The sequence below is a fragment of the Lagopus leucura genome, unplaced genomic scaffold, assembly GCF_019238085.1.
Source record: "Lagopus leucura isolate 7727_CA_CO unplaced genomic scaffold, USGS_WTPT01 Super-Scaffold_100159, whole genome shotgun sequence".
Lineage (NCBI taxonomy): Eukaryota > Metazoa > Chordata > Aves > Galliformes > Phasianidae > Lagopus > Lagopus leucura.
Window position 1 is genome coordinate 30,113,334 of NW_024962335.1, and position 71,872 is coordinate 30,185,205.

Genomic DNA, 71,872 nt, shown 5'->3' on the forward strand with positions numbered 1-71,872 from the left:
ACAGTTTTATTACTGGCAGAAAGAGGAATGCACTTTTGTAGGTAGAGCCAAGAACTAGAATTTGTTATTAGTCCAAACAGTGCTCCAATTGCATGTAACTAACATAACATATACAGCCAATAGTTATTCTTAATCCAGTTACTGATGCTAGCACAGTTCAAATTATTTAATTATTGCTAATCTTTGTTCATAACTTTGTATGTAACAATTTTATTATGTTTTTTGTATCTGTTTCTCTGTTGTTTTTGCTTAACCGCTCCTTGATGCTGTCAACATCCTGAGTTCTATGCTATGAAGAGCACAGAGTATTACTGCTGGGGATTTCTCCCTTGTTCTCTGGCTGTATTCAGGACAGTTTGAGATATTATAGGAAGCCTATCTGTTAGCAGACTGGCTTCTGGATTTAGTTATGCCAAGACTATTTACATTTAGGCTTTTTTTTTTTCTTTATGCGGAAGGAGCTAATGAAGTGTAAAATCACACAATTTCAAGAAGCTATGCAAAGCTGAATTTAAAAACATCTTTAGTTAATGGGCAATTTACTACAACAAGGTCAAAACAGTAGGTGTGGCACCAGAGACCTCAATGTATACTTTGTTCAGTACAGCTTGGATGCATTAGACAGAGGTTTTTTGAGCTTAAATCAAGTTATAGACAAAGCGAAATTCCTGTATTGATAGAGATAAAACCAAACCAAATAAGATCTGATAAAGCTTGAGACTAGTCTGACTGTTACTGCAAAGTTTGTCCTAGAGGCAATGGGTTACTTTTACATTAACCATGAGATGCAACAGTTTTAAGCAGTTTGCTAAGACTCCTTGATACCATGATGCTTTTATTTTCTTTTGCATCTGTCAGCATTTATTGTAATGTTCTCTTTATTTTTTTCTACTTTTTCAGGTTTTGTACCGATTCAGAGAACAGAATTGGTAGTAATGGAGTGGAGGAAATTAAAAGTCATCCGTTTTTTGAAGGAGTGGACTGGGGGCATATCAGGTACACATGTGTAAATATATATACACACCTTTTATAGAAAACATAGAAGTCATGACAGCAAGAATTTCATGCACTATGATGGCAAATTCTCTCTCATTTTGAAATGCACCTACTGACACTCAAGGTTTTTAGGCTGTGCTGGCATTCATAGATCTCATCAGATTTTTACTGTTGCGAGCAGCCTCAGAAATGCCCCGATTTACTGGGATGGCTCTTCCAGTAATGCTGTGTTTTTGTGCATGACAATCCATACAGTAAGAATGTGGTTGTCCAGCTCTTCTCACTTCCTCTGGTGTGGAAAGCTTCATTTATCTTTTCAGTGTGGGAGACATTAATAAGCAGCAAAAGCAGTGACGTATTTGTTCATGTCACATTTGGCAATCTGGCAAAAAAAAGTTTCCTCATTCCACCCAGAAGTGGATGTAAGGGTAATTGTAATAATTACGGCTATAATAAGTTTACACTTATAAATTAATAACTCTCCCACAGTGCCATTTTCCAGTTTTAATGTTTTTGTGGGGTAGATCATTTCAGTAGCTTTAAAAGCTACCGTAAGAGTTCTGAGTTAAAGCTAATAAAGCAGCAGCGTGTCAGTCAACTCATTTTTGATCTGAGATGCTGGCATCAGAAGTAAGAGCTACAGCTGAAAGATATTTGGATGAGTTCCATGGAATTGTAAAGCAACGTGTCCAATGGCTTCAAATGCAAGTAAAATCCTGCTCAGCTGGGTAGGCTGGGTCCATGGAACGAAGGTAACCACCGTGGTTCTTGGTGACATCAAAGATCACACCGATAGCTGCATGGCACATGAGGGTGGAATGCAGTTTCAGCTAATGGAAAAGCGTGTTTTCCTCACATTTGCCAAGAGCATGCTGATGCTAGGAAACCAGGAAACCTTCTTGTGATGTCAGAAAATAGGCATCTTTCAAGGACTCAATGGAACCTTTGCTTTTTAAATTGAAAGGACGTTGCAACTGTAAAAATCTAAATTAAACAAAGGTGGAACTTCGTATATTTTTCCTAATATTCACTATTCTGCCATTTGTTTGCTTACAGGGAAAGACCAGCTGCAATTCCAATAGAAATCAAAAGTATTGACGATACATCCAACTTCGATGAATTTCCTGAATCTGATATTTTACAGCCAGGTGAGGCTACCATTGTAAATTCCAAACTTCTGTCTACAGCATGCCAGAATACTCCTTGGGTTCATTTGTTCTTCTTAACGTTCATTTTTCTGATAACCTAACCAATATACAGGCTTGATCTAGAGATTTTCTTTCAAAAATAGATGTTAACCTATGATGTGTCATAGCTTCTACTTCCTTAAAACTTTGGGGGGAAAAAAAAAAGATTTTAACAAGTTTATTAGTAAATGGTTTGCATATATAGTGAGCATTGAAAACTGTACAGTTCTCAACCATGCGATATAAACAAAGTCTGACCAAGAGCAGATCAGTACAGTTTTTTTTTTACTTCAACTTTTTTTTTTTTTTCTTAATTTTATGCCAAACATAAAAGCAAACGTATATTTTGGCAAAGAAATTCAGGCAGATGATTACTTAACATACTGATGTATAAGCCTGAGTGGCTCTACAGACCATTTAGGTATTTTTTTAATTGTTAATTTCTATTATGGAGTAGTAGAAATTTGTTATATATGAAAGGCCTGATCGGCTGACATGCCTAATTCTCTAGTTCCTACTGTTTTCAATTAATTATTAATAGGTTAAAGATAGACAGATATATAACAATGGTTAATTTCTGTCAAATAGGTGCAGATGTGCTAACATTCGTAAGAATTATCAAAGGCTATTTTTTTCTGAGATAGCTTTTATTTAATGGCATAGAAATTTGTCTTTTCAATGCAAAAAACAGTTGATCTCCAGTTCCTGTTAGCTATTGAATTCCATATTTAGGTAATGCAAAGTATATTTGTATTGGTTTTGGCATCTCAGACACATTGTGTTACTGAAAATGTTCCTGTAGATCCAGATGCCCAAATGCTCACTTGAGTATCAGCGTTTTTGGCACCCATGCTGAACATGCTGTTGTAGAACTCCAAGAGCAGCAATCTGAGCGCTAAATATAGGAGCCCACTGCAGTGGATGCCAGTGATCAGCACACCAGCTGTGTGGGCTGTTCATAGACAGAACGTGACCAGATCGCCTGCTGGCTGAACCTTGTGGGAGCTGTAAGCAGGGCAGACGTCCTAAAATAGGAACATGTGCTGGATGTGCATTGTTCTTTCAGGAGAATTTGGATACATTTTTTTTCTTATGCTTCCAGGGGGGATAACACTATGTGTATACCAGCATTTGGTCTGTACAGGGAAGCCCGTTGATGAGGCCACCTTGCTTCTCCTGCAAGAACTGCTGTGCTTGGCAGGCTCTCTTTCTTGTTACAACTTTCCAGTATTTAAAGGGAGATTATAAACAGAAGGGAAATCAACTTTTTACACGGATAGATAGTAATAGGACAAGGGGAAATGGTTTTCAACTAAAGGAGGGGAGATTTAGATTAGACGTCAGGGGGAGGTTTTCACTGAAAGTGAGGTGAGGTGCTGGAGCAGGTTGCCTGGAGAGGTTGTGGATGCTCATCACTGGAGGTGTTCAAGGCCAAGTTGGATGGGGCCCTGGGCAGCCTGGTGTAGGGGGTGGCAACACTGTGGCAGGAGGTTTGGAGCTTGGTGATCCTTGAGGTTCCTTCCAACTCAAGCCATTCTATGATTCTATGACTTCTTGGAAGCAACACTTCTTAATTTTGTTTTGTTTTTATTTTTGTATCTGAATTCTAGTGCCAAACACAACGGAACCTGACTACAAATCCAAAGACTGGGTTTTCCTCAATTATACCTACAAGAGGTTTGAAGGGCTCACTCAGCGTGGCTCGATCCCTACCTACATGAAAGCTGGGAAGTTGTGAAACTAAACACAAACCCACAAAAAACAAAAATTACAAACCTCAGGTAGCTGCATCACCAGACCTGCTTGGCATTAGTTATCAATATATTGACTCTGGTGCGCATCAGTTTCACAAGGAAATTCTACAGGATTAGGATTTCTAAGACTACTACTACTACTACAGGAATTAGTTGGCAGTGCCAGCTGGCTTTTTTTTTTTTTTTTTTTTAAATATTTGAATATTTTTGTTAACTTTATTATACAAAGGTACTGGAATAAAAGGAACCATACATCCCTTTGTAACTGCACTGCCTATGTGTGTATAACAATTAATTATGCCTCTGTACCGTGGCTTTGCTTGTACTGTAACCCATTTAATCCACCCAGGAGTAAAACATATCATTTTATGCAGCGTTGTCGTTACACTGCTCACCTGGTGGGTTTTAGGTATGCAGTATAAAAAACCATTGCCCACGTTTTCACAATTCTCTGAGCAGTGGCTCTAAGGTTATTCCAGTTGTGGTTTGCAGTTGTCCCATGAGTGTGGCATATTTTAAATAGCAGTGTCCTGTGGGGCCTACTGGTACACTCTCCAGTGTCAATCCTCCTCCCTGCTGGAGGGTTTCATGATCAGATCATCCCTTGTTCTGTGGGATGTGGGCAGGAAGACGGTCCCTTTGATCTGCTTAAAATGATAGTTGGTGGGCCCTGTTATTGAAAATGATGTTACTGTTTATGATGATTGTATGTGTTGGCAAATTCAGAAGAGAAAAAGAAACAACAATAAAAACTCCTAACAGAGGAACTTTTTTCAGACATCAAGTTCTGAAATGGCAGCCATTTCCAGGATTGTGTTCTTGCCTCATTTTTGAGACAGGTTATTTTTTTGCTGCTGAGAATTTAAACATCCTTTTCTGTCTGAGAAAAACTTATCCAGTGATGAAATTGCTGCTTTTTCTTTTTTGTCTCCATAAGAAGTTCCAGGCGGAAGGGATATTGCTGCACTCTTCTCTTTCTGGAATACCTGTAGCAGCCTTTGCCAAGTCAGAGGAAGTGGAGTGCCTCATTGGACTCTCTGTCCTGTAGGCTCCGTCGTCTTCTCGTGTCTCTCCCTGAAGTGAACCATGTGGTTACAAGGGATCAGCTGGGTTTGAAGCCCAGTTACCAGAAAACATAACCAACCATGACTGAATCAGGTGGCGCATATACACCATTACTCTCAGTCTGCAAGCTGGTGACAAACTGACAGCAGAGATGAGTCAAGGAAATGGAAGCAGAGCCTCCTGGGTGCTGGCTGAGATTTTGCTCATCTACTTAGACATCATTCAGAGCCAAACAGCATTCCTTTAACAGCTTGCTGGTATTTGATTGCTGGCAAATTTTACATCTCTGCCTATACTAGCATATTATCTGTAGTGCTTCTAATCTGTCTCAATACAGTAGAGATCTTTGATGTCATTTTCTAGTTACAAAAGGCTTACAGCGATAAACAATTGACCAGTGATTGAACAAGCAGAGTCACTATTGCTGCATTCTTCCCCTGGATGCAATGTAAAGCACTCTGGAGGCCTCACAACGCCCATCAGAATGAAGCACAGGATGTTTTGGCATGTGGTAGGGAGGACTCCAGCAGACTGACTTTCACAGCAAAATGGAAGTGACTATTTATAAAGCTATCACAGAAATATTTATTGCTGTTTGGCACCAAGGTGTCAGCTGTTCCAAATTATTTGTATGCTTCAAAAGCTTACTGTGTAGTGCTTATCTGTTGCATAAAATTCAATTTGCAAGAAAGGTTTCTGTGCATCAGTGGCTTACTGACCTGTGCGTACTCTTCCCCAGTCCAACAGTTAGTATTCTTCAAGGGCTTCAGTGATCTGTACTCTGATATTTTATCTTCTGTCAGGCATTTTCACTTATGCTGATTTTCTACCAAAAAATTTAGTCTGCAGTTCATGGAAAAGGAACAGTGTGTTAAAGTCCACCCAATTTGCAAAGTATTGTGTTATGTTATGGCTAAGCTAAACTTTGTCTGAATGTTCAATTTAAGCCATCTCCCATTTCTTTGCTTCCCAAAACTTAGAATAATTAACATCACTTTACTGCTACTGGGACAGGATCCTTCTGGAATTCTGCAGTGTTGTTCTTAGCCATGTTAAGGTAGTGAGAGTCAACTTGAATCCATTCAGAGGCTGTCCAAAATCAGCAGCTTGCTTAAAACCCACCTCTGTACTTTGGGATGTCTTTCTGCCAGTACTCTTGTAGCTTCTGAGGCATCTCAGAAAAGGAAATTATTTGTCTGACATTTGATCTGTTCTACCAAGAGGATCTTGGGCGGAACATATACAAGGCACAGACTTGGCCCCAAAGGATACTGCTATTCCAATGAGAATTTTTCTCCATTTTCATTTCCAGCCTCATTGGCGGGGCACTAGGCACCAGAAGTGGAATTCCTGTGAGCACTGCATTTCAAAAGACCACAGTTACCCTATTTGCGTAACATAAAAAGAAGCCTTTGCTTGAGCTTGCTAAGACAAGATAGATTTCATGGGAACTACAAATGCTCAGTAATACTGGTGATTTTTTTTTCCTGTGCGGGTTTGAGGGAGGGCAAATAAATACACATATAGTTTAAAGCTATCTATGATACAACTGTCTGTACATATTTACCGGTTTACAAACTTGGGAAAAAGCTCAATCCTTGTACTCGTAACACTAAAGATAATAGGCATTTAAAATGGAGGATGGTTAATCATATCAGTGCTCACATAGGAGTTGCATCCTCCGGGAAAAAGCCTGCAGCCTATTTAGCATAAACTCCTGTATTGTGGTAGTTGAATTTATTTTTTTGAATACATAGCATTATTTTAATCGATAAGTCGAGTTCAACAAAATATTAACTACTGCTTTTAGGAATATAGAATTTTTTTAAAGATAAAACTGTGACACTGTAATAGATTGAAGAGAACAGAAGGTTAATTTACACTGGCTTTCAAAAAATGGAAGTGCGACATATCTCTTGCTTTGTTCTTTCTGTCTTATTTGTTTGGATGGTTGTTTTTATTTTCTTCCTTTGGTGATGTTTGTCACTGTGCCATTTATTTTTTGTATTCTTGGAGTACCAAAGATCCTGAAATGGCTTGATGATTGCAACCATGTCAAAATTTATTTTCTGGAAGCGAGCGTTGTTAACTTTGTTTAAATGTGGATTTCTGTATGCAAATTGTTGACAGAGGTTTGCCGGGGAGATTGCAGCAGGGAAAACTCGAGTGTGTCAGTAGAAGTAGTGGGCCTGAATCCAAGTTCTGGATCTGAATGCGCCAAAACGGAGGAGGAAGTTTGGATCGGAAAACACAGCTGAGCTTTTGCGCTATGTTCCATCTCTAATCGGCGTGAGCGCACGGCCTTGGGTACAGAACGGCAGCGCCGGTTGTTTCACGTACAGAAGGAGTTTTTAACAAAAATTGCCAGCATTCACAAATCAAATATTGTTGATACTGCATTTGCACTGTTAAATTTGCCTTGCTGGAGAGTTATGTAAGTGTTATTTTTATAGGTCAATTGTCAAACACCTGAGTCGTGGGATACAGTATGGAATAACAGCATGATGTGGGTGAATTCACCTAAGTGCAAAGGGGCTTGCTGAAAGCTCTCCACTCTACCAAGAGGAATGGGCATAAGCAGTACAAGGGCGTTGTGTTGGCTCCTTGTAACGAGGTGACTTTCCTCTGCGGCAGCAAGTAGGGAATACTGCTGTTTAGCCCAGTTATACTGTAATGCTTAGGAAGTGCTCTCACTTTTTCAATAACACGAGCAATTACAAGCATTGTAACATACTGTACTTCGTCATTTTAATGTTGATATATTACAGCAGCTTGTTCTTGGAGTCAAAATGGCAACTGCTATATTTTTCCTAGACTATTTCATTAGTTGTGGTTGGGAAAGTTACATAGAAGCATTATAAAAATTTATATGAGGCTTTTTACAGCATTTGAAAATAAAAGTAGCATTCTTTTTGTAGAGTTGCAGTTTTTATTTTTTTACAAAAGTGCTGGAATTGTTTCTCTTCCAGAACAGGAGACTTCTTAAGGAGCGGAGACATTGCTTTGTGTATTCTCATCTTGAATCCCACTGGATTTTCCCACGAAAACCCCATGTCACCATTCTCAGTCAGATGTTCGAGCAGCAAAAAGTACCCGACTTTTACCAACTGCAGCCACACGAAGCTGCTTCTAAAAAGGTTATTGTTCTTCCCTAGAGGCTTCTTATCTCCTTCCCTACGGACTAATTTAGCCAAGAAAGGCTTCCACAGACAGTTGTACTACAGAAACATTCTCGTCCTACTGCTCCCAATTCCTTCCTGAGTTTAGAGCAATGACAGCACGTGCTGTTGTGACACGATCACGTAAAACACTTATGGGGCTGAGCAGCTGAAAGCAAATTGGAGCTGACACCTGATGAGTGTCCATCTCTGCAGCCCTCCATTGAGTGCCCTCCACTTGAAGAATGCTGCTCTCACCAAGTTAATGCAATTCAAACAGAATCTTACAAATTCTGTTTAATGGGATTACAGTCTTCTTGTATTGACTGTTATCTTGCACTGCGGCTGCATTCTTTCTCTTCTTGCATTACCAAATCCACTATTTCTGAAAAATACAGCACTTCAGTAACAAATTAAAAGGCTATGCCTTAGCATGTGCAAAAACACTTCCAAAATTAACTACTTAAGAAAATAATATATAGTGTTTACAAAACAATACTGCAAATATCTGATGTTCATATTTCACTTCATCTTGAATACAGTGTGCCTTGTGAGCAAAACATTTATGATTTAGACAATAAAATGTCTTTCTGACAACCTTCCTATGAAGACAGAAAGTAGGAATATCCTGACAGTTTGTGTTGCTGTGGGGTGTGATGGCAGCAGTGGTTACCAGCTCTGGATTAAAAAGGATTCACTAGTCAGGCAGTGCTTAATGTACTTATTTAAGGCTTTTTTTTTATTTATTCTGGATGTAACCTTTGGTTATCTCAGAGGTTCTAAGGTGTATATCCAGTACCTGAATTTCACAAATGGAAGATGGTTTGAAATGTGCATGCCAGTGCACTGTAACTGTCAGTTGTGGTGGGCTCTGCTAAGAACGAGTCTGTTTAAAGAGCTTATGTCTGAGAGATACCTGCTCCATCAGCTACTGAGGCAGTTCAGTGCTGGAGAAGGGCACATTAACTTAATAGAATGAGCACAGTCTTTGTCAGTTGTAATGGGCCTGAAGTCTAAGTAGATTTTAAAGAATTCATTATGTTCTAAATTACCAGTTTAATTTTCTCCTCCCTTGTGCTTTTAGCCTGGTATTTTTTTCCTCTCATTTTGTCTTCAGAATTTTTTAAAAATATAGTTATTATCTCCAGTTATTGTAGTTTTAGTGACTGTCCCAAGTGGAGAACTGTTCCACAGGGCAGGGCCTGGTACACAGGACCCAGTGCTGGAACTGAGTACCTCCAACATGAAGCAAAACAGCCCCATTGCCTCCTACTTGCTGCTACTGCTCTTGGCCCTGGGATTTGTATGCTTTGTTGCACAGAACACTACTGCAGTTACTGTGAGGGCAATTGAATCTATATTCATCTCGCCACTACCTCCTCCTCCCATCGCTTCTCCAGATGAGCTGATAGCACAGAGGTTGCTGTTTTCCAGGGAAATGGGGTACATAGGTTTGAAATTTCTCGTGCTCAGGGAAATTAACCCAGGTTTCTCGTTTCACAGTTGAGTCAGAGCTCACCTAGGGACAGCTTGTCTCTGATTGCAAGCAACTCTCGAAGCCCGTCTCCTTTCTGTATCAGCTGCTTTAATCTGTTTCTAGTTAACCACCATCTGCTGCGGCTTTGTTCTCCTGCAGGGACATGTGTGTGGCATCTGCATTGTCCCCAGGTAGCCCTCCTTCCACTGGTAGCAGCCCTTTCTTCTCCACATCACCTTCCCTGCCTTCCTTCTGGCAAAGACCAAATCTTTGCCATTGCTTCTGCACCTCCCCTGAAACCAGATGATGTTGAAAGGGGAACTCGTCGCAGATGAGATATAATGTTGAGGCTGTTGTGTAAACGCGGGGTGTAACCACCGCCTCTGTATCCATGTTTGGGAAACAGAAACAGCAATTACAGACAGCAAGTGTTGCATACACACCAAGAGTGCCTAATATGTTGCTTCTTTCCAGGGATTTAGGCAGAATCTGCATCCCGTTATGGATGTAGGAGCTGAGACTCATAGAGCTCAAAGGGGAGGCAGGTGCCTTGCTGCTGCCCTGGCCCCCTCTCCCTCCTCATGGAGCAGCCACACACGCGTGGCCACCTGCAAAGCCAAGGGCTGAAAAGGTGACAGCAGTATGAACACAACTTCTCCAGTGCCTTACCCAAAGGCTGCAGTGGCTCTGCTCATCTTGGGTGCCGATTTCCCTGTGTTGGTCTTTATAATAATAAAGGATCAGATAAAACACCCCATGACTGTTTGGTCAGGTCAGAGTGAGTCACCATTAAACTAGACAACGCGTCTCAAGGTTTTCAGTCCAGTAGGCTGCCTTTGAGCTCCTAACCAGTTCCCACTGATGTCAGCAAAAGATCCCTATCTAAAGCACAGAGAAATCAGGGGATAAGTATGGTTTCAAAAGCAAGCTGTTTGCTGATGCCACGCTTTAGAAAAGAGACAAAAAGATTTTGCTCTCTATAGATTTCAATCTGTTGAAAACCAGTATATCAAGAAGATGCCTTTTGGCTCAAACACAAACTTGAGAGACTTGCATGGTACTTCCACTATTAAAGAAGAAAATATTACCTATGTTGTTTGATAAACAATATTAAACTGATGCCTCAAGGAAGCTTCACAAAATGTACAGTCTCTTTAAAAGCATTTTCCTGAGAAAGCAGATTGGATCACTGTTAGATTTGACCTAGGCTGAGCCCAAGCACTGGCTGTGCACGTCTTAGGAAGCAGACAGTTCAGCACAACTCCTTGCTTTGTCAAGTTCAGTCAGTGAATGATGGATGTGTTCCATTCAGTCAGATACTTCAGCTCAGTAACACTGGACAAACAGGGCCAACAGCATTCAACAGTCGACAAGCTCTGCTTTCAGTTAATTCTCTCTTAGTTGCCCAGATTTAAGGGGGCTTGCATTTTCAATTATTTGCATTGCTCTCTTACCAGTTGTAGAGAACAATAAGGTCTCCCCTAAGCCTCCTCTTCTCCAGACTAAACAATCCCAGTTCCTTCAGCCATTCCTCATAAGACTTGTGTTCCAGACCCAAAAGGCTGTTAACTCTAGAAGAGCCCAGGAATCTGTAGCACAGATGACAAACCTGCTTTAACCAAGGAGATGACTTTCAGACAGTGCTGTAATAAATCATCCGGACCTTCTCTATAGGCAAAGATGGATGAGATGATGCAGCTCAAATGCTCAAAGACTGATTGTACACAAGCCATATGCTGCTCTCACGGCTGGATTTTATTTCTTCTAGCCATAGCAAAAACACTGCTGGAACTCAGGGATCCTATTGAACCAGAACTGGATTGGGGCTGCCACTTGTACATTATGGGCACATTTTAATTTTGTTTTCAATGGGCTCCCTAAGCAGCTTTATTTGTCCTTGTATAGAGATTTGTAACAGTAATACTGTTTTTCAGATACACTAGACATCAGGTTCTTACTAGATATTCCAAAAATACCAACTCCCGCCACAAATGAAAAGATTCTTTAAGATGTGAAGTTTATTTTGTCTTTAAATTGAAAGTGGTGCCATCAGGTTGAGAGACTTCTAGGTAAGAGATTTACAAGCAAGTATATTACATTGTACAAAGCTTGCCAGACAGGACTCCGAAATAACACAGTCACTTTTGAAAATGCTCATCTGTTTGACTTGATTTAATTTCGTTAGGGAACCTCAAAATAAATTGATCATTCTACTTGCTCCAATGCTTAGATTACAAGAGAGCACAATAGCTGAAAGCTGTTCTCAAGTGAATCTTGTTTCTTCATGCAAGGAATTTGTCAGTGATTTACAGATCTTTGAAGCCAGAATATATCACTATCACAATCTAATCTGACATACTGCATACCATAAATCATACCCTTCACTCACTGTACTGTGTTAGCACAGCTTGCATTCTATTGTGCTGCATTTTTGTTTCTTTGAAGGGCTTTTGTAACAGTTACCGAGTGGAAATAATTTAAAGGGCATTTTTAAATACGTTTTCTTAAATAGGCTGATTACAGTGTGACTATGCCACTTACAGAATTTTTGAAGCAAAAGTCTCCCCTGACGTGGGGAAGAACTTTTGCTTTAACACGACGGCACATTTTACTAATGCATAGGATGTATAGCAAAATCAACAGATTGCTTGTGATGCCTTAAAAAGTAACCCAATGACCTCCAAGACCACCAATGACTACCAAGCATAAACCACAGACTAGAAAAGATACTGTTTTTAAATAGTTTTAATTCTTATTCTTCTAATTAGCTATCCTCTTCACAAATGCTCTAAAAAATTGCTTGTTTCAGGACTCGAGCATTGCTCTTTACATTACTCTGAGCCACAGAGTACTCTAGTCTGAGAGGAAACCATGAACACCCAAGCTCCAGAAGAGAAGTGTATGAAAAATCTGTGATTGTATTTAAAGGTGTGCTGAGCAATTTCAATGTATTGGTTTTAAATTCTGAGGGAAAAAAATGTTAACTAGGTAGCTTTCACCTAATAATCTTTTATGTGCAGCATTCTAAGTCACCATGGTACTACATGGCCCAGCTCTTGGTGGTCCCTCAAAAGAGTATTTTTTTTCCATCTTGTCTCTGAAACAGGTCTCCTAAGAGCAGTGTGCATGGGACAAGGTTAGCCCCAACAAATCCACCAAGAAATCAGCTCTTTGGGATGGTATCTCAGGGAAATGTTGATTTGATGGATGCTCTTCACATCCTAAAGACACATTATGCTTCATCAGATGCTATTAACCATTTACAGAACGTGAAAAAGGAAGGATACTGCAGACACCTCTCTTTAGCTGCTCCCTCAGTGCTCTGTCACAGGCTATTATTTAACAGTTTGATTGTTATATTAACCCCCCCTTTTCCCCCCCAGCAAGTCGTTGTATAAGTTGTTTGGAAAAAAAGAGGTTATCTGTTGCTTACATAAAGCATTCTGTTCTCTATTGTATAGCTAGAAGCTACTCAAGGGAAAGTGCTCACCTAAAAAGGGGCAAATGTATCAAGTGTGACCTTACATAAACTTGGCTCCTACTCTGGCAAGACTCCAGGCTAACTATCTGCTAAAAACATCAGTTACTGTCATGTATGAAACATATGAAATATGCAATGAGAAGCCCACCCAGCACCTCTGAATAAGAAACAATCTAAGAAATGATGTTTAAAATCAGTAATGCTTAACTGGCAGTGTATTACATTTATAAAAGCTTTCTGAGCGCTAGGAAATCAGACATTGACCAAGAAGGGGAAATACACAGGTTGTAAAGGTACTAGGAAAGCATGACAGGCAGAAATATTGCTGAAGGATTTTTCTGATCTTCTGGCCCAGATATATCATAAACTGAAAAGAAAAAAAAGAAAAAAGTCTGCATTCGTTAAATTACAAGTATGTCTACTCTTGCACTAAAAACACTAAATAACATGCAAATAAGATACATTAGCTCTGTTTCTAGTGAGTCAGTTAAATACAACAACAACAACAGTGTGCTGCATTCTAGACGTCCTCATTGAATGTTCCCCTATGGAGAGAGTTTGTTTTTAATAGCCTAACGAACACTTTTCTGGAACCATTTAAATCTTTAACTCATTTTGCTTTATAGCACTGGCCGTTTTCCATTCTCCGTGAAGCATTTTCAGTCAGTGCGGTTGACTCACTCTTCTGCAATCTTAACATTTTGTTGTCCATCGATGATGCAAACCCAGAAGAAGAAGCTCCTAGCTTCAAATCAGGGCCAAAAGTATTTTGGTGGTGCCACACATGAAATTTAAGCTTCCAGTGAACAAATCCTTTGATTTTTTTTTTTCCCCAGTATCAGTTGTACATTGAATAAATATGTGAATAAATTGTACTGATTTTCTGAAAGATGACAGCATCGTATTACTAACTCCTGTCTTTTAGCTCTTTCCACTGCCTTTTCTTTCATGTAGGATAGAATAGGTTTGTAATTGCTTTCTCTGGTCCAAATTCTGTAAAACCAACTGAACCAGCATGGGGGAATATATACAGCACTGCAATAGTGACTGCGGGATTACATACTACTTAAAGGGGAGAAAAATATCTTATGCAAAAGCATACATGGAGAATGTCCTAGTAGTGCAATTGCATTTGCTCATCAACATCCCCAGCTGGAAGCCACTGCTCCCCAGCCAGGTAAGCATATTCTGTTAGAGCAGTTCACCCTCTCTGTTCTTCCACACGCCTCATCTAGCAAGCATATTGTGCAGACACCTAGAGTAGTAAAGCCAAATGACAGCAAATCTTGTTACAGAGCAACTTGTACAAGATGCACATGCAATACAGAGGCCTGAAAGCCAGCCTGTTTAGTAGGAGTATGATTACAGCAAAAATAAACATTTTTCCTGGCCGGTATTCTGCCAGAAAATGCTGACCAGTTATCCCATCCTAACTTCACACTGGATTACATATGATATCTCCTGCAGAATGATATCTCCTGCAGAAGTTGACATCAGCCAGTAAGCTGGTAAGCACTTTGCTGTTTGGGCTGGATGATTTCTGTCAGAATCACAGTTGTGTAATTGTATACTCTTTGACATGACAGCCTGCAGATACAAGTCAGATATTGATGAACTTGGAACCTAAGAGCTTCAGGAGACCAAGGCAGGAGAAAACTCATTTGTAACACACCTTGGGCTTAGCTATGAGTGCAGCAACAAAATGTAACGGAATATTAGTGAGAAGGTTCAACCCTAACTGCCATACCACCAACATCTGCCTCTGATTTTCTGGGCAAACATTATAAAACAGGAGGAATTACTTTCAGAGTAGCCACCATAGCATCTAAAGTATCTTGGGATCTTCAGACTGCAAAGGATAGGACAGAGCTCAGGACTGTAACCAAGTACTTGTCAAGATCATAGTTTGGAGTTTAGACCACTAAATTATGCATAAATCTCAGAAAACAATAAATAAAAAATATGTTTGTTTTCTGGTGGTTTTTCTTTTGTTTGTTTTGTTGTTTGTTTGTTTTTAACCAGTTTTATCATTACCTATGAAAATTAGTAATCTTCAGTCACGTCACATTAAACTCATAGGTGGTCAAATGTATTTAGCTCACAACACTGTGAGGATCTTCTTTCTCAAATTTTTAAAAGTATTTTGGCAAACACATGTTTATACACAATGAAAGTAAGTACTGATCTGCTGTTTTGGATGGGATGAGGGAAGCAGAGAAGCAAAGATCCGTTGAGACTTCTGTTTCAAGGTACTGGCTTCTCCAAGATAAAATGTTAACTTTCCTACACAGATAAAACAAACATAGAAGGAGCTGTTGTACATATGTGTGTTTTTGTCTAGCAGGTATGCCAAACTTTAATAAGAACATTTGTAAGGCTTCACCATTTCTTATTTTGAAAAATACATACATTTTAAGCAAGTCAGCAGTGAACAGTCTTCTGTGATTTGATAAATAGCCAAACAACCTGCAGTTTCACCACGAGTGGTAAAGTATTTACTACCATGAGAGTCCTTCTGCACTGTTTCTGCAGATCTAGACTCCTTGTTTGGCTGCATGTGACTGTTTTGTTTGAAGAAAATAGAAGTTCAGGAAACTACCCTTCAAGCAATTTACTTCTGCAAAAGCAATATTATTAGTACTCACAGGTTTGTCTTACTCCTTGGCATGCTTGCAACTTCTGACCAGGACAGATAACTAGCATTCATTTATACTTATTTTCCCTCAGCATAATGCAATCGATTATGAAAAATACCTATGAAAACAACGTTTTTGCTATTATTGAAACCAATATGGTCTTTTTTTATGTGTGTATTGAGCCATATATATTTTTTTCACTTTTAGCCAAGAACGTTTCTACTGTACAGAGTAATCTTGTGGCTCGGGTAAGGAGCTTGTTCTACCACACTTAGAGCTGGAACTGAGCAAGCAGAGGCAGTATCACCACTAATGAGAGGGGCAGCACAGCAGGACCGGTTCTGCAAAGAAAAACAAGTATTGCTGCTGTCCCAGCAGCCGTACTGTGGGACCGCTTAGAGGTTAGCTGTAGAGGGGTGCCCTGGAGCCAACGCCCACTGCAGCTGCAGCTCATTCCTTACAACTTGAGCTTCCCGTGCTAAAAGAACACAGTTTGCACACGCCGATACCACTTCGGGATGTGAGCCAAAACTCAACGAGGATTACGGGTTAACTCACTTCAAAGGGAAGCGGTGGACGCGCAAACAGGGCGCTGAGGGACGTGGTTCAGTGGCCATAGTATGATAGGTACGGTCTTTTAGTTCTCTACCGACCTTAATTATACTATGGAAAGCGCACACCTGATACCAGCCTAGAACATAGTTACAGCCTCAGCAACTCGGGGAATCCTGGCTTTCAGCCACTCGCTCCCCGCTCCTGCCTGCCTGCCTGCCGACACGGCAGCCGAGAGGCCAACCACCCCCTCACCTCACCCCGGCGGCCGGCGGAGACCGACCTCACCCCACCCGCGCGCGGCCCCAACTCTCGCGAGACGCGAGGCGCCGGGCGGGCTGGGAGGGAGAAGGACGGTGGCGGTGCCGGCGCTGCTGAGGAGGCGCCAAGGAGGCGGGGGAGGGGGGTCCGGCTGGGCGCCCGAGTGCCCGCCCCCGGGCCAGCAGGACGGGCCGTTCCTTCTCACCTTAGTTCACCTCCCGCATGCCGCCGGGGCCGGGGGCGCTGTGGAGCGGGGCTTGGGCCGCCCGCCATGGCCGAGGCAGGAGCGGGGAGCGCCGAAGGGGCCGAGGAGGAGCGGCGAACCGCTGGAGGTGGGTGCGCTCCGCTGTCACGCTGCGGATGTGGCAGCGCACGGATGGGGTTCGGGCTGGACGTGTTTCTACGTTCGGCTTAGTTCGTGGCATTTTGTTCCCGTCTCGCGATTAGCTGTACTCTTAATATTCCTTTTTTTATTTTTTCTTCTTTTTTTTTTTGCGGCTAATGTGATTTAAACGTAGCGATGTTGGCTGCTGTGTGCTCCAGCAAGTTGCTGTAACGCGGGCGGCTGTAAAGCAGAGCAGCAACAGCTGCCCTTTTCCTCCTGCTCGGTGCCTCGCTTCCTCTAGGCGGAAGGCTGAGCCCGAAAGAAGCGTTGTGCTCGGGGCTCTGAAAGGCAGAAGTCGCCGCTGCAGTTCTGCTCAGTTAGTGCCGGTTCTTGAGGTCTACTTGCCGCCGTTTTAATGTGCTTTGGGTTGGGTTCTGTGTGTTTTAACGTTTACGGGGATGCTGGCTGTCCGGGGGGAGGCGAAAAAGAGGCATTTTTCTGTCTGTGTGTGCTTGGTTGGTGAAGTAGTGGTGTAATTCTTTATGATGCGCGTACCGTAAGGGGAGGAAATAATAATAATAAAGCTCGGTGCAGACGTTTGCATTAAGTGGGAAAGCGGTGAACCGTAGGCTTTTCCGTATTGGAGTGGAGGAAACCCTACTACGTGGTTTCTTTTGTTAATCGAATGTTTATAGCTGTTCTTCTAACAGATTTTGAAGAGATGGAGTCTTGATTAATTTTATTTTAAAGATAAAATTATCTTCATTAGCATGGAATAGATCCACGCTGATATTAGCTGTGGATTTTTTTTCCCTTGAGGTGCACGTTGTTGTTAGTACACCTGGACGTTATTAAAAACCAACTCTAAACTGGGCAGTTTGTATCAGCTAAGAATCGTCTTCACTGTAAGAAAAATATCCTTGTGGGTGACTGGAGGTGCTCTGAAAACTCCTTCCCCAGGGCTTGTTTAAACCATGGAAGTTGTGCTGCGGACTTACGAAGCCAGTGTTTTAATTAAGATAGAAGCTATCTTCTATTCCTTTAGCAGTATGTGATTGGAGAGTTACTGGTGAGAGCTTTTTTTGTTTGTTTGTTTTTCAGTGTTCTCCTCCCTCTCTCCTCCAGTAATAAATTGAGATATATGAGACTCTCAGTTTCTGTCAGTGACCTGATTTGAGCCTGGAAGTGATGAGGAAAGCAGGGTAATCTTCCAAGGGCTTTGGGTATCTTTACATTAGTTATAGTCTTGCTTTTTAATACACTAATAGGTTTAAGCAAATAATTAGTGTTTTAAGGTCTATTAAGTGAAAGTATTATTTAATTAGTAAGTTATGATTCCTGATTATTTTCTTCTGAATGTTAAAAATAGATACAGAAAATTATCAATGGCCCATATTAATATTTGGTTTACATTTCTGTAATATAGGATATTAAAATTTTTCTTTTAATCTACTTGTGGCATTAAAAACCAATCCAGTGTCCTTAAGCTAACCTAGAAGAGTTAATTCTCTATTTAGTATTGTGCTTAAGATGGCTTTATGCTTATAAAATGCAATGTAAAAAAAAAAAAAAAACAAAAAAAAAAAAAAAAAAACAAAAAAAACACATATGTTTTATGCAGCACATTTCTACTGTTTTCACAGCTTGACCCAGATGAAAATGGTTGCCCCAGCTTTAACTGTGTGTACTCAGTGGGCTGTGGTCCGGATGATAAACTTGCTTTAAATAGTCTGAATATGGTTTTCATTGACTTGTTATAAAGCTTTAAAAGCAGGAATATGTAATGCAACTCTCACTCCTATTTAGAAAGTATGGTTGGTTGTTTTACACGTATTTAGACCTGAGGACCTGTCTGATGATGCATGAACCTATAAACTTTTTCTCATACAGTACGGTATGTATATAGGATATTGGTATAGTTTTTTCATTCTTTAATGAAAACATGCAGTAGGAATTCATTAGAATAATTTTAGAAAAACAATTCTGTGGTAAAATAAATCAATTTACGTGATGTTAAGCTTTTGGAAATTATTTGAATCATCAGCTGTCTTGTGTGAGTGTGCTTATGTATAGGTACAGGTAGATATCCCTAATTGCTTAAGTAGTCAGAGACAGCTGACATCTTCAAATAAAAAGTTTGAGTGTGTCAAGTGTTACAAAACTTGTGTGCCTTGAGTTATAACCTGGTTGAGAAAATCTAGATTATCATAGAATCACAGAACGGCCCAGGTTGGAAGGGACCTCAAGGATCACCAAGCTCCAACCCCCCTGCCACATGCAGGGCCACCAACCTCCCTGTTTAATACTAGACCAGGCTGCCCAGGACCCCACCCAACCTGGCCTTGAACACCTCCAGGGACAGGGCATCCACAACCTCTCTGGGCAGCCTGTTCCAGCACCTCACCACTCTCATAATAAAGAGCTTCCCCCTGACATCCAACCTAAATCTTCCCTCCCTCCACTTCAAACCATTTCCCCTTGTCCTGCTGTTATCTACCCTTTCCAAGAGCTGACTCCCCTCCTGTTTGTAGGCTCCCTTTAGGTACTGAAAGCTGCAATGAGGTCACCCCACAGCCTTCTTTTCTCCAGGCTGAACAAGCCCAGCTCCCTGAGCCTGTCTTCGTAGTGGAGGTGCTCCAGCCCTCTGATCATGTTGGTGGCTCTCCTCTGGACCCTCTCCAACAGCTCCCTGTCTTTTTTGTACTGCGGGCTGCGCACTTGGATGCAGTTCTCCAGATGGGGTCTCACAAGAGCAGAGTAGAGGGGGCCAATCACCTCCCTCTCCCTGCTGGTCACCCCTCTTCTGATGGAGCCCAGGATGCCTTTTGCTTTCTGAGCTGCAAGAGCACACTGCTGGCTCATGTTATGTTTTTCATCCACCAGGACCCCCAGATCCTTATCTGCAGGGCTGCTCTCAAGGACTGCTCCTTCCAGTATGTAAGGATGCCTGGGATTCCTTTGGCCCAAGTGCAAAAACTGTGCACTTTGCTGTGTTGAACCTCATTAGGTTCACCCAGGCCCACCCTTCCAGCCTGCTAAGGTCCCTCTGAATGGCATCCCTTCCTTCCACTGTGTCGACCGCACCGCTGAGCTTGGTGTCATCAGCAAACTTGCTGAGGGTGCACCGGATTCCGTCATTGATGTCAGTGATAAAGATGTTGAAGAGCACTGGTCCCAAGACAGACCCCTGGGGGTTGCTGCTCATTACCAGCCTCCACCTGGACACGGAACAGATCACCACCCTTTGCAGCCTTTCAACCAATTCCTTATCCTCTGGATGGTCCACCCATCAAATCCACATCTCTCTGATTTGGAAATTATTAGATTAGATTGCTTATATATTTAGATATTGGGGATGATGGGGGCAGGAGACAGAATACCCCTGCTTGTCTGTGTGATTGCATTCATGAGGGCTTCAGGCTGAGACCCTTGCATCAAGTAAGTACTCAGAGGCTGTGTGTGTGTTAGCATTCTGATTCAAAGCAGCAGCATTATTTTGATGTGATCAACCATCCTTGTTCCATGCTCGCTGGTTTGGTTTGCAGTGCATTTTTGCTATAGATGGGTTGAACTCTTTTCAGAAAAAATTGAACTAGAACTTTATTGTAGGAAGGTGAGTGTTACTCCAGCCCAAATGTTCTCCGGCTCCAAACTTAAGCCAAGGGTTGGTTCTCAGACAGCTTTAGAACACGTGGATGGTAAGGATTTTTCTTCACTGAACCAGACAATGGACTTTAACATAAGCTCATTGGACTACTTTAAAACTAGAAACAGGGACTTCTGCTGCAATCACCTGCTTCTGTCTATTAACCTGTTGTACTACAGCTTTTACTAACATAGATACAGCCTAATAACTCCTGTGGATGGATTTCAATTTCAGTAAGTCATTTACGTAGTCAGAGGAAGGACCGCTTATGTATCGTTGTAACTGCACCCACTTTCAGCACAATTTTGAGTTCTTTAAACTTGCCAAAGCTTGAATTTCTTGCAAATGGTTTTTGTGCATGCCAAGGAAACATACATTTGCAAAATACACACTTTAATAGTTTGATTATTTAAAGCGTGTTATAGAATGTTTTTCAAAAGATTGGAAAAATGTATCTGTGGTCTTAGAAACTTCAATTCAAAGGAGCTTCTTTCATCTTCTGCCAGGAAGTGTTTCAGAATGGGAAGTTGGATTGTAAATGCATTCTTATTCTTAGAAAGATTTGTGTTAGTGTTACCACATTGACAACTTAAGCAGCTGCAGAGTAATTCTCAAAGTCTGTGGTGTACATTTATCCTCAGAAAACATAGTGTGCCACCCGTAGCTGTTTGGGTTCTTCTGTTTTGTTGTTTGCTGAGGTGATTGGAAAATATCAATGAATATGTTTTGCTGCAATATTCTGGTAGATGGATTTAGATGTTCTTTTTTTTTTTTTTTTAAACAAACAAACTGTCTAAATGAGAGCTGATGGCTTTTTTATTGATGTATTAATATCACTCAGTGTTTCAGGAAAACCTGTGAGGAGTTAAATATATGTTTAGCCAAAAGCTAAACTTTCACTGGGGGGGGATGAGTAGGCCATGGAGTAGTGATGTGTGATAAAGGCAGTGATTTTTGAAAGGCTGTTTTGAATTTAAACCTCAATGTATGTGAGGCAAACAGCAGCGGTCTGTGGCTGCTGCATTGTAACAATTGTATGATAATTTTATAGCTACCTTGGGTGGGACTCATCTCACTTACCTTTAGGTATCTAGAGTGTAGACATTGGCATCTCAGCTAGTTACTTTCTTCTTTGAGTAATTACTGAAGGGAAGGAGATAGGCACTCTTGGACTGCGCTTCATCTAAGCGTGCAAATTTATTTTAGATTGAGATGAATCACCCTAGAAATGTACTTCATCAAACTGATTGTAGGAGTCTATTTTAAGTTGAGATGAATCACCCTAGAAATGTCTTCTACTCTCCAAGAGAAGCTAGAATGGCTAGTTCATGTGTGGACATGATTATTTGCTCAGATGAATCTCACCGTTTATGGCTGATGGAGTTTGGCCTTAACTCTTTTCTGATAGACTGTCTTTGTTTAGGAACTGACAACATCGGTGGACAAAGGAAGGGCAACTGATGCTGTCTACCTGGACTTGCGCAAGGCCTTTGACATGGTCCCACACCACAGCCTCATCTCTAAATTGGAGAGATGAGTTTGAAGGGTGAACTATTTGGTAAATACTGGGAGGAAGATTGCAACCAGAGGGTAGTTGTCAATGGCTCTATGTCCAGGTGGAGGCTGATGATGAGTGGTGACCTCCAGGGTTCTGTCTAGTGACTGGTACATCTTTATCAGTGACGTAGATGATGGGGTTGAGCACACCCTCTGCAAATCTGCTGATTACACCAAGCTCTGTGTTGCAGTTGTTACAGCAGAAGGAAAGGATGTCACCCAGAGGGTCTTGTGCTGGCTTGAAAAGTGGACCCATGTAAACTTTATGAGGTTCAGCGTGCGGGGTGTTACACTTTGGTTGATCACAAATATGTGTGCTGACTGGGATAAGAACTCCTTGAGAGTAGCCCTGCGGAAAAGGTCTTAGGAGGCCTGGTAGATGAAAAACATAATGAGAGCCTGCAGTGGGCACTTGCAGCCTGGAAGGACAACAGTATCCTGGGCTGTGTCAAAGAGATGTGGCGAGCAGGGAGATAAAGGGGATTGTCTCTCTCTACTCTGCTCTTGGGGGGCCCTATGGAAGTCTGAGGCCCTCAGCACATGAAAGGCATGGAGCAGTTGGAACAGGGCCACAGGAGGCCACAAAGATGATCGGGGGCTGGAGCACTTCTCCTAGAATGAAAGGCTGAGGGAGCTGGACTTGAAGGGAGCTTAGAAACAGGCAGGAAATTAAACAAAAAAACCAAACCAACACGAGGGTGGATTGTGATAGGACAAGGGTGGATGTGTCTATGCTAAAAGAGAGGAGATTTAGATTTGACCTCAGGGGAAATTTCTCGCTAGGAGGGTGGTAAGGCACTGGAACTGGCTGCCCGGAGAAGTTGTGGATGTCTCATCCCTGGAAGTGTTCAAGGCCAGGCTGGATGGGGCCCTGGGCAGAATGATCTAGTGCAGGATTTAGTGGTTGGCAACCCCGCTCATGACAGAGGGGCAGGAACTTGGTGATACTTGAGGTCCCTCACAGAACCGCAATATGGTTCTATGAAAACCTCAGACCTGTTATTAGTGAAAATTTCAGAAACGTGGCATGTATTTAGAAAATATTGTCAGTAATTAGAAAAATCTAGATCTCCCAAGCCTTATATTTTGATGCATTGCATGTGATCTGCACAGAACTACTGTTGAACACAGGAGTGTAGTGTTACATGTAGGTGATCCTTACTTCGTATCCCAGCCCTAGACAGTAGTTTTGTGTTGATAGGTATATATGGGGTTCATATTGAGAACTAAACAGGAATCATATATGGGCATATGTTTTCAAGGAACTATTCACCTAACTTTAAAACTTAAATTATCTGTGTACAAAGGCCTTAATAAAACTGCAAAATAAATAGTAGTATTAGTGAATAGTGTCATTCAGGTTTGAATTTTGTTAGACTTACAAACCAGGTGTCTGTAAGTAATAGCTTTTGGACTGGAAAAACAAAATGTCTCTAGTTGAATTATATTAGTAGTTTAGAAACAGGCTAATGATTTTAGTTATTTCAGTCGCCCGAGAAAATAAACTTGGATATTATTGTTCTTGAAGCAAGAGTGCTATGAAACTGGAAAATGTTTAGTTTTGCTTCATATTTTCTTAGGGATGTTTGATTTTACTGTTAATGAATGGTAGGAATGTAGCTGAGAATCTCCTGTTGTAGAAGCAGTTCCTTGTTATTGGACTACATTCTAGGTCATGCTCTTTCTGACCCAAATGATTTCTGAACACTTTATCCATCTCTTCTAAAGTGCTATAAGCAGAGAAATGAAGGAATCTTTCATTGCAGAGGGCAGGAGATTAAGTTATTCTTCAGGGAGAGGGCGAGCAGCTTGGAATCACCTAGTCCATAGTCAGAGCTATTGCAGAAAGCCCCAAGGGGTTATTTTAAAGCACTCTTGCTGACTTCTCAAAGCTGACCTTGCTTTATCAACTGCTTCATCTGCTGCTTGTTCAGTGAGTAGTAGGTATGAAAAATGCTCGCTCTTGTCTCTTGAATTCAGAACTGAATTCAGAATAATTACTTCTATACTAAGTTTGGTAGTTCTAAAATTTTGGATTTTTTTCCTATTTATTTGTTGAGACTCTTAGCAAATGCAGGTAAAGAATATATGCTGCTTGCTCTACATGGCAGAAATCAATACAGATTCTTGTCTTCCTTAAGTTAAAGTTAGATGGCACTTTAGATGGTATTTAGTTTAAGGTGTCACAGTGATATCGGTCAAGGATTCAATCTGTCACCTACACACTTTGATAGTCAAGTTCTCAGTGGGTCATTGTTGCTGATGATTAAACACTTAAATTTTTCTTAGTTAAGAAAAAAAGGACTGCATTGGAAAACACAGAGGAAGTAGGTGCAGGTATTCAGAATTTATTGCCAGAATGCCAGGAAAAATGTTAGTTATTGTGATAAAATGACATATAGTTGGAAAGGCTGTAAATGATACATCGTTTGAATCCATTTTGTTTCTTTAAGGGAAGTGGTTTAGAAAGCAGGCCGGCCATCTGTGTGCAAAGGAGTATTTAGGTCAGTGGGTCTGTTCTGTCCTGCTTTATTGAAGGCTGAAAGGATCTGTTGTGTTGAAAGCATTCTTGCCTTCGGTACATTTAGATTTCTATTTAGTAAGTACTCTTTGCTGAATGTGTAAAAGTATGGTTGTGTTTCACAAATGTGCCATAGTGATATTATATACTGGTGTTTGATAAGTGAACTAGAACTACTCTTCACAAAAAGAAGTTCCTTTGGAATTGTTGGAGTTTTTATTTGTTTTTATAATTGCAAGAATTTGTGATAGAAATATCAGATGAGACTATTATAGAGTGATAATGAATGAGAAAGATATTTGAAACATTTGCCGTTTGTGCCCTCATATACATGATGTAATTTCTTTAAAAATCATTTTAATAACCTTAATTGGCCTAAGTTGTGTATCTGAAATAGCTGTGTTTCTGTTGCAGATGCCCAGAAGCTGTTACTTATTTGACAAATGTTTTGTTATTCCTTGCGTTTTTACCTCATTTGCTTTGGAACTTCCACTGTGGCTTAACGAGTTAAAGAGATTTCTACAATAAAACAGGGGCTGACTCTGTGTAGTCTGACTTGGTAGAAAGAGGATTAGTGGCAGACCAGACGATGCTGTTCAAGTATTAGCCTTATTTGACTGAACTCTGCAAAGTAATATTCCTACAGAAAATGAGAACCTAGAAGTTCATTTTCCTGGTGTAAGATGTGCTTACGCCTAAGAGGAAAAAAGCATAACCGCGTGTCATTCTTTTTACAGATTTTGATCCGTCATTTAAAGGCAGCACAGTTACAAAAAAATAGTGATATAATGAAATAAAGCTCTCTGTAATATTCCGTTTTCCTTCCTGCTGGGTTTTCAAAGAGCCTTCTTGGTTTTTGCCTGCAGCTAAAGTAGGAGATGCGCACTTCCTTAAGTGACCTTTGTTAATCCATCTTCTGCTGCTTCGTGGAATTAATCCTTTGGTGTTCTGAGATGTATGCCATAATCATAGAACTGCTCAGGTTGGAAAAGACCTTAAAGTCCAACCACAACCTAGCCCTACTACCCTAACTCTAACAACCCTATGCTAAATCATGTCCCTGAGCACCACATCCAAAAGGTTTTTAAACACATTCAGGGATGGTGACTCAACCACATCCCCGGGGAGCCTATTCCACTGCTTCACAACCCTTTCTGTAAAAACCCTTTCTGTATGTCTTTGGATACTTTCCCTGCTAGCTCAGGAAGTGTATGGGAGTGCCTATATTTGCTCAAACAGGGTCAGTCCTGTTTCTTTAAGCTGAGTAGTTCTTTGTGATGGTTTTACACTGAGACAGGAAAAAAAGGTTACTACTTAGATTCCTTGAGAGTATTTTTCTTCCCAAATAGTTGCTGGGGTTATTTTGGCTTGTGACTTCTTTTTTGTCCAACCCAGAAACAAAGTAGTTTGCCTTGAGAGAAAGAGTTCAAAAGGAACTCCGAGGCAGAACTTGACAAGTTTTTAAGGCCGTCTTGACTAACATGGCTGATGTTACGAGTAATCATAGATTTATGTCAGAACTATGACACATTTTTTTCTGGATGTTCAGTTTGTTTAAAAAACTTAGTTCATGTTATATATTTTTTAATTTGAATCTAGAGTTAGTATTTTGATCAGCTAGCTGAGGCTACATCGTGTGACTTTACAGCAGGATTCTGAAGGTGCTGGGAGATTTAATCATAATCTGCTAGGACTGAGTGAAGAGAAAGTGAAGTGTATTTTATATTGCATTGGTGAGCTGAATGAGTTGATGAGAGCTTGATATGAGTGTGCAAAGACTGTGTTTTTTATGTACATAGGTATTTGCTGTGCAACTTCTGTGGGCTTTGTATCTTAGGTGTGAAGGGCACCCATGCAGGTTTTTTTTTTTTTCCAGATGAAAACCAGAATGGCTGCATGATGTTCTTATTGTACACTGGGCTTATTTTTTTTCTCATTCACAGATAATTTCCCAGTAGATGGAAACTCGTGCATTGCTTCTGGAGTCCCTGGCCTCATGAATCCAATAACTAAGCCTGCTACCACTTCTTTCAACAATTCTGTGGTTGAGATTCCAAGGAAGCGCAAAGGAAGTGATTCTGATAACCAGTAAGCAAATTATTTCTGTTTGTTTCTACAAAAATCTGAGTTGTTTGTGTATTATTTCTATGTTGTAACTTTTGAATCCTCTTTCCTTTATATATTACAGTTATTTATTTTACTTTCTTCTGTATGTGCTCTTTTACTCTTTGGAGCACTTGAAACTAGAAAAAAGAATCCTTCTATCCAAGGGGTAGGGGTAGGATTATGATGTAGGTGTAAGTGAAATTTTTGGGGCATTTGTCTCATGATAAAATGTGAGTCCTGCCTCTCTTTTCTTTCCCTGCATGTAAAGGCAAGTTCTATTTGCAACAAATTACTGAATTGCTTGAAGTGCTAGAATTTCATCTCTAAAGTCTTTGATGTAGAATCAGAACTGCTTCTTCAGTGACCAGGGCAGCCATTTAAATATCCAGAAGGAACTGTGACCTAAAAACGAGTACTCTCCTGCAGTAGAGCTCAGTCTTTTTAAGCAGGTCATACTTTATTGCAGAGATGATACAGTCAACTATTTTCTCTTACTCTGTAACTGCAAGTTAACCAAATACGTATTTTCCTGTAAATTTGGAAGAATTAATTCTAATAAATCTAATTTATATTTCTCAGCCAGAAATCAGGATGCAAGTCAGCATGCAGATATTCTGTATGGCAGGCATCTCCAAACTATGTGGAAAATCCACCTTTAAAAAAAAAGTGTGTGTGTGTGTGTGTGTCTAAGAAATTTACATCCATTTGTGATTTTTAAAGCAGTTATCTTTTTCTGTGTGTAGTACACTGATCCACAGAACATAGCCATACTGTAGATGTTGATGTAATTGTCAACTCACAGCTTCAAGTCTATCTTCTAGATCTCTGAACACTTCAGAAGGACAATAACTTCTAGAAAAAAAATGTTTCTCGGAAGCATCAATTGATTTTACCTATTTAATGAGAATGCTGCTTCATCAATGCTATTTCCTTGAAGTTTGGGTCTGTCTCTGATTTAGTGAAACTTCTGTCTAAAAAAAAAAAATAAAAATCACATCCAGTTGAAATATTCAGTTGATAAACTTATAGTTTATAAGAATTCATAGTTTCTAAAAATGAATGTTCTTGCTGAGAATAACTTGTCAAGTGGGGTTTCTGCTGAACTTTTTCTGCAACAGCTTTTTCTAGTGGGGATATTGTGTCATCTTTTTCTGCTTCGAAGTGTACATTCTGCTTACTTCATTACCTGTTTCTACAGGGATACAGTTGAAGTTGATGGGGATCCTCAGAAAAGGTACTTGTTATAAATGAACCCGTTTCTATTTTCAGTGTTGTAAGCATGTCACAGTCTTCTATTTGGATAGCTAAAGTGCGTGGTTCGCCTTAAGGAGTGTTTGTCTAAGGACGTGTTTGTAGAGCAAAAAGTGAAGCTAATTAACGTGTATCTAATTAGTGGGGTGGATAGATCCATCCATTGTTAGTTTTCTATTGTTTCTTTCAGAGAAGATGTTACGACTTGCTCATAATCTTACCAGACCTATTTGTGTTGAAATTAAGAATAGGAAAGAAAGAAGAATAACATATGAAAAGACTGAAGAGGTGAAGGGAATGTCTCGTACTCTTCAGGAATGATGCATTTAAACATTTTTTTTCATTTTTTCCCCAACCTTGTCAACCTGCTTTTTAAAACATAACTACTGCAATGTTAAAATATTATTATTACAAAGTGACAAGCTAAAGTTAAGATTAGCTGTACCAATCTTAGAAAACAAAACAAAAAAACAAGCTTTTGGTGTGTGTTTATATTATAGGACAGTTATTAATTACATGATTATCTTGCTGTGCTTTCTTTCTCTGCACCTCACTACCTTATGTAGATAAATATTTGTATGTAGCTATTCACTATTCTCTTTTATCTTTCTAGGTAGTGTTTGGTGTGTGGCTTAGTGGGTAGCATTAAAATCTTTTCCTAAATATTATTCATTTCTTTGTGGATTTTTCCATTGTTCTTATTATGGAAAGATGCAAAGGTAATCCTGTTTTGTTTAATATCCCTGCTTTTCTTTTAGAAGAAATATAGATGTATGTTTAATGAAGGGGAAAGTAGAAGAAAAGGTGGTATTCTTTAACTCTTTCTGAATAATACAACTCTTGTTCTTGCTAAATTGAATGTATCTACCTTTGAGTTATGAAGCAGACTGTCGTTCTGTTTTCAAGGTAGACTTAATCTAGCTATTTTAAACAGTAACAGCACAGCTGTTGGGACAGAGGCTGTATGAAACCATTGGAAACTGTGACTGCTTGAGGAGCAGACTTGCTCTAGATCCTTCCCTAAGTGAAGGTCCTGAGGGAGGAGGAGATGTAATCAAGAGGCTCCACACTGCACTTTGGGATGTCTAGATCCGCTTTATCTCTTCACCCCTTCTGGTCAGACAAGGTAGCGTGCTGAGTCGTTGAGATTGGAAGAGACCTTCAAGTACATCAAGTCCAAGCACCATTATTAGCCACCATTTATTATATAACCCTAAACATAGGGGTGGTTATTATTAACCACAATTATTATATAGATTATCCAACCACCCTGCTGAGTTCCTTCACTAATTCATGTTCCTGAGAATCACAGATTTGCTAAGGTTGGAAAAGACCTCTAAGATCATCTAGACTAACCATTCACCTACCACCAGTGTTGCTCGCTAAACCATGTTCCTTACTATCACATCTAGATGTTTCTCAAACACCTCCGGGGTGGTGACTCAACTACTTTCTGGAGCACCTGACCACTCTTCTAGAGAATTTTTTCTTACTGTCTCTCCCCTAGTGCAACTTGAGTCCATTCCCTTTTGTCCTATAGCTGTTACCTGGGAAAGGAGGCCAACTCCCACCTTGCCACACGTTCCTTTGGGGTACTTGTACAGAGCAGTGCCACATCCTCATATCTCTTAAATACCTCCAGGAATGGCGACTCCACTTCCCTGGTCAGGCCGTTCCAATGTATGATGAACTCTTTCTGTGAAGAAATTCTTCCTCAGATGCAATCAAAACTTTCCCTGATGCAACTTGCATCTTATCACTTGGCATCTGGGGAAAGAGACTGACACCCTCCTGATTGCATCCTTCCTTCACAGAAATCACAGAATGGCCAGGGTTGGAAGGGACCTCAAGGATCATGAATCTCCAACCCCCCGCCACATGCAGGGCCACCAACCTCCCTGTTTAATACCAGACCAGGCTGCCCAGGGCCCCATCCAACCTGGCCTTGAACACCTCCAGGGACGGGGCATCCACAGCCTCTCTGGGCAGCCTGTCCCAGCACCTCACCACTCTCATAATGAAGAGCTTCCCCCTGACATCCAACCTAAATCTTCCCTCCCTCCACTTCAAACCATTTCCCCTTGTCCTGCCATTATCTACCCTTTCCAAGAGCTGACTCCCCTCCTGTTTGTAGGCTCCCTTTAGGTACTGAAAGGCTGCAATGAGGTCACCCCACAGCCTTCTTTTCTCCAGGCTGAACAAGCCCAGCTCCCTGAGCCTGTCTTCGTAGTGGAGGTGCTCCAGCCCTCTGATCATGTTGGTGGCTCTCCTCTGGACCCTCTCCAACAGCTCCCTGTCTTTTTTGTACTGCGGGCTGCGCACTTGGACGCAGTATTCCAGATGGGGCCCAACAAGAGCAGAGTAGAGGGGGCCAATCACCTCCCTCTCCCTGCTGGTCACCCCTGTTTTGATGGGCCCCAGGATACCATTTGCCCTCCAAGCCACAAGAGCACACTGTTGGCTCATATTAAGTTTTTCATCTATCAGGTGAGGATGCTCTTTAGAGAGCAATGAGGTCTCCCCTCAGCCTCCTCTTCTTCAGGCCAGATTAAATAGCTCCAGTTCTGTTATCCATTCCTCATGTTAAACCAAACTGGCCCCAGTACTGAGCCACCTGTTGGATTGAACATTGCCTGCTAGGATTCTTTAAACCCAATCATCCAGCCACTTCTCTTCACCCAGCAAACTGTACACTTGTCCAGACTACCAGCAGACTTTCTTTCATGGGGAATACCTTGAGAAGCAACATCAAATGCTTTACTAAGATCCAGGTAAACAACGTCCGCGGTCGTCTTTATCTACTCAACAGGTCATCTTGTCCTACAAGGAGATCAGGTTAGTCAGATAGGGCCCATCTTTCCAAAACTTGTGCAGGCTGTATCTGATCACTTGATTTTCCACATATGCTTTGAGATGATGTTCAAGGTGATCTGCTCTATACCCTTCCCTGATACTGTGGTCAGACAGACAGGCCTTAATTCCCCTGGATCCTCTTTCCTGCCCTTCTTGCAGATTGGAGTCGCATTTGCTAACCTCCAGTGAACTGGGACCTCCTCAATTAGCTGCGACAGCTGGTAAATTGTCAAAAGTACCTTGGTAAGCACCTCTGCCAGCTCTGTCAGTATCTGTGGATAAACCCATCCAGCCCAATAGAGTTATAAATGTTCAAATGATGTAGTAGGTCACCTGCAGATTCCTAGAGGATTGTAGGCACTTCACCTTGCTCTCTGTTACTGTTTTCCAACTCAGGGGTCTGGGTACCCTGGGAACAGTTGGCCTTGCTAGCAAAGACTGAGGCAAAAAAGGTATTAATTATCAGGGTTCGTAGTATATGCACATTCCTGGTAAAAGTTTATGTAAACACAAAAGAAAAAAAAGGTATTACTAACTTGTCTAAATCTGCATTTGGGTTTATCAGGCTGCCTAGAAGATGCATGAGATCTAGTAAAATCCTGAGTTGAAAAGCTGAAAAAAGTTGAAAGCTGAAATGAGCCTTGTGTTAATTTGGCTATGGCTGCTTCATTCTTCCTGGGGTCAGTGCTTGGTTATAAGTGGAAGCCACTTTTGAACTCTTTCCTAAAGCTCTAATCACCAACTGTCTTTCTGCTTCTTGCTTCTGTTTTGTCATAAGAAACAGCTGTGACTGATACACCTGTGTCCTTATAAGCTGCCTGGTACAACATACGCGTCTTCTAAAATGATCCCAAGGCTTGCAGGCCTCACCTCTGAAATGGAACTATGTGAAATGTCTCCACTGCTGAATTTAAAAAAAAAAAAAAAGAAAAAAAAACCCACAAACTTAAGTACTGCTATGAACATTAAAAAATACTTCTATCAGTTTATTTCAACGAAAATAATTGCCGACATTAGTATGGAAGCAACCTCTGTGCAAGAACCAAGTTGCGCGTGCTGAGTTGGCAAGACATCTATTAGGCCATTTTCTGAAATTATTAAAGGTGGTGGTGAGGATTCCAGTGATCTTGGAGAAGAAAAAATGTTATTGTCTTTGCTTGATTCATTTATTTTTTTCGTGCTGCTGAAGTATTTATCATGATACTAGCACTATGATTGTCCTTCATTTATAGTTTTCTCATATGGACTCTTTCCAGTCATTGCTGTGTGGTATGGGAAAATGCTTAATAGTTTTGCTTCTTTTTTTCAGTCCTTGAGCAATTGCATTGTATTTTAGGACCTATCTAGCCTAGGGTTGGTTTTTTAATCTTTTGGCAGTAAAATTTTAGATATAAGAATATGAATAGAGAATCACACTTGAAAAATTAACATAAAATCAAGCCTAAACTTTGAATGTTATTTGTTTTCTTTCAGATAGAAATAGGCCCATAATCATTAAATATCCCCATAATGCGTTTACATAAGTATTAATATTGGAAATTATGCCTTGGTATTTTGTAGTATGCATCATTTATAGAGGGCAGATAATTTTTGTATTAGGAATTTTTGTGGTTTTGGTTTTGTTGGAATGATAGCGAATTTGTAGAATTTCCTACATCTCGAAATGCCTAATATTAAATGTGCAATATAAGAGTCTATGTCTTGCTTTCTCTAGGAATGAAGATGAAGATCATCTTAAGATAAAAGATTTCAGGTACTAATTCCCAAGATAAATATATTTTGCCAGTAAATACTAGGATTGACAACAGCAGGATTAACCATAGCAATTTGTTGGTTACTGTCAAATGTCTAACAATAAACTTTGCCTTTCTTTCTTCTAACTTTGTGTTAATTCTTAGAGCTTCATTGGGGATCTCATTTTCTACTAATTTTAATCAAAGTTATACCGCAGAATATCTCTCATTTAGGAAAAGTCTGAGATTAAAAATGTTAAGGTGAGAATCAAATGAAATACTTCCAAGTCATGCATGAAGGAGCTGCCTCTCAGTCCGTATGACTTGAACAATTGTTTCTTCTTGATTTGTGTGCACATGGGGTTATTTAAGAATTATCCCACATGGAAGTGGATTCAGCAAAAGCAAGTAAAGAATTCTTGTTCTGGAGCAAGTGCTTGTATATGGAACTATTCAAGGATTGCAGTTGTACTGTGAATTCACATCTTAATCTAAATTGAAATTTGCAGAAATTGGCAGAAGCATTACTTGTACAATATGCTAACTAATAATTATGAAGTGTTGTTATAATTTAAATTAAATGGAAGAAATGGAAGTGTTCCAAAACATATTTGCAATTTTTTTATTGAACTGAAAATTTCATTTTTCTTTAATGAGTACCCCAGATCACTATGCAAGAATCTGTTTTTCATTGCTTTGATAACACTCATGTTCTACTGTTAATTTCTTTTCCTTAAGTTTTTTTTCATTAGTTTAAAAAAAAAAAAGTGTATGTTGGAACACATCTTGAAGGTTTGCTCAACAGTTATCTCTGTCCAGTGTTTCTTTTCACAAGTCTATTGGGGGATGTGTTTTTTCCTCTTCCCATTTGTAACTGTGGAGTGTAACAGCCGGCTTTCTGAATTATCCAGTCATAACTACATCTATACATTCTTCTTGAATCTTAGAAACGTGAAACTTTGTTCTGTTTCCACATGTGTTTGTAGTCATTTTCCTGAGGTTCACAGTTCAAGGAGCATACACAATTTGTTTTTTTGACTGTTCCTACCTGATACAAAAGAAAATTTATATGAACCGGTAAAGTCAAGTGCCAACTGGTAAATTTTGTAAGAGCTCTAGAGAGAAAAGCAAATTGCTTCTGTGAGTGATCCAAACTTGTTTGCATAGAAGGGGGATTTTTTTTTTTTGTGCTTTCAAAGAAAAATTAAAAAAATAATAGAAGACAAGATCTCTAAAATTCTTTTAATTCTTTCCATCAGGCCAGGATTAGTTAACTTCATTACCTATAATGCTTTCTGTTACAGTATGTCTGAAAAGAAGAGTTTTGAAGATCAGTTAGCCAAAACAGGTTGTCAGTTTGATCAGTTTGATTTACTACCACCGTGTCAGGTCTCGGTGAGAAAGGAAAATAATCCTCATTTTAATTGAGTGGCTAGCTTGTCTTCTTGGGTAGGCTGGAAATAGAATGAATTTAAACCTTCCTTGACCAGCTGCAGGATGTTAGAGGAAAGAAAGGTCAACTAGAAAAGCCAACATACTTCACTAGAAAGAATTAAAGAAAATTCCTAGGAAGAATTAAAGAAAATATAACCTGAGTTATAAATGTTTGTGACATGTACTGTTGTGTGCCCTAGAAGAAATATTATGATGAAAACATTTTTTAAGAGAAGCTCTTTCTCTGTTCTTGAATTCTTGGATTGAGGCTTGCCAAGAGATGAAAGTCTGAGACAGAGTACGAGCAGAGGCTAAACCCTTTTCTTGCCCACCTTCAGAGGTGGATAAAGGGGAAAGCCTTCTGATGTACCTCCAGTGAAAATAGGTGAGTGTATGGGAACTGCTGAGTCAGGGCCTGAACCTCTGATTGATCACCTGAGGCGAGCCATGAGTCAGCCAGAGGAGCACAGCTGAAGGCAATTCACCTGTGCTACCGGAACCTAGACCTATTTAAGAGCTGGCTACCAGTAGGGAAGGATCTCTTCTGGAGATCGCCTCTTCTGGTGTTTTGTAGGTGAGCCCAGCATAAGGGTAAGCTTTCCATTTATTCTCTTTTGTTATCATTGTGCACTCTGCCTAACTCTCTTGATTATATTGTGACTGTAACATCTTGATATCCATTGATTATACAGTGAGGTATAGCCTTTTCTTTCAGTTTCCACAGCATGAAAAATGTGTTGTCTGTTGCGCTTTGCTATAAATAAATGCTTGTGTTTGTGACTTTATTCAATGTGAGTCATTTTCAAACTAATTAAATAGCAAGAAGACATCGCTTATCTCAGATTATTGAGTTCAGAGATACTTCAGCAAGTGCTTAAAGCAACTTAAAAAAAAATAGTTGGATGAATACCCCATCTTACTTACACAGAGAATAATGTATTCTGATGATTACTGTTGACGTCAAATATCTGATATGTAGAAAGCCTGGAGCCCCCAGTACAGGAAAGATGCCAACCTGTTGGAACACATCCAGAGAAGGGCACTAAGATGATCAGAGGTCTAGAATACCTCTCCCGTGAAGAAAAGTTGAGGGAACTGGGCTTAATTAGCAAGGAGAAGGAAGGCCCTGGAGAGACCTCTTATGTGGGAGCGTATAAACAAGTGAGGGTGTGACTGTTTATGAGGGCGGATAGTGATAGGACAAGGGGGAATGATTTTAAACTGAGACAGGAGAGGTTTAGGTTAGATATTAAGAGATTTTCAATTTTGTAACTTTTCATGGTGTCTTGTTTCTGCCACAAATGATCAATTGCTGTGAAGTATGATTCTATGACTCTTAAGTTGTTACTTAACAGAGTTTTGCAATATTTCATGTAGATATTGTGATCATTGCTACTTTGATCAAATGAATCCAATTCAGTTGTCAAATAGAGGTTGTGTATGAAAAATCATTTAAATGTAGAAATAGTTCTTGTGGTGCATTATGTTTCCAGAATCAAACTGATGAATATTATAGAGGAAATCGTGTACTCCACATCTTTCTTAAAAAAAACTTTTCTTCTTAGAGAGGCTCACAGTCAAACAGAGAAACGAAGAAGAGACAAAATGAATAATTTGATAGAGGAATTGTCTGCTATGATACCTCAGTGCAATCCTATGGCACGAAAACTAGACAAGCTTACAGTATTACGGATGGCAGTGCAACACTTAAAATCTTTAAAAGGTAGGTCTTAGGAAACTAATGCTTAAAGTCCTTATTCTGTCAGGATTTATACTACGTATTTTCTTTGATGGCAAATACATCTAAGGTCATCTGTTATGTTTACTTGCTGAATTCCGTTCTGCGTCTGTTTTAAGTTGATACGCTTGTAGTTTCTAGAACTTTGTTTCGTTTTGGCTTTTCTTTCTGGTACTGAACAACGCTTAAGTGTTTGATATTCTATTTGCTAAAGCTACACCTTGCAATCAAGTTATCCTGATTCTTTTTTGAAATCATAGAGGTCAAGCAATTCCATCTTCTGTTATTTTCTAACCCTCAAATGTTTTGTGATCTCTCCACTTCATACTTTCTGTGACAGTAATACATGTGGTGCTGTACTTACATCACTAGCTGAACTGCTAGTGAGAAGAAAATGTTCTTCATACCCCTATTTGTTACTGCAGTTTTGGGGATTGCATTAGCCTTTTGTCTCTGTATTGAAATTTCTTGTTTGTCAGTTGAGTTTAAAATGCACATCACTGAAAAAGACCTTTAAAAAAAAAAAAAAAACAGCAAAATTCTGTAAAAGGCATGGAATTGAAGGCCAGGTAACTTATAAAGTGTTTCATATTTCTGATTTTTTTGTCTAGTGTGAGTTCAGAAAAAAAGTCTTCTAAACAATGGGAAACTATGCTAATGCTTACCTAATCACTAACTACTTATCTAAGTAGATTCGCTGGTAGGGGGCATAGGTTGGAGCTTCAGTGATCTCACATTTTTTATAGATTAATTTACCAATGTACTTTCATAAAACAAACGACAAAAGGCATGAAACTAAAGAAAAAGATTAAAAAGATAAAATTTGTCAGTGGTCAAAAGCAATGTCTTCATACTTTGAAAGAATAGTTGATGACTGCAATTATGTTTGAGTCTTAAATACTTCGAAATGTCAAAGAGTGAAAAGAAAAAATGTTATTAAATGCTTATATTCTCAGACACCTTACAAAGCACTCACAGATTTCAGTGAACAATTTAGTGTAGATACCAGCTTAAGATATATTCGTTCATCTCCTTTTACTGTTATTAGTAGCTTTGAGGGTTTTCTTTCTCTCCTAAGAAACATTATATACAAGTTACACATAAGATTCCAGGGTTTTTGGCCATAGCATTTTAGAATAATTTAGTGAACTGTAAGCGAAGACTATGCCTTGCAAAAAAATTTGATTATGGATGAACATCTAATAAGAATCCCCCTTGTCTTCATGAATTATGTGACTATCTTAACAGTAATTGACTTGGAATAATTTGGATTGGAGGGATTTCTCAGTCATCACAGACTCTTTAGCAGGATCATTTCAGACTAAAAGGGGAGATTCTGGTTGGATATAAGGAAAAAGTGAGGCACTGGAGCAGGTTGCTCAGAGAGGTGGTGGATGCCCTGTCCTTGGAGACATTCAAGATCAGGCTGGATGGCACCCTGAACAACCTGATCTAGTGTGGATGTCCCCATTCATTGTAGGGGAGTTGGACTAGATGGCTTTTAAAAGTCCCTTCCAACTCTAAGGATTCTGTGAATTTCTGGAAGTCTTCTTTTCCAAGTGGCTGAGAATTTTGCATAAATAATATCACAAATTAGCAGGATAATCCTTGCACTTGGAGTTTAAACATTCGTCTTCATCTTGACAATGAAAACAGAAATCTTCAGCTTAAACAGCATTATTTTAACAATGGGTTATAAAAACTCTACTTCATCCAGTGCTGTTGTTATATGTATCTTCAAAACAAATGCTTTAAGATCATACAAGATAATGTGTGGAATTATAGCAAATGCTCACCAAAAAATATCTAGAAAAAATTGTGTAAATACTTAAAATGGCTAAGAAGGATTTTAGGGTATTTGCCACAGATGCTAGGACAGTAAATGTAGTGAGTGAAATGTACAGTATCTTTTAAATTTAACTACCTAGAGTGATTTGTTTGGATGGCTGAATACATTAGAGTGTTAATGAAGCTTTATTCATGCTGGAAGACAACTGATAACATAGGAATTATTCACATTCAGCAAATGTTAAGGATTCTGGAGCAGGTATACAAAGTGTTTCTAAGTAATGCATTTATCTAGCAGTATACTAAAGATATCTGATCAGAATTTTCCTTGTTTTGTGCTAAGTAAAAGGCATGGAAAAAATCTGGTGGTATGTCCAAATTCAATATCCACATATGTTTAAGAGGTTTGGCTGGTTCTTTTAAAAACAAAATATCTTTTAAACTTTTATTCATCTGTTCTTACTGCAAGGAGAATTTACAAAATAAAGACCAAATAAGAAATATAATTTCGTTAAAAATGAATTTTTGATGTATCTTTTGACATTCTACGTATGTCTACAAATAAGCTATTTTCCAGGTTCCGCTAGCTCTTACACCGAAGTCCGGTATAAACCTTCGTTTTTAAAGGATGATGAGCTCAGACAGTTAATCCTTAGGGTAAGTAGAAGGCAACTGTCGGTGAAATTATGTCCTCTTTAAAGCTTGCTGTTAACTTCAGTTTTCAGTTTGTGAGAACTTCCCACCCCCGCCTCCCCTACATCTTTTTCTTCAAGGAAGCGCTTTGATGCGCTTAGTCGTTAGGATTTATAACCTCTGTACAGGAAACAGGATTTTTCATGAAGAGATACAGAAGATGATAGCAGATGGCAACCCTTGGGGGGATAATAAATCTGTGTACACTCTGCATATTTAATACTTAAAACATATTTTTTAATATTGATATTGAAATCTGCATGCAAGCATATATAATAATCTTAGTTATTATAAATACAGTTGTTTGCTGTGCTTCGTTTAAAATCTTAGCAATGTAATTTGGAAAAGATGCAGAAATAGTACCTGAAAGAAAATCTTTCTTCCTGTTTTTGCATGCAGTCATACGCCCACACCTCTTTACCCTTTCTCTTTTGCAGCTATTTTCTTTTTCTTTTGCTGCAATAACACAACTTGGCAAGATCTGTAAGATGACTCCATGTTAAGCTGTTTTGCAGCTGGCTTTCTTTTTCCCAAAGCTATGTTTAGGAAACTCTAGCTGTCTGTATTTAAAGGTCTGATTTGGTCCTTGCAATCTTTTAAATTGCTTTTTGCTGTGACTTTTAACTTATTTAATAAAAAGCATACAAATGTACTTCCTTCTATCCATCAATATTAATTGTGTATTTTAATGGTAAGTTTTTAAAGATGCTGTCTTTATATTTTCAGGCTGCGGATGGATTCCTGTTTGTGGTTGGATGTAACAGAGGAAAAATTCTGTTTGTCTCAGAATCAGTTTGCAAAATACTTAATTATGATCAGGTGGTTATAATTGAGTTTCTTAGTTTGTGTTTATCTTAGAATTTGTCTTACTTAGAAATTTTTAAATTTTGTTGGTTTATTGTATCCTTTTCTATAACTTCTTAGAATATCCTTGGTTTGACCTCTTTCAAATTAAGGCTAAATTTCCCAGAATAAAAATTTCAAAGTGCATTCAGTGTTCATGACCTGAGTAATAACTGGGTTTCAGTTGATCATACTGTAGAATTGCTACTCTGAGGGAAAAGGATAATTTGGAAATGTCCTAATTTTATCCCTAAGAGATTTCCTTTAAATGGTGATTTTCTTTTTTTTTTTTTTTTTTTTTTTTTTTTTTTTTTAAGCCTGAGGTAAATCAGTTATAAAGCAGTGTGCCCAGGTGGCCAAGAAAGCCAATGGCATCGTGGCCTATATCATAACTAGTATAGCCAGCAGGAGCAGGGAGGTGAATCATCTCCCATACTCAGCTCTAGTGAGGCCAGACCTCGAGTACTGTGTTCACTTTTGGGCCCCTCACTACAAGAAAGACATTGAGGCCCTGTAGTGTGTCCAGAGAAGGGCAACCTTTGCATTAGGGTTAGATAGAGACTGGGTAAATGAAAGAGGTTGAATGTTTATCGTGCTTTCTTAGAAGCTTTGCAGTATGTCCATTTCGGACTCTAGTTTATTGGAGAGGTGTTCGTTCCCCTTTTATGCACCAATCACAGAGAAAGTGTCAAGAGTCCAAAATGAGTTGCAGTTTCAATCTACAATACTGATCATTAACGCAGCTCCTTTCTACCCTTTGATTTGACCTGCTGTGTAGAAGATAGGGAATCGAAAAGGAAAGGAAAAGAGAAAAGAAAAGTTGCCGACTTCTTTGAGAGTTCCTTCCGGTTTCAAAAGATGGTAGTGGTGCTTACAGTAGTGCTTACAGTAGTGCAGCAGACCAGCTCTGGATCAGCAGAATCAGCAGGTTGAAAGGATCCCAGCTAAGGAGATCCCTGTAAATATCTTCAACTAAGAAGCACAGAGGTGAAAGCTCTGTGCAGCTTCCAGACAACTCCTGATTAGCAATGCTCTTTTGTCCTACTAAATGAGAGTTCAGTCATAGGTACCATTAATTTCTTCCTATTTCTTCCCTTATCCCCCCACCCCCAAAATAATCTGTGCACGTAACCTTTCTAAAGGATCGGGAATCGTGTTAAGTAAATAAACAAACAAAAAACATTCTGTGTCAACAACACTCGATCTTTTTGAATATGCAACTAAATTGAGTATGTTTTTTCAAAAGGAAGTTACAGATTCTATATTTTGCTACCCAGCTTGATAAAAATAATAATAAATAATGAAAAAATAAATGCAGATTGATCTATAAAAGTTTAGAATAACTGTGGTGTTTTACAAGGTATTGTTTTTTTTTTTCCAGTAGTGCAGAATGTTGTTTCTCTGAGGTCTGTAATATGTAGTGTCCTGTTGTAAAACAGTGAGGTTCTTTTTTGTTTTTTTAATAGGCCAGTTTAATTGGACAAAGTTTGTTTGATTACTTGCATCCAAAAGATGTTGCCAAGGTTAAGGAACAGCTTTCATCTTCAGATATCTCTCCCAGAGAAAAGCTGGTAGATGGCAAAAGTAAGTCGTATTTGAACGCACTCAGATTTCTTATTTCTTTTGAAAAAGATGTTAATGAAGTCAGTTCTTATGTAGGAAATAATTGTGTGCATGGGTGTGCAAGCTTGAAATATAACTTCTATGAAAAAACATGTTTCAGTGCTCATCTGCTGCTTATAATTCACTTGCAGTTTAAAAAGTAGCACAGAAAAGAACTTATTGTAGGTAATAAGAGTGATTGAATTTAGCATTGTTGAACATTTACCAAGTTGTAGTCTGACATTCTTCCTACCAGGCATACTACTTTTTTTTCTTGTATTTGATAGGTCTTGTCAATACAAAAGACCTGATGTAGTCGAGCATGGAATAAAATACTACAGTATCAAGAATCACTGTCTTCTCTGAAAATGCTAAGTGTCGATTCTAATTTAACCAAATCTATTTACAGTTATTTCTGATAAGAAAAGCATTATGTACTCTGCAGCTAATAACTATTTTATAGCTGGCTTTTATAGGCATCTTTGCACTTCCTCTGTGTACAAACAGGAGTTGAAAGTTGGTAAAGTGTATTTATTACAGTATGATTTAAAATGTTAAGTATAGCTTAAATTCAGTTTTGTAGTTCTTTGAAAATTTGGAATCTCTGTGGCAGCCATGTTTTCTTTGCCTTGTTTAAAGTTATTAGACATTTTTTCTTTTGTAATTGTAAAGACAAAATTTAGGTAACTGAACAGTAAGGAGAACATATGAGAAACTGAAGGCCTTGGACTCAGCAGTTTTTTTCTTGGATTTTTTTGTTTTCTTTAACTACTTTACTAAATTTTTGTAAGCTGGCTTGCAAGTACATACAGATTTTCAAGCTGGACCAGCTCGACTGAATTCTGGTGCTCGACGTTCCTTCTTCTGTCGGATAAAATGTAGTAGGACCACAGTCAAAGAAGAGAAGGAGTGCTTACCCAACCCAAAGAAGAAAGGTATTCAAACAGTGTAGCTGAAATGGGGGCTTTCGGTCTTGAAATTCAGTATGTTTATGTTCCAAGCCAGTAGTGTGACCTTTCTAATTTCACTGATTTCATATAGTAGCTGTAGAGAAGCGTGTACTACAGACCTGTTCTGAAAAACAGTCTAATTGTCCTCTTTCTCCTCCCTATTCACTCCTGAGAAGAGGAAGGGAGGAAGGAACCTGGGTTGCATTGTTGGTTTAGGAGACACGATCTGTTCTAGTCAAATTTTTGAAAGCACTGGAGCAGATCAGAAGAGTTAAACTAAATAACATTTGTCTTGAAGATAACTGTATGAATAAGGCCTGCAAAATCTGCTGTTTTGGAGGAAAAGAAAAGCAAGTAAAAACTTTATCTGATTTATATTTTGTATTGTGTGTACTTACAAATTATTTTTTTAACAGTAAAGTTAATTTATCAGTGTAATTCCAGTGTTTTTTCCAATCATAGTTTTAATTTAGTTTGGTATGCCTGTAGAGCAGCATGTTCTTGTCAAGTTTTCAATGAATTAATCTTTTTACAAATGTAATTTCCAGCTTTTGGTTAATATCTTGGCATTGATTTTTGAAAAAAAAGAAAAAAAAGAAAAAGAAAAAAAAAGCACCCTGCAGAAATTGTTATTGATCTTGAAGGAATCTTCCTATTTCTTTTATTTCAATGTAACCTGCTGCTGTTGAAATATGACATACAAGAATACATTCTAAAATGGATGTGTTGTTGTAAGTCAGAGGAATTCTGTCTCTCTTGATGTGTCAGCTAACTGGGTGAGATAAGAATTTAGCTCTTAGAAACATGCTTTCAGGCAAGCAGTATTCAGAGAGATCACATTAAAAATTTGGAAAATTGGCAGTCACAGTAGGATTACTCAACTTTTCATTTTACAAAGTTGATTGATGTTTTCCATAGCTAAGAGTTAATGCAGTCAAACCTGTGTAAATCATAATTTGGTAAAATGTTAAGATTACTTTGCCAAGCTTGGGGGAAGATAGGGATTATAGGATACATCTCTGTGGACGTTGAGGTCATTGGGATATTGTAGAAGTCAAAAAGTTTCTACCAGTCACAGAAATGAATGATAGTGTATGCTTAACTTAAATATCTTTAGTATTTGTGTTTTTGTAAAAATTGAGGACTTCAGAAGTCTGAGATAAATAGAAAATAATCTGGGTTATTTTGGTTTGATCTCTTTGTTGATTGTTTTAGTAATGGCAGTAAAAATGTTAAAATCATAGTATTCGCATAAGATAAACTGGTTTGGAAGCTACAGAATGCTTATTTAGTTTATTTTGATGCACAGCACATAAGAAAATGTGAAGGAGAAACAGTGGGTTACTATGCTGTTGTTTTGTTGTTGTTTTTTTTCCTGTGATACTGCACTGTCAACTCCTATACTTTATCTTCTTAAACCTTGCATAGGGTTAGAAGCACTCTATTCAGGTAAACCAAATTTAAGTAGTAAAAAATTGATTTAAAAACACACTGTAACATTATCCATAGCCTTCTACAGTTGTTGTAAGAATGCATAAAATATGATTGTTGGTCTTATGGTGAAAGATATTTTTAAATTATATTTTGAACCATAGCTGCTTAATTTCTTTCTTTTTATTAGATCACAGAAAGTATTGTACCATTCACTGTACTGGATATATGAAGAACTGGCCTCCTAGTGAGGTGGGAGTAGAAGAGGAAAATGATGTAGAAAAGAACAGTAGTAACTTTAACTGTCTTGTTGCAATTGGGAGGTTACATCCTTACATTGTTCCACAAAAGAGTGGAGAGATAAAAGTCAAAGCGACAGAATTTGTTACACGATTTGCCATGGATGGAAAATTTGTCTATGTAGATCAGCGGTAAGAGTTTTCTTCTTTAAAGGAAAGAAAATGGCATGGCTTGGTTAGGTTTTGTAAACTTTTCTGTCAGAAAGGACTGCAGTTTCTTAAGCAGGTTAGAATTTCTAGACGCTGTACACATGAAGAGCCTTGTCATGAATCTGAGTCCTTGGACTTCAGTTTGCTAAACGTAAAATATAATGTAGCAAAATAAGTGCTTTGTCCTTTAGGGAAGTGTAGGCTCCCAAGCTGAAAATGCATTGTAACATACTCTTATATACTTATATATTCATAATAACAAATTTCAAGTCAGAGTGACATAGCTATACGTATGAGTTATATTTGTTTGTAAGTTGCACTGATAGAGAAGTAATAAGCCCTTCACCGAAAATGACTGCTTATTTATATTGTAATGTTTGGAGCAAATACGTTATATTAAATGAATTACAGAGTTATTTCACTGGAATTGTAAGGCAAGTTCCTATTTTCTGAACTTTTCTAATATAGATTTTTGTTTGTCATACAGTCTGTTACCACTTCACATTTTGAATTTCATTATTGTCACCGGAAAACTTTTATTGCTTTCAGCCATCTCATCTCATATCTACAAGTGTTAGTTTAAACTTATTCCTAAATATAGCAGAGCAAAATTTAACTATTAATTTTTTAAATGACTCATCACGTGGGTTTGGTACTTTGAATGCCTAATTGGAAGAGCTGATAGTCATATATACTTTGTGTTCATTTAAATTGTGCATACAAATGGTTTGCATATTTAAACGCTGTTATTTTGTCTTTGAATTGATACTCTTACACAATCTTGTTCTCCTGTATTATTCATTGCAAACAGATCCAAGGTAAACTGCAGTTGATATATGCTATTGTTTTAGAGCTATGCTAATGCCGTTTTCCCAGACACGAACGTAAGCATCTATTTCTTTAGATATTCATTTTGTGCCTTATCTGATACTTAAGAAAGTAAGCATTACAATTGTTTGAATCCACCGCAGTTCATTTTTTTTTTATTTCTAACAGTGCAACAGCAATTTTAGGGTATCTGCCACAAGAGCTTCTAGGAACTTCTTGTTACGAGTACTGCCATCAAGATGATCACAATCATCTAGCTGAAAAACATAAAGAAGGTATAAAATGACTGGTTCTCCCCGGCTATGTACAACTACGTGTAATTGCTGTGTGAAAACAGTGCAAATCAAAAAATCAGAAGCTGGGAATTAATGAAGTTAGACAATCTTAGCATTGTCCCTTTCTGTGTCTATGTTAAGACATGCCTTCGTCAAGTGTGTTTTAAAACCAGGGAGTTTCCTTCTCTGTTGTCAAGGATCTCTGTTGTCAAGACAAGATCCTTGTCCTCTGTTGTCTTGGATCTTGGTGCAGTGCTTTAATTGCTGGGCAATAATGCCTCTTTCAACTCTGTGCTTCAATTTTCTTTATAAGAATAAAGGAGTCCTGAAGACCAAACATGCCTAATAGCGTAATTGAAGACACCATTGATGAAAGGTCACCAAATCAGGAGTCTCCCTATTAGTTGTCTGCAGAAACTTAGTACATGGACTCTCATATAAGATTAGTAGCACTGTTAAAACAGTAGTTTAATTTTATGAAGGTCTTATCTTGAACATTTTTCTGGCATTTAGTTTGAACTTCTGGTCATCGAAAACATTTTGTTTTTATGGTACCACAAAACAGATTTATGTTTTTTTTGGTTTTTTTGGTTTTTTAGCTCAACTGTGTCCTTGGAAGTATGAATATAGTGATTGTAATTCCTCTTTCTTATCTAGTGTTGCAGAATAAAGAAAAAGTATTTACAAATTCCTACAAATTTAGAGCAAAAGATGGAAGTTTTATTACTTTAAAGAGTCAATGGTTTAGTTTCATGAATCCGTGGACCAAAGAACTGGAGTACATTGTATCAAACAACACTGTAGTATTGTAAGTAATTCATTATGTGATCCCCTATGTTAGTTTTTGTCTTAATTACAGTTAGCATTAATAGAAAACAACCTATTTAAGAAGCAGAACAGGATTAGGAAATACCAACAGTGCATAAAGAGGTTGATTAACGTGGAAGAACATTTGACATTTGATTTGCACCAGTTGATTTTGATTTCAGCCTCAGGTCATGGATTGAACTATGAAAACTGTGCAATATACCAGTTGAAAAGTTAGAGGAAAGAGTTTCTTATTACAGGAAGAAATATCTTTTAGGAAAATTAGTACAAATAAATGGAAAAGTGGCATTATTTTTTTTTTCCTTCAGAGCTTTTAAGTTTGCGTGTGTTAGACTAAGGAGAAGCATAATTGATAGATCGTAGGAAATGTAAGGCAGGACAGAAAGATGCTCTCCAAATTGCAAGGCAGCTGCCCACAAGACATTAAATGAACTGTTGGAGTGTGTGTTTCATTCTTATTTTGTTACATTTTATTCCTTGTGCCTTGCAATGGAATGATAACTTGGATTGTTCCAAAGATACTGAGCATCTTTCTCAACAACTTTGGTTTTTGGAGTGGGAGGAAGGTGATTTTTTTTTTTTTCCAGCAGACAAAGTGGTCTGGGGGCCTTTTACCCACTCTGTAGTTGGTTCGAGTCTTAAGCCAACATCACCTGTCTATTTTGCCCTTGTCCTTTTTCCCCAACGAGACAAAGACAAGCAGTTAAAGCAGTCTGTGCTGCCAACAGGCAAAGGCCACTTTTGCCTGCCCTGGAGATCCAGGCATCTGCAGCTAGAGGAGGGGAGGTAGGCAGCAGCTGCTAGCAGAAAGCAGCTGCTGATTTGTTCTATTAGCAGCTGTTTCTGATTAATGGCTCTCCCTCCTATAAGTAGAAATGGCAGTCTTATTCTCATCATGTGACATAGACAACTATGTTGGCCTTAGTTATTGATTTTGGGAGTGAGTGTAAATGAGCATTTAATTCAGTGCTTCAGAGATAAAAGTAGGAAGGATTTAACATTGAGACGTGTAAGGAATATCTCATTTTGTTACTAGATTCAGCATGTTAGATCTTCTTTGTAAAGCACTGACTGTAATAGAATAGAAATACAATGGATTTTACCATTGAAAATGTTTCTGATTTGTTTGTTTGATGCTTTTTTATTTAAATCTTAGAGGTCACAATGAGTCTGCTGAAGAACAGGTCTCCTATGGTTCCCAGCCTGCAGAAGGCAAGTGTTTCTTCTTAAAGTTATTGTAGTTGTATCTCCTGATCAATCCATGAAACTTTAGGTTTAGTCAATCCAGGATTTTTTTTCATGTTAAGTTATTGTACAAAGGAAAATAATGTTAAAGGTAATTCTAATGAGGTAATTTTAAAAGTAATTCCATTTAGTTACAGCATTCTAATTCATGTAATTCATGTAACTGTGATCAGAAAGGCTTGCAACATATCTTTTTTCTCTAGTAACTCCTGACTTGACTTGGTTTTTGCTTGATAGGACGCAATGCTTCTATCACAGTCTCTTCATGCTTTTTCTGGTTTTCTGCAGAAATACAGGTGCACTGAGTTTAGCTACAGAATAAAGGGTAACATAGAGATATATATGTTGTTAACAATTCTCTGCTGTGCATAAGTTCTGATATCTATGTGGTTTTCTTTTATCTTGCTATAAAGTTTTTAATATTTGCTTTTGAAGTATAAAGTTTGTGAAAATCCAGTATCTTTTTTCCTCATTCTTTTTGAATTGTCTCAGTATAGAGGTGATAATGATTAAAGCTAGTAATTACATTCCTGAAGATCATCAGTTTTCAAATTAATTTTATTCACTTATCTTTGTATTTCAAATAAGATAACTATTCCTATAAGGTTGCTGTTCTATAGAATTTTATTTCTGACAGTAAGAGAGTAGAACAAAAACTGCTTTAAAATGACTCCTCAAGGTGATTGTTCCTCACTGAATAATGAACCTGCTACAAACTTAAGATTTTATTTTATTAACTGTAGGTGCTGTAAAACAGTCTTTAGTGAGTGTACCTGGAATGTCCTCTGGAACAGTTCTTGGTGCTGGAAGTATAGGAACTGAAATTGCAAATGAAATATTAGAATTACAAAGGTAATAAACAGTTAATATCATATTCTAGGTTTGTTTTTTTTTTTAGGTAGGGTTTTAAGTAAAGATGGAGAAGGGGGATATGTGTTTATGTGGGGACTGTTCAAGTTTCATTTTTATTGCATACATTAAATATGTTTTGGTTGAGCAATGGCATTGTATGATACAAATTATAAGCTAACATAGCTCTCATATGTGGCCATATATACATCACTGGTCTTGATAAATAATTTTGTTCCAGAGATGCAATAATGGAAGAATTATGTAATTACATCTTCAGAAGTATTACTGTAATGCTCCTTTGTTTGAAATTGAAGTGAGTAGATAAAACATTAGGGAATGGAAATTTATTTGCCTGTGAGTGGTGCTTATATTTTTCTGATAGATTCACTCTGCAAACAGATTTCCTTGAAAAAGTAAAGTGCTTTCATAGCCTCTTTTGTCCCTTCCTGATTGTCCTGAACACAGACTAAAGTAATAGCTCAATTGCTCCCCTGTTGCCAGCTGTAGATTTAAAAAAATATGACTGCACCATTTTAAATTGAAATTCATGCCAGATTCAAGCTGTTAATTAAAGACTCAGCCTTTTAAAACTAACTTGTTTCACAGCGTACCAAATAAATTACAAAGGAAGAAACACAATTTTAATGTGAATATATTCTGTATCTTTTGTATTTTGCATCCACTTTGGTGCCAGGTTTTGTTTATAGACAAAGAGGTTTTAATATCAATTTGCACTATATTGTTATTTAAGAACATTGTTAGTTGTACATTGTACAAAATGTATACATGTACAAAACATTGAAAGTATTTGAGCCAGCTAATTCCAGGGTTTTGGGGATCCACATGCACAGCTCTTTCAGGAATCAAGGCTTCATCAGAGGTTCCAACCACTTTTGTCAAGGTCAGATCTAGCATAACAGAACAATCATCTCATCAAGATAGGACCAGTCATCCAAATGGCTAACGAAGTCATCCCTCTGACTTTAGGTCATTTATTCCCAGGTCCAGGTAAAGAAAAACGAAGAAGTTGTTTATATTTTCAAATGCAATGTATTCCAAGATCCCATGTAATTTTTTCCAGCAGCACATTTGCAACTATGCCTAAGGACTGCAATAATATTAAAACTCTCAGTAAGAAGTATACCAGTTTTGCAAACTGTGGTAGAGCTGTAAGGAATAGTTTAATAAGCTACAGTTTGCAAAATAGCAAGCCAAGCCATCTTAGACTTTAGTAGATGTCCAACTTGTCAGCTTGTCTGTGAGAATGTTATGGGAGGCAGTGTTAAAAATTCACTGAAATCAAATCTTCCACTAGTAATGCCTTTATTCCACCAAGCTAGTCACCTTACTGCAAAAGGCTGTCAGATTGTTTAGGCGTAGTTGGCTCTTCTGCACACTGAATTGCATGATTACAATTGCAGTATTATCTCCTCGTAACGTGATTCTCTTCTCAGCTGTCTTTTCATCAAAACACAGTATTTTGTCTGAAACAGTGGAAAACCATGGCCAGAGCTTAAAAGTGAGATGAGTCACAGTGGTCGATTTTTTTTGACTCTGTTTCCCGTAGTTTGGAATCCCTTTCCAGCAATGAAGTCATGTCTCTTTTCTAGAACAGCCAAATTGCACCGTTCCTTTTGAATGAAATGAAGGAAGGAATAATTGCATCAGAAGTGATAGGATGAAAGGATTGCTATTAAAACAAAAAAAAAAATCCATCTGCAGCGTGTTGATAGGTTACTGACATTATCCATAAAGGAGGAGGAAGAGTACTGACAAAAAATTCCAACTGATACCTTTGGCATCAAAGAGAAAACATTACACTTTAGTAATACCATTCTTAATGTCTTCCCATCAGTACCATTTCTAAAGACAAAGAGCCATTCTATCAAATTTTTCGAGGACCAAAGTAAATTGGCAGAAGTTCTCATCTCTGATGGTAAATGTCCAGGCCTGAGCATAGAGCTTATCTTGATGCTTACTCTAGAGCTTCTAACATTAGATATTCTTGATGTAGATCCCCTGACTTTTGAAAATGCTCAACCACGTGAACAAAGCTAGACAAAAGAAGTTCACTCCAGCTCTTTTTTATTAAGTAATTATGTGACTACAGACATAATCCGATAGAATGTGTATAATACCTGAATTTTCTCTCTCATTTTTTAATGTCCATGAGGCACAGATGACTTCAAAACTGTGCATTTAGCATGACCAAGTTAAAAAGAATATCAGAGCTATATCTACACCTCTATTTATGAGCATATTTGAATTGGTTTAGCATCTGAGGAATGATCACTTCAGTTACAGCAATACTAAAAGTTATTCAATCTGGTCTTCCTGTCCCAGAATTTAGAGACATCAGTGCAGCTTACCAAATTGCACTGGATTTTGGAATGCAGGGGACTAATAAATATTCTGCTCAAGCAACTACACTTACTTTAGGTAGGCTTTTTATTCACTTGTTTCCCACCTTTCTTCCTTTACCACTGAGGATGTGATGTAAATTGGAGCATTCAGAGTGCTGCACTTCTATAGCCTTGTCCCTTGGGAGTCAGGAAGAGCAGGTGGAGATGGGAACGAAGACCCAAAGGCCATTTCCAATGTTATATTCATGTCTGGCATGTTTGGTAAGGGAGGATGAGAGGATGTGTTGTTAGTTTTCCCTCCACCGTTTAGCAGAACTTGCTTACGTAGTCTATATTTGGGTATTTAAAAAATACTTATTTATTCCAGTATGCATAAACGAAACCTTGTACTCTCTGGTCTGTCAGTGTTGATGACTGAAGAAAAAAGACAAGCGTGCTCAATTAAGACCAGTGGACTTTAATCATCTCTTGTGCTTTTTGCGTTATCAAAACTAGAGCAAGAGAATCTAGAGTCTTCAGGAGAATTTAGGACAACGTCTCGGTTTAGCTGGCTCATATTTCATCACTGGCGAGGACAGATCTGGCAGGTTCTGCAGCAGGCTGTTTTTCATTTCATGATCAGTGTGACTTGGTAAATTGGTAAATCATGTACATATAATTTTAGGTTACATTCTTCACCAGCTGGGGAGTTAAGTCCATCGCATCTCTTGAGAAAGTCACCGTCTCCAGCTTTAACCGTAAACTGCAGCAATGTGAGTATATCACCATCTGTGAAAAACTGAGAGGTTACTGTCAAAAAAGCCCATGCTTAGGCCAGTTACTCTGGCACGTTTTTGTGAGAGAATGTGTTAGGTATTGCCAGTTTCATGGCAGCTATTAAAATTTATATTGTAAGACCCATGAAAGCAGCAGAAATGCCAACCTTAGTTACTGGGACATCACTTCAAGCGTCAAAGGGCCATTTTCTGAAGCTAAGAGGACTGCAGTCACTATTCAGTTACTAGGATCTTTGCTGAAACTAAATGATATGCTTAATTTGATGAATGTGATTCACATAATAAGGACTCTTCTGAACTTTGTATTGCCTTAAAAGATAAGGCAAGATAAGTGGTCATCAAAGAGTAAAAGTGTTTCTTACCTGCTTGAGTTCAGATTGACAGCCCAAGTTAAACACCAGTTCTTGCTTTTTCTCAAACGCTTTTTCTCTGCTTTAATCTTTGTGTCCCTGAAGACCCCTTTAAAGGTGCATGCTGTGTGTTCCTAGTTCTCGAATGTTTAAAAATTTTACTTAGAAGGTACTTCAGTGGTCTTCTGAAAAAATTGAGTCCATTGTTCTGTTAATCTATTAGAGTTACTGGCTAAAGCTATGAATGAAATATTTATTTACCTAAGTGTATTGTGTATCATTGTTAGTACATGCTGCACTGTATGAACAAACATCTACACTTCTTTGAATGTAAATTTCTTTCCATTTAAAGCCAGTCTATCCTTCCATTGCTCTTTCAGTGCATAACAATACTGTTCTGTACAAGGGATTGTTCTGGCTTTCTCTTTTTTTTATGATGCTCAGTTTACCCCTTTCCTACTTCAGGTCTGTCTTCCTAAGAGTTAGTTGACATACATGTACTGAACTTTTTCTGGCATGCAGCATCACATCAGAAGGATAACTTAGTTGTATTCATTGCAGATGTTCCTTTGTTCTGTGCTGTTTGTTTTAAAATGCTTTGGTAGAGCATTTCAACTTAATTATAATTTCCTAAAGGACTATACACAAGACAGGCAACCCAAGAGATCTGTTCTGCTAAATTTTATACATGTCCTATGTGAAACAAATGAAAAGATATTTTTTTTGCTGGTATATTTGTATTTGGATGACTTCCACCATCCCTATGGTAACAAGATGCAAATTAATGATAGAAAATACTCAAGTTCATGATTCATATAGTATGGTGCATATAACATATAGAAGGTATGTGGGCTTTTATCTTTTAGCAGGAACGTGTCAATATTGACATAGATTGATGTCACTGGGAATTTGTAGTTTACAGTACTAGACACGGAAATTGTATACTAGAGCATCTTGTTGTGCTGGATTTATTTACTGATCATTCAGTTAAGCACACAATAGGGCAGATACCAAAACTGTGAAGTACCTTTGAGAGATATGTAAGTATCACCTTTTATTAAGCAAAGGCCAAGGTAGTGTGTACTCTAGTTTAAAAACCAAAACCAAAAAAAACAAAAACAAAAAAAAACCACAATTATAATAAAAACATTAAAAAAATAAAGAAATAAAAGATTTTAATATGCAATGGGTCTGCCTTGATGCATATCTTTTATTAACTCTTATTTAGTTCTTTACGCGTTGGCAGCTATTTCCATTATTTAATAATAGTATTTTAATTTTAATAATACATAACTACTGCTTCAGTAATATAATAATTATGGTTAAATTTAGTATTTAATTCTATTACTTCTGTTCTTTCAGGTGCCGAATAAAGAGTTGATTCAGTTATGTCCTTCAGAAGCAGAAGTTCTGGAGACTTCAGAACAAAACCAAGGTGCTATTCCATTTCCCAGTAATGAGCCCCTCCTTGGTAAGATTTAGTTCTCTTTGGCTGTAGGAGAAGACATTTATAATAATTCCGTATTTTTAGTGCACTAGTGTACAATGTAGAAATTATAAAATTTCAAGAGAGTTGTCAGTATCTGTCTTAAGATGAGGGGACTCTTAATAGAGATCCCCTTGTCTTATAGCTCTCCTCCAGTTGAGGTATGATCTTCAAGTAAGGATTTGGAAGAGCATTCACTCAAGGTAGGCAAGGCAACATACTAGGAAGCACCTTTCTGCTTCAGTGGCACGGACTTCACTGCATGGATAAAGAGTTTCAGTAGCTAGTCTTTGTCTGCATACAGCCATTACTACTTTTTTTTTTTTTTTTGAGCATTTACTGTACACGTTTGCCTGAACTTCAGAGAAAGATGGTGTTTAAAAACAAATCTGTTGGGAGAGTTGCCATATTATTTGTGCTTTGTACCGCATACATAAATGTTTCAATAATTTTTAGGTGGTAATTCTCAGCTGGACTTTGCAATATGTGAAAATGATGACACTGCCATGACTGCTCTTATGAATTACTTGGAGGCCGATGGAGGACTTGGGGATCCAGCTGAACTCAGTGATATACAGTGGGCTCTCTAGTTCTCATTTTTGGAATGAGAAGGAATTTAAAATCCTTAATGCACAACAACCGAACATCCTCAGTACTGTATTTTTTTAAGTGTTTCATTTGAATTCCTATGTACTATCAATATATTTTTAAAGACTGAAGCCTTGTTCACGGAGAGACAGTTTCTGCTGCAACTGTGGAAAAATGCAATATTTTTTTTTTCCATGATGGCAACTTTGAAATTTTAATACTGAACTATCTGTAACTGGAATGCTTATATTTTTTCTAAGAAGCTTTAACCAAAAGGTACTGTACAATATACAGAAGTATTTTTCTTAGTTTTAACACTTAAACTTTTATTTATTTTTTGCTTCAAATGGGACAACGTTGATTATCTATGTCGCTTTCTCTAGAACCTAGTCTACTTAGAGTCTAAAAATATTTATAACTATTACATTTCAATGTAACTCTGATATGCACACACTACAGTTTTAAAATCAGGTATCGTAATTCCTCCATAATGCAATTTTTGATTCCTTGTTCTTTTCAAAAATGCAATTTTTGTAGTCAAAAGTGAAAACGAAGCGTACGCTTCTGGGCTCATGGGTTATAATTAGATCGTCTTACCAATCAGAAGAGGAGGTTTTAAGAAGAATCATTTTGGTCATTTCTCCAGTACGCAAACTGAGAAATGAGAAGGATATGAGGGAAGAGAAACAAAATCCTAATTGCTACGTTGTATTATTTCTGATGTATTATGAGAGGGACAGCGCGTAGAACCTAAGAAAAACAACGCTATACCTGTAATAAAGCATTTTGGTTTTATCGCAGATTATTTACTGACTAGAGAAGTTTGGATAGATTGTCTTAGTTCCAGAATGAGGACAGCACTATTAGTGGAAAATGTTAAAATTCTGTTGTATTCTTTGTAGTATTTCTGTTCTGGGAGATTAGGGTGATTTTCTATTTCTGGAGTCTGTGACTTTTTAAAAGATTTGTGTAATGTAGTGCTATATAAAATGGTCTCCTTTTCAAAGACAGCTTTTCTAAGACCTGTATCCCAGTTACAGCAGATTACTCAAGAACATGGCATTTAATAGATTGCATTAAAACAATATAGCATCAATACATAAAATTGATTTTTTATTTCTGATATTAAATGTATAGACAAGTTTGTGTGTGAATTATGTATCATAGAAACCTAGATTTTCTTAAAGTTTTTGTTTAAGTTCAAGTAATGAAAGGAAAGCACTGAAAGGCACTCGATATTTGTGCGTCTTTGTTCAATACAAATATGAAAACTTAAGCGTCGGCACCACCATAAGCACGTCACATCTGTTTGAAGTTTAAAGGTGGGAGGCAGGTAGCCCTTTCAGATCTTACAAAGGGAGAATGAAGTGTGAACAAATAGATGGCTTCTCTCCAAGCAGCCGCCAGATGTCATGCTTCTACTGTAGGAAGCCACCTTTCCACGAATGAATACACAGTTTGTCAGCACTGACTTGCTATGCTTTGACAGAGCAGCTTTATATCTTATAGATATGAATTCTTTCAGAAATGATGAATTTTTGGTGACATCTTGTCCGTGTTTTCTAGAATGGTTTGTTGGTTTAATTTTTTTTTTTTCTTTTTTATTGTCTGTAAGTATTTTGCACTGACCCAGCATGTGATTTCCTGCATTCACAGTTTCTTGAGGACCTGGGGCCAAAATGTACATGTTCTTCAGCTTTATTGGAATGAACTGTTTTGTTCCTTCACAGACAAATAATTTGGGGCTCTATCATGCAGCAAAGTGGGGAAAAAAGAACAACAACACAGGCGTTTTCTAATAATTGTTAGACTTGTATTTGTACTAATAGTAAACTCAGAATTTAAAATTTTGCCATTGTGAAATGTATTTTCTCTTTTTTTTAATGATTTTTGGCCATTAAGGTAAAAATAAATTCTAAATAAAACAAGAAGTACTGCGGCTGAGACAGAGAAATAAGTAAGTAAATGACTTTAGAGCTATACAGAGCCTCTTCAGCATGGTTTCTTTCTTAACTGATTAGTTTGAAAATGGTGCAGATGTTGTTATTGAAGGAACATACTAATTCTTGCACAAGATTTGTGTGATCTTCCAGAGTTAAGCCACTGTTTTGGAACCTTATTGCATTTCCCTGGAATTCCAGGAAGTAATCAGCTGGAAAGTTTCATGTCACATAAGATTTTTCTGAAGGCAACCATTTTGTTCTCCATCCAAGATGAGAATAATTGTATTCTGCACAACTATGGAGAGGTCGTGGAGATATTTGTGGATCTTGGTTCTTACAGCTTAAAAGCTGAAAGCCATATTTCAGAATGGTGCTGTTAATAGATCCAAGAAAAGGTAAGTGGAGAGGTGAATGAACTGCTGAGGGACAGCTCATGCTGCTGCACTACATTGTGTGTTCCAGAATATTCATCTCGATTGCTCCTCTTTTCTGTGGCAGAGGGCTGTCATAACTAGGTTAAGAAACTTCCCATCTTCCTTGTGAGGAAGAGGTAGGCTTCCTCAGGCGTGTCAAGAGTTCTCATGTCCCTTTGAAGCAAAAAAGCAGTTTCACTAATACAGTTCATGTTTGTACAGCACTTTTTATATGAGGTCCTGGGGGACTGCTGCCAAGCTCTGTCAGTCTACTATTTTTTTCTGTTAAAGGACGTTTAAGGACCTAAGAGAGGTGCATGTATGTGTCAGCTTCTATTTTACTTCATTAAATGAGGGAAAGGGAAATGAAGTAGCTCAGAATGTCTGATTTATTGAAGGATACATTTGCATGTATGGGCAGTTACTACATGGCCCTATTTGGGAGTTGGGTGTTTGCTTCCACAGCATTTGCCAGATCTCAGGAGTGCATGAGCTGACATCGGTGGTCTGTCCTGCAGCATCTAGAGAACTTTGGCACAACTGGGAGAAAATCAAGGAATCAGTCTTCAGGGCTCTTCTGTAAATATAAAGTGTAGTGATTTGTAGTGATTTTAAACAAATCTAACTTCAGCGACTGCTTCTTTCATAAACCTTACAGGTGAGGCTAAACTGTAGAAGACTGGGGCTTTAATATTTATTAAAAAAAATAATTAGAATGAACTGATATAAATTCTTCAACCAGAGTGGTTCCGTGTTTAGATTTTGTGTTGTCAGAATGGGATCAGTAAGCAAATTGGTTTCTTAATCGCTCATACTTTGAGCAGGTCTGATTTGCCAGGCCTTTAAGAATACCTCTTTTGTGGGGACAGATAATGCTTGTGTTATCGTTATTAAAGGGATGCTAAATCTCTTGTTCTTCAAAACAAACAAACAACAAAAACAAAAAGCCCATGCCAAACCAGGCAGGTGAACTTAGCATTGTGTCAGCAAGATACAGTCACATGCTGAACGCTTGTGCTGAACAAATGAGTTGTGTAGGGCACAGGGCTGGCTGGACTTCATCCTGTGTGGGGCATGAGAGAAGCTGTGGTGGGTAGGGCTGCCCTATTCATGCAACAGCCATAGGCACGAGCCGACTCCTAAAGAAAATGAAGAATAGGGAAAGCACAGCAACAGTTTTAAGTGCTTTCAGCTTGGGGGATTTCCTCAGCTTCACTTGGTGTCTGTTTGGCAAACCCCAAGGGATGCATTTCAAGTGTGTCTATTTGAACTAACTGCACTGAGCCTGTGGAAACATCCTTGCTATTGCAGGAAGAGCTGCTCGTATCTGTTTTGGCTCCTGTTAGCTTCATTTTTGGATACTAGTTCATTTTTAGGTCATTTCCTCTTGTTCTGGAAATGACAGCAAACAGTTGTGTCTCCTCTCCTGTCTCTGTGCTGTCTCTCTCATGACTTAGGGTTTTATGACAGTACCCCTTTATGAACCAACAGCTTTTAATCTTAAATCACAGTTCTTTGGAGATGTCTTGCTGTGGTTTATTACAATAATTACAGCAAGTTCATAGGTTGTCTTTGCAAAAAAACGTGTATTTAGTTTGTTATAACCTTTGGGGCATTTTATATCCTCGTTCTGGAAGGAACATCGAGTTTCCAGTATAAAAACATGTGTTGTGTATCTCAGAAATCAGAGGTCATTATTTCAGAGTTCTTACAGTTGCTCTGGTGGGAAGCCATGGGAAAGAGTCCAATGTCGAGAGAGTGTGTAGATAAACAAAAAGATCAAATGAAGTGAAGATTCACATAGAGTTGCAGGGGGAAAAAAAAAAAAAAGGCAGCAGACAGGACAACTACTTCCATAAATAATCTGAAATGTAATTTTCTACATGCTGCAGGCAAGGGATATGTATGGCTGGGGCTGTGGAATGGGATCTCAGTGGCTGTGATAAAGCAAAGGAGGCTGGGTTGTTGGTTCTTCTGTCTCCATCTTGGTCATATTTAACCTTTATTTACTCATTCTGGTAAGCTTTCTTATCAGAATCACTTTAATGTTATTTCAGCTTTTGTTGATAAGCGTAAGGGGTATTAACTTTAAAAATGCTGAAGAGGATTATTGGTAGCAGTCCGAGGGGAAAATGTTCTGAAGTACCAGGCTGGACTTTTTTATCCAGTGGGAGTAAAAGGCAGCAGCTTCAGTTCACTGAATACTCAAACCTATTGCACTCATCCATCCTCAGTTGCATTTTTTGTAATTATTGATTTGGGGTTTCTGGGATGATCTGATAACAGAAACAGTGCCTGAAAAGAGCCAGGAGCTGAGCTGGTTGGAATTTGTGCTTATGGAGCAGTTTGTTATGTTGCAAAGGGGACCCTTTTAGAAGGGGTGGGAAGTTACTGCTTCTGGCTCCCCATCTTGCTGCCCTCAGCCTGGTGCTGGTGCCTTGCTTAGGAGAGCCTTAACTCCGGGTTATAGGGAACAAGGTGCACAGAACTGAGATTTGCTGAGACATTTGCTAATCCTGATGACTGTTCCACTATAGAAAATGCAAAGTAACAGTTGTTCAGAGCTTGGAAGATAGAACTTCCAGTCTCTGAAATCACTCAGTAATGGGATTTTCAGGGAGGGGAGTTTTTCATCATCACAGAACTTCTGACCTGTACTTGGTACTGCTAGCTCAATCTGCTTGTGTGTCGTGAAGTGACATCACTGCTGCAGAGATTGGGCATGTGCTGTAGGGGATGATGGGATTGTACTTTCCTCCTCAGTGATCAGATGTTAACAGCTAATTTTAATTTGGGCACTGCTATGCAAGAAAACTTGTGGGCACTTCTGCCTGTGGTTCAGTGAAATACATGCAATCTTGTGTATGCCATTGGGTGGTAAAGCTGTTCCTTGCAGTGAAACAACCTGGGAGACTTCATACATCCCTTGAAAGAGCTGTAATGAGCAGAGAGTTATTTGTTCTTTGTGACTTTGTTTCTTCTGAAAGTTGAGTTTCATTGCAAATGGAGACCCAAGCTTGTAAGGTTTTTACTTTGTCCAGAGTGGACTTCTGCATTTTCACTGATCTGTACTAGCAGCATCTGAATACAAACTTGATTCCACAACAGTCAGTGAGTTTCTTTGCCTTTGGCTTCAGCATGACCGGGATCAATATTAAGACTAATTGCAGTGCGACTGTTAAAACTGAAGTTCTAAGAAGAAGAACTGGCTGGGCCTAAATCCTCTCTACAGCCAGGCTTCTATTCTTTTGCTGCAGTCAATGTTGGATAGATATATGGACCTTATGTGTATAGATACATACAAGATATATAAATAGACATATACGTATTTAATTCATGTAGCTGCAGGTGAGCTCGTCATAGCAGAACTTTATCACTTGTAGATATAGTGGCCTACCTTTTAATGAGAGCAAACTTGGTAAATGTTGCTGTATTTCAGGAATTGGTGGAATGAAGCCTTGTGCAGCTGTTCATAGCTAAGAAGGGAAAATATATGCAGTAATGTTCACATCATGCACTCTACATTAGTGCCACAGTTAATCACCTGGAGAGCAAGTTCTGTCTAAAGGCAGGTAGCATATTTATGCCAAAATAACAAAATAAGCTCGTGTTTCACATAACTTAGTCAACAGCAAAAAGGTTCTTCGATATTTCTGCAGAGGATGCAGTGTGTTTCAGCTCTCTTGGGGTTGTGTGTCTCTTTATGAATACTTTTTAAATTGCGTTTCAGCATCCTGCTGCAAGTTCATGTCCAAATCTAGTTAAAATATGCCAACACTAACTGTCCGTTTTCAAATTAAAGTAAAAGGTTTTTAAAATCCCAGGCACAAAATATAGAGTCTTAATCATGTTTATTATCATCACTCCCTCGTGATCTCAAGATGGTTGAACTTAATCATCAGCTGAAAAACTGCAGCCCTTGGTAGCTTCTCAGGAGCTGTAAATAATAAGAGATTCATTTTATGAGTTTTACATTTGGGACCTAAATTGACTGCATGTTTGATTTTCAGCTAGGAAAATTATAACCCCTATTTTTATGCAAGTGCTTTAGAAATAGCTGCAGAGCGTGAAGAAATGCTGGGTCTTGTTGCTGTTGGCAGTTTGCTGGCTTTTAGTTTTGAGGAAGGTTTAGTTATTTCTGCAGACGGATCCCTGCTTTAACAGCACTGCCAATTGTGTGATAGCACTGTGCTCTCTTGAGAGCAGGCTGCTTTGTATAGGGTACAGCGCAAAGAGAATCCTGGATGTCACCTAATTATGAAGATAGTGGAGCTTCTGGGACTGACATAATTGGCTTGTCTTCCTCCACCTCACTTCAGGGCCAGCCTGGGCACTGCTGCACACCACTATTCAGAAGAGTCTAAACCTTGCCCCAAAGCTTCGTCTCACACGCATTTCTATGTAAGTAGCTTTCTTCACAGGCCTAGCTCTATGCTAAATTAGCCACGTGTTTAAATAATGCTTAATGTCCATGTTTACATGTGGAGCATGTAAGGTAGAATTAACTCCACAGATTAAATTGCCTCTTTGGTTGGTGGCTGAGTGAAAGTTTTAACAGCCAAAAGAGGAAAAAAAAAAAAAAGCCACTAAAAAAAAAAAAAGAGAAAAAAATAGGAAAAAGAACCAAAATAGGTAAAGCCACAGGAAAACTAATTTAAAAAATAATAAAAATAATGTTTTAGCAAAGGCAGGGCAGCGTCAGAGCTGCATTGAGATATTGGTAAAATTGGATTTTAAAATGACAGAAGTGATCTGCATCTCTATTTTAAACCTCGCTAGATTTTCAGTGCAGCAACATTAGTTAAATTTTAGTTAAATGTCATAAATACATGCTTACATTCATTAACATTAGAAAAGATATGAATAGCATTTTCTTGTGACCATGTTTCAGTAAACTGACAGATGACCACGTTCTTTGTGCATCAGAGACAACCTCGCTCAGAAGGCATTTGCTGAAACTTCAGAGCAAATGCAAACAGTAAGGAGTGGCTGAGCAGAGCCTCTAGTATGGAAATAGGAAACTTGGCAGAAGAACAAAACCAGGACAAACGTGAATTCAGACATGGTTTAGCTTAAGCAAAGCCGTACATAAATAGCTGTGAACTTTACCAGGCAGATGCGACTTCCCTTTTCATACTCAGAATCCCACTTTGAGACTTCTTAATTTTGCCTCTTAGTTCTCAATGTTCTAGTTGTTATTGCTGTGTATTTTTAGCAGTTAAATTAACTTTCTTTCCTACAGTCTATAAATGGAAATGAAAAAACACTTTCCAGTCCTGCCCGTTGCAACTCATGCCAGTAGAAGAAAGATCCACAAGGCCAAAATGGGAATGGAGGAGGGAGCACAATCCTCTGCTTTGCTGTTACAAATGGGAGTTTCCTGACATGACCGCAGGACCTTTAATCAAGCTTAAGGTGAAGGCTGACCAGTCAGTGCTGAAGTTGCTCTTTTTTAAGTAGATGAGATCAATACATACTCCTAAATTGTAATGAAAATCAAGAATAATTATGAGTTGGGGTTTGCATCACCTTCACGGTGTATGCTTCTCTCCTTCTCAGCCTTTGTGCAAAAGAGGAGCAAGCTTGGTTCCCTGCTTGCATTGATTTGGTTGATCAGTACTCTGGCAGAATTACACCATTGAAGTGCTGAGAAGACTAATTAGAATGTCAAGTCTGAAACCCTGTGAGGATATCACAGTTGTTGCTGCTGGGGGGAGCTCAGTGACTCCCATAGTTTTGGAAGGGGGGTGGTATCTCATATAATAATCCTTTACTAATGCTAAAATAATATGGATTAATAATGTCACCGATTAAACTTCGCTGCTTCAAGGACTGGCACAACACAAAGTAAAAAATACACGTTTGTGTGCCTTTAGACCTTTGGTGTCCTATCTTTTTGCCTGCCTGGGCCACAGCGAGCAAATGGGAAATCCAGTGAAAGTGGAGACACAAATATACAAAAAAATTGGTGGTTTGTTTTTTTTTTTTTTTTTTTTTTTTTTTGAACTCTTGAACACTGTTCTCAATCCCTTTATCAAAAGGAAAAGCTGAGCTGCGTATTTTTTTTTGCTATTCACGGGACTGTGCTTAGACAATGTAGCAAAATGCATCCACAACTTCAGCTTGCTATAATTTATGTTTCTTTTCAAACACTGTTACGGTTGGAAACAGCACAGATAAATACATTTAAATGAGTGGTCAAATCTACCAAAAGTGCTAAATCTGTGAGCCATTTTTCATCCTCATGTTCTGGCACAAATATTCCTTTGGATTCCATAAACGATTTCGTTCTGCAAATCATAAAATCTTTTTAGCGTTTTGCTCATACTTAGCCATCAGCTTCTGGCTTCAGAAAAGTGAAAGCTATGTCCACATAGACACTACCTATACTTCTAAGGAACAGCTGGAATTGACAGTGACTCGCTCCCTTAGATGTTATGAAATTCACAGCTTTATCAATTTATCATAGCATCATTAAGGTTGGAAAAGACCTCTAAGATCACCTAATCTAATTGTCTACCTAGCACCAATGTTGCCCATTAAACCATGCTCCTTAATACTGCCTCTGCCTGTTTCTTGAGCTCTTCCAGAGCTGGTGACTTCACCACCTCACTGGGCAGCCCGTTCGAGCCCCTGACCACTCATTCTGAGAATTTTTCCCTAATATCCAATGAGAACCTCCACTGGCACAACTTGAGGACATTCCCTTTCATCCTATCGCTAGTTAGAAGGGAGAAGAGGCTGACCCCCACCTTGCCACAACCTCCTTTCAGGGAGTTGTACAGAGCAACAAGGTTTCCCCTGAGCCTTCTGTTCTCCAGATTCAACAATCCCAGCTCCTTCAGCCACTCCCCATAAGACTTGTGCTCCAGCCCCCTCACCAGTTTAGTTGTCCTTCTCTGGGCACACACCAGGGCCTCAATGTCATTCTTGTAGTGAGGGTCCTAAAACTGAACACAGTACAGGGGGATGATCACCTCCTTTCTCCTGCTGGCTGCAGTGTTTCTAATACAAGCCAGGATGTCGTTGGCTTCTTGGCCACCTGGGCACACTGCTGGCTCATGTTCAGCTGAGCGTTGACCAACACCCCCAGATCCTTTTCATCTGCATGGTCTGTAGTGTTGCCTGGGGTTGTTGTGATCAGAGTGCAGGACCTGGCACTTGGTCTCAATAAACTTCATCCCATTGGCCAGCTATCCAGCATGTCCAGATCCCTCTGAAGGGCCTTTCTACCCTTAGGCAGATCAACACTTCCTTCTATCTTGGGGTTTACCTAGGAACTTACTGAGGGCAGACTCAGTCCTCTCGTCCAGATCAACAATGAAGATGTTAAACAGGACAGGCCCCAGTTTAAGATCAGACAGGACTGATCCCTGAGGAATGTGATGGTGGTGGGAAGGTGGTGGCCACACTGCAAGCTGTGTCAGGCTGCGGATTGGGCATGCTTGCTTTAGCCACTACCTCACAGAAGTAGAAACTTGGCTTTGGACGTCAAATGACCTTGTCCTAAGGCCCTGCTAAAAGCTTCTAGCCCACAGAAGTTTCCCACTGTACTGCTTCCCCATACGCCTCAATTTGGAGGCAGAGATATTTGCTGCATCAGATTCACCGCTGGTTTCCTTGGTTGCTTCACCGAGCTTGCAGACCTGGGTTATGCTGTAGCACCTGTTGTGATGATATTTATTTGTAGGATGTATCTACACCTCAGATACTGATTGACGGTACTCACTAGTTATGGTCCTTGCAAAATTAGAAGGCTTGCAGTTTGTTATCAAAGGGCGATGTGCAGGTGAAAGATAATGTTTGTAATGCTTATAAATAAATACTTATGCTTATAATAAATAAATAAAACCCCATCCGGGGGTTTATGATGGCAAGCAGGCAACAGAAAATGCTGGGCTGTGATGAAAGAAACTAGGGAAGCTGTTGAGACCACGTTTCCTCTAATTCTTATTTCAAAGCCAGACAGAATCTAAAGCCAAAGTCGAGAACCTTTCTGCTATTTTCAGTGGCTTAATAAGGCTGAGACCATCAGCCACAAGAAACTGTACTGCTCACAAAGTTCTGTGCTTTTGCCAAAGGGAGCCAGTGGGGTGTATCCTGCATGCAGTAGCTTTGTTTCTTGGCAATTGTTGGTCAGGAGGATGGACTCCAGCACTTCACTATCAGTGTCTAGAACTTCCTTTGCCCTCACTTCTTTGTCCTCAGCCTCACAAGACCTACAGCAGGCTTCTTTAGAAACAGCAATGAATGTATTCAAAGATGTGCACTGATGCAGAAGTTTTTGTAAACCCATTAAAAAGAAGGAAAATAGCTGAAAGTGCTTCCATTACTCTATTTTTATCCTACCTTACATTGCATATAGAAGGATACTGAATTCAGCAAACATCCATTTTAAACACCTACCCAATCCCTGGGATAGCTGCATAGACTTCTGCTGCTTTGCTGCAGGCAGCCTATGTGACCTTTGGAATTCACTGCTACTGGTGAAATCAAGGCTCAAAGTACTCTACATTTCAAAGGCCTTTTTTGGAAAGTAATTGCTTGACTGTTATGGTATGAGGATTCATAAAGTGCAAAATGAATAGGGGCACTAGATGTTGGTGATACTCTGCTGGTTTTCCAAGGGAAGCAGTGCATGTGGAGACTAAATAATTGCCCAAAATGTCAAATTGTCAAAGCTAGAGGCTACATTCATAAGCAATGTATAGAGTATTTAGCTAATGCCATATCAATGTAAAAAAATTGATTTCATGGCCAGGGGTAGGATGGGATGGAAAGTTTCTTGCTAATTTTTTAATGAATTGTACCACATGTTATACAATGTGTCAAAGCCACAAAAAGGAACATTGGGTAACACTGGAGTGGCTGGACTCCAAGTTGAAGCTGCTGGTTCTTGTTACCTGATGAGAAACATCGCAACCTTAAAGTAATTTGTACAAGCATAGAGTCACAGAATGGCTTGGGTTGGATGGGACCTTAAAACCCAACTGTTTCCAACTCTCTGCTGTGGGCAGGGCTGCCACCCAGCAGCTCAGGCTGCCCAGAGCCCCATCCAACCTGGCTTCGAACATCTCCAGGGATGGGGCACCCACAGCTCCTCTGGGCAGCCTGTGCCAGGGCCTCACTGCCCTCTGAGTGAAGAACTTCCTCTTTGCATCTAATCTAAATCTCCCTTCCTGATGATTTTCTTAGTAACTCTTCTGTATCTATAGCAGAATAAGCATGATGAACCAAACCTGAGCTGCGTATCAGAAACTGCACTTGCAAGCAGAAACAGAGTTTTTCAGCTTGATTAATTAGAGTATAATCAATAGCTGGGACACAGCTGTTGACTAGGAAGTGAGCATATGGAGTTGGTCCGTGATTTTCTGAAGAAAATATGAAGTTGTGTGCACATTAGCCGTACGCTTCTGTTACAGCAATCGCTGTTTATATTTAAAACTTGTCAGATTGACTGTAAGCCTAATTGTGACTTGATGTTTTTAATTGTTTGGAAAAATGGCAAGTTAAGATGTGCTTTGTGCTAAAAGTGAGCACAGTGCAGTGCTGCTATCTATAGTACTTCCTGTCTCACAATAGTCCACCCAGCTGCCTTCTATATAGCCGCATGCTCAGTCCCGAATAATGATGCACAGAAGACATAATTCTGCAGTGCAGCACAGTGCTGATGACAGCTGTGGATTCACTATCTCTGCACATTAGAGAAGGCTACAGAGGTCTCTCAGATCCATCAGAGATGCACACAAGCCAGTTGCTGAGCTGAGCAGTGCTGTCGCTGGTAGTCACCCCAGAGTATTCAGAAGACAAAGACAGCACTCACATCGAGCCACAAGAAAGTGTTTCAGTTTCTCTGAAATTCTGCAAAACATTGGTCCCAGTTACCAGACAGCCTGTGTCATAGAATCACAGAATCATAGAATGGCCTGGGTTGAAAAGGGCCACAGTGATCATCTAGTTCCAAACCCCCTGCTATGTGCAGGGTCGCCAACCACCAGACCAGGCTGCCCAGAGCCACATCCAGCCTGGCCTTGAATGCCTCCAGGGATGGGGCAGCCACAGCCTCCTTGGGCAACCTGTTCCAGTGTGTCACCACCCTCTGTGTGAAAAACTTCCTCCTAATATCCAACCTAAACCTCCCCTGTCTCATTTTAAAACCATTCTCCCTTGTCCCATCATTATCCAAAAGCTGTGGGAGCAGCTATGGCGGAATTCACTCATTTGCTTCTCTGTCTTGTGCAAGTAACACAGGCAGGGAATTCACAAGGAGCCCTCCTGGTTTGAGGACAGCTCCAGCCTCAGAAGAGGAGATGCAGCAGGAGGCAACCTGAAGCCAACATCCACTCCTTCTCCGAGCCTTTTCCACTGCTTCCCATCTTTTTTCTTTTAAATTAGATACGTTCTTTGTTCTTTCTGACTTTCTGAAAGGTTGGTTATGGCACAGAGCAGCCCCCACTAGGGTCTTCTCTTCTGGTCAAAAATCAATGTGCTGTGAAGAGGAGGGCTTGCCACTGCTCACCTTATCAAAAGTCCCTCCTTTTCCCTATGTAGCAGTATCTCTCAGCAAGCAGCGAGCATCCCAACATAAATACCTCTCGAGGATCAGGTTATTCCATCTACTGTTTCATCAGAAAGTTTTCAAACTTCGTCTTGGTCTTACGATAAATATTTACCAGACCAAATACGTCAGGAAACTCCTGCCTGATTACACACTTCCCACAGCTGAGGCCAGTCCTGTTCCCACACATGGGCATAGCTAGTCCAGCTAACTTGCCAGTGGTGCTGCTGCACTGATTGGTGGGCACTGTGCGCAGCGTGATGTGCTGAGATGCATTATGATAGATGAAAAAATACACTGTAGTTTGCCATCTCACAAAATCCAGATTATTTACACCACGAGTGAATGTGTAGGAGCTTGCTTACCACTGGCTTCCTTCTCTTGCTACAGCTCATTTCCTTTGTTCTGGCTCTTTCTGACATGAATTGGAAACAAAAGAAAATTGCCCCTTTTTTGAGTCATCCCAGAAATGATGCTTTATACAAGCGGATGCTGAATTTTCTGCCTTCCGGACTACTTGTCTGTTATTCTAAGCTTAGAAGCTGTACCTTTCTTTTGAAACATTAATGATCCAAGGAAAGCAGATAGTTTCCTTCATCACATGGACGTTATGTGAAATGAATTAAATGAGTCAGGGCTGGGGAAAAAAACACCACATTGCATTTATTGCTCATTACAAATTCCTTGCTGCATGAGGGCCATCTAAGATAACCATACGCTGAGCCTGATCCCCAGCTCACATACACTGGCATGGCCACGTGCAATCACTGCAGACACACCATCTTCCTCAGCATCTGGCCTGACGTATCAGCATGCAGATCTGTAATTTAATGGACAGATAAAGACACAGAGCCAGGTGAGTGCCCAGTGAGTGTACATGCAGCAAAACAGGTTATTCTCAACAGTTTGTGCTAGCTTAAGTTCAGAAATGTTCCCTCCAGATCTGCCTGCTTTGTCTGTTAACGCTTGCTTTAAATGTCATTCTGTGCTGTTTTGACATTTCCCCACCCCTGCAAGCTACAGAGCTTGTCTAAGAAGCTGGAGGGGCTTTTTTCATGAAGTGGGAGCATTCAAGCAGATAGGCAAAAGAGCTGCAGGGCACCAACAAATAAATGATACCAGCCCTCACTGAACATAATGTGGAGGCAAATTTCAGCTGTCAGAGAGATATGCTTGCTCCTCCTGCTCCATCAGAGGATGTACCTTAGAACATGACACAGCTCTGTGGTGTCCTGGCCTTGCCTCCACAAGGATGCTTATGTAGTTTTAAACAGAAAGCGAGTATCTGTGACAGGTGACAGCAAGGGATGGAGGACAAAGACAAGGATAAAATGACTGGAGACTGCCATTGCTTAACTTGGCATTTTACAAATAGGTCAGAATGTTGAAGGCAAAGGGTGTAGAGTGTGGCTCGGTGATATCTGCTATCCCTTTCCCACAGAATAATTGAGTACCCCGCTACACTTCTCCTCACAGACTTTGCAGCTGTGGCAAACTATCAGGCTGTGGTAGGTGTTTCATTCCTAGAGAACCAGCTGCACAGTTTGGTCACCTGGGACTCCAAAACCCACAGGTCAGTGATTTAGACAGCTGGAAGGTTTGGTGGTCTTCACATCAACTGTGAAACTGCTTTCCTTACTTGTCAGCCCACCACATTCCCTGGTGCTCTGTATTGTCAGATTAGCTGGTGTGAAGCTGGCAGGTTTCTCCTGTATGTTTTGATCTGCTGGAAGAGATGGCTGCTCCAGATGCTGTTAGCTAAGTGTCCTGCCTCTACTGTTTCATGTCCCCAAACACCTCTTTTGGTAAGCATTCATTTCTGGTTTGTGTTCAAAACGACACCATCCTTGCCTGGGTCCTTCTCTTCATGATGGAAGAGTGCTGCACGCTGGCCCAGGCTCTGTGAGGGATGATGATGTGCATAAGAAAACACATTGCACAGCATCTGTTGGAGGAATGGTGCACATTCCTCAGAGATGCATGTAAGCACATCTCCTGCTCTGGAAGTGCCCTAAGCCTTGTTCTCCCTTTTCATTTCCTGCCAGGCTATCTCCTTGCCTCGCGATCCCATGTGGCAACAGGTGGTGGAGTCTCCTTCAGTCTTTTTCACAATAATATCTTATTGATGCCAGAAGCTCAAGTCATCATTAACAGAGATTATTTCCACGTGTGAAATTCCAAAAGGCATTGGCAGATGTGTTTGGTCTAGCTTCGGCTAGCTGCTTCCCCACTTACAGCAAATTCTCGCTTAAACAAATCTTGAAACTTAAGGCACAGGAGGGGACACAGCTCAGAGCAGAAGGCAAATTAACTCCCACCACCCATTTTGGAAATGCCATTGCTACGCTATGGGTCAGATGAGACAAAATTTTTGCAGCTGCCTGAAACTCATCTTGGTTGAAGTCTACGTCAGTCTCCCCACATGCCTTCGATGCGTGTCTCCCAGTTAATGCGGGAGCAATCAGCTGCATAATTTTTATGAAAAGCAAGAGTGCAGCTTGCCTTAATATTCTCCTATATGTAAAATAAGATATATTTAATTTAAAAATACCACCACATACATAATGCAGCTTTGGTAGCTCACAGCCCATATTGATCACTGTAGGCAATAGGGGTCCTGTGGGCTGGATGATGATGGAGGACATGAAAGCCCTAAGATTTTTAAGTCTGTTTTTTTCCCCATTATATTTTATAATAAGAAATGCAGAACAGCTTTTGTTCTGCTTTACCAAAATGCTCTGATAATCTCCTGTCATCTGGATGGGGATGTGGGCCTCCTGTGCTGTTAGATAAAATAGGCCATGACTCTATTGCAATCAGTATGTTACCAGCTCCTTGTTAAATGCCAAATGCTGCCCTTCCAGCACACAATGGGGAGAATACATGGCACTGGAGTGGAGGACTGTAAGCAGAGCTGCTTGCTTCTGCAGATCTCTGACCTTGACTAAAACCTTGCTGAAGTTGCTGTTCTGCTCAGCCTTACCAGTGGTGTAGCAGCAGAGTTGGCTGGGGACAGCCACTGTGACCCAGATGATGCAAACCCCCAGGCAAGTGCCTGCAGTAGAGCTTGGTTAGAAGTTGGGTCCCAAAACATCCACTGACGGAACTCTTGCTTAGCATCATTCAGCTCAGGGTCAGCCTGCTAGTGCCACCTCAGCAGATATGCAGGTCCTGCTGGGAGGGACAATGGAAGCACCGGCAGGTGGGTGAAGAAAGGAGGCTGGATGACAGCCAACATGGCAGGAGTTGGGCCTAGGGTTCTGCAGGGAAGGTGGTGTCTTCTCTGGTGTCTTCCTGGGGGATTTCAGCACATACAGCGGCAGTCACAAGCACCTCTGATGGCATCAAATGCTTTGCCCTGTCTCTTCCTGCTCTGGTGCCTTCTCTTCAGTGATGTTGGTACAGCACCTGTGGTGGGCCTCAAGGCAAGGCTTTGGCCATGAGCTGACTCCAGGGGCTGGCAGGCCCTGCTCAGCCACACACAGCCACACCTTCTGCCTGGGGACACCACCAAGCCCCACAGCCTGGGGCACCATTTTGATGCAGTCCTTGAGCTTTGGCCTGGTGGTGCCAAAGGGTGGTTGCCCAGCCCTGTCCCAGCTCACCGCCTCGCCTCAGGGCTAAGCAATCTCAGGAGCGCTGAGCTGTTCCTTACTTTAATGTTCAGGCTCACTTGAGTTGAAAGTTTTGTTCTGTTTTGTTCTGTTCATTTGGTGCTTTTTTTTTGCTGGCCTGATGGTCAACAAGCTCTCTGAGGAGGGTGGAGGTGCTGCACAGGTGGCTGGCAGCACTGCTGTGCCCTCAGGTGCTTCCATGCATACTGACGGGGCTCTTCATTAATTTACCCTCTTGCGGGCACATGGTGTAATGTGTACTGTGCCATGTGCATCCTGCCGTGACTGACTGAAGGGTTAGGGCTGCTGCATGTAGTGTGTTAAGAACTTATGTATGCATACATTTATTTCACGTGTATCATTCTCTCCTAACACAGGTCCTGTTACTTACACACATGTGGGTCCTTAACTAAACATAAGCATGGGCTGCAAAGAGAAGCTGGCCTGAAGTCTACCTGCCCAGTGTAGTGCAAGGCACATCACACTCAGCTTTCTATCAAAGGGGGACCACCGTGACGAACAAAAACATTTACCCATCTCCTGCAAGAATAAGGAAACTGAGAATTTGTTATCTTATATCAGCAGTGTGTGCATGCAGGGTGGAGGAGCAGTGCTGCCAATAGCCTGCTGGGTGTCCACACACTCGGTTCTGAGTGCACACGCACATGAAAAACCGTTTTCTCCTTCAGTATTTACAACCAACTGCTCAGTTACCAACGTACTGTTGACAGGAGAAACAATGGAAAGCTCCTCATAGCGTGTAGCGTATTATTCATAAAACCTGACTCATTCAGACAGATCATTTGCAGCTAGTGAACTCGAAGTGATTACTTCTGACTGCAGCGTCCCTCAAAGCGTGAGGACTGGGAGAGGTGGTGTTTTCATTACTCCTCTTCATTCACATATTTTTGGGCTTTAGTTCCCAGTTAGTTTCTTGGTTTTGAATTTTTCCTGTATTTTTATTTCAGATTATTCAATGCATTCAGCTCCAATATTCTTTCTGCACATATAGAAAAATTACTGTTATCAAAAGCTGGTTCAGTTCAGCCAGTTCTTGTTCCAGATGTTCAGATGGTAATTCCATCACTTCAGAGATTTTATGTTCCTTTAAAACTTTAACAGCAAATGCTTATGGTTTTCACCTTAGATTTTATGACACTCATTTTAAAATTATATTGTTTCAATAGCGCATGGAAGAACGTCACACTTGATTTTAAATAGGCTTATCTCTAAGTAAGATATTGAATTACTAATAAGTCCAGTTCAAGTGTTTACATATGTATACGTAAAAGCATACAAATATACTTTAAAAGAAAACAAGATTTTTCAATGCCCTGTAGTCTGAAGTCCTAGTTTCCAGAGATTTAGGGGAACATTTATGTTTGCAAAATACCTGCCAAAAGATAATGGGTACTTCTGACTCATGCTCTATCTTAAATGTGAAAACACCATTCCTCAGATGCCTAAGATGGACTGAAGCTTCTTTTGAATGTTCCTTGTATTTGTTTTGTATATGAATTAAAGACCTCATATCTGAATTTAATGACATTTGGGGTTGTATTTTAGGGTGGTTTATGTATGAATACAGCAGTGCTGTATGAAGCTTTACAAGAATCCATCTGAGGAGGGGGAAAGGGAGGATACATTATTTGGAAATACTAAAATGGTTCTTACTTGAGTCCAGGATTAGCAGAAATTGGGCACAGATGTTAAGAAGAAACAAGAATAACTTTGGTCATTTAAATTTGAAACTTTCTGTGAGAACTATTTTAAAATTTAAAATTTTAGGAACCAGAGACTTTATTGTAAAAAATGGATGTAGGTGTTCTCACTGAAGCAGATTTTCTGCACTCATCGACTGAATTAAAGGGGAACTGTTGCTTTAAAGATGTTAACAGAAGTTTTTGGCACAGAGACAAAAGCCTCACAACAAGGCCGCTGGTGCAGAATCCCGGCCCTGCTGCATGTGCATTAACAAATTGTGCATTAATTAGCTGATAGGGCTCACAAAACCACTTCATAGAACAGTGTATAGCCATTGAGGAGCAACAACCACATGTATTTTGTGAAGCTGCAAGGGAGGTGTGCCTTCCATCTTCAGCAAGATTAGACTGAGAGTGTAATTAATCTTGGCTGAAATGCACATTGGCCATGGGCTTATCCAGACTTTGTTTTCTTGTACTCTGTTTTCTTTGCCTTACTTTTTCTTTTGCACAAGTTTAGCTTTTTATCATTCATCAGCCTGCTTTTTTCTGTAAGATAATTC

The 71,872-nt window shown here is 39.4% G+C and overlaps 2 protein-coding genes across 6 annotated transcripts in view; both read left to right on the forward strand.

Annotated features, from left to right (window-relative positions):
• The window catches only part of STK38L (serine/threonine kinase 38 like), a 45,996-nt gene extending 38,077 nt beyond the window's left edge, over positions 1 to 7,919 (forward strand). Inside the window, exons 12-15 of one of the 2 annotated variants that reach the window (XM_042890182.1) lie at positions 901 to 996; positions 2,053 to 2,144; positions 3,794 to 3,964; positions 4,875 to 7,919. In XM_042890182.1, coding sequence (XP_042746116.1) covers positions 901 to 996; positions 2,053 to 2,144; positions 3,794 to 3,921 — 316 coding nt within the window. In that variant the 3' untranslated portion in view covers positions 3,922 to 3,964; positions 4,875 to 7,919. Of the gene's footprint in view, positions 1 to 900; positions 997 to 2,052; positions 2,145 to 3,793 lie in introns of both variants that reach the window. The other variant, XM_042890181.1, reaches the window with a different exon arrangement.
• Positions 7,920 to 16,736: 8,817 nt separating this feature from the next.
• Positions 16,737 to 54,929, forward strand: ARNTL2 (aryl hydrocarbon receptor nuclear translocator like 2). Of its 4 annotated transcripts, none has more exons than XM_042889700.1 (17): positions 16,737 to 16,899; positions 26,560 to 26,704; positions 27,921 to 27,956; positions 32,541 to 32,579; positions 35,559 to 35,716; positions 38,097 to 38,176; positions 38,939 to 39,031; positions 40,522 to 40,639; positions 41,449 to 41,592; positions 43,229 to 43,469; positions 44,484 to 44,590; positions 45,248 to 45,398; positions 46,575 to 46,630; positions 47,407 to 47,515; positions 50,543 to 50,630; positions 52,367 to 52,439; positions 52,947 to 54,929. In XM_042889700.1, exons 1-17 carry the CDS (start codon positions 16,839 to 16,841, stop codon positions 53,078 to 53,080), a joined length of 1,833 nt encoding a protein of 610 aa, XP_042745634.1. In that variant the 5' UTR covers positions 16,737 to 16,838; the 3' UTR covers positions 53,081 to 54,929. The 4 variants fall into 4 exon arrangements, with proteins under 4 accessions (XP_042745634.1, XP_042745635.1, XP_042745633.1 ...); XM_042889699.1 differs by having other exon boundaries at positions 16,739 to 16,899; positions 41,452 to 41,592; positions 52,367 to 52,475; XM_042889698.1 differs by having other exon boundaries at positions 16,740 to 16,899; positions 52,367 to 52,475.
• Positions 54,930 to 71,872: the final 16,943 nt, after the last annotated feature.

What these genes read in the sequence shown, in the direction of transcription:
- ARNTL2 (XM_042889698.1), top strand. Translation starts at nt 16,839, where the DNA reads ATGGCCGAGGCAGGAGCGGGGAGCGCCGAAGGGGCCGAGGAGGAGCGG. An exon ending in GGAAGTGATTCTGATAACCA is followed by an intron (nt 26,705 to 27,920) that starts GTAAGCAAATTA and finishes CTGTTTCTACAG; the next exon opens with GGATACAGTTGAAGTTGATG. An exon ending in TCAAACAACACTGTAGTATT is followed by an intron (nt 45,399 to 46,574) that starts GTAAGTAATTCA and finishes TTTAAATCTTAG; the next exon opens with AGGTCACAATGAGTCTGCTG.